This window comes from Micropterus salmoides, unplaced genomic scaffold, assembly GCF_014851395.1.
Source record: "Micropterus salmoides isolate LMB-PRFRI ecotype aquatic unplaced genomic scaffold, ASM1485139v1 Ms_hic_scaffold_1, whole genome shotgun sequence".
Classification (NCBI taxonomy): Eukaryota; Metazoa; Chordata; class Actinopteri; order Centrarchiformes; family Centrarchidae; genus Micropterus; species Micropterus salmoides.
In genome coordinates this window covers 1,598,199-1,670,287 of record NW_024040040.1, presented here as the reverse complement: position 1 = coordinate 1,670,287, position 72,089 = coordinate 1,598,199, and the positions used below count along the sequence as shown (strand labels likewise).

Below are 72,089 nucleotides of genomic sequence, written 5' to 3'. Positions count from 1 at the left end.
CTGTCAAAATTTAGTTAAAGGACAAATCATATCAGCAAACACAATCCTTAAAAAGTTAGCTGTTTATCCACCAATGTAAATCAGACTTTAAATAGGTCATATAATGATAATTTTCAGGTTCATCATTTTATTTAGGGGTCGTACCAGAACAATTTTACATGTTTTCAGTTTTCATATTTTAGTCGTACTGCACATTGCTGTACCCTGTGTGTTGAAAAATGTGGTACTAAATGATAAACATAGAGGACTCAAAATTAGCATTTACAAATTGGGACCAATAAATAGGACCTAATTCAGCTTTGGGATGATTGTTTGAATCTTTAAGTCAAATAAACTATTGCTATGTAAAAAATCGTGTGAAATGTGACTGCTTTCTACAGGATCTTAGAGAGAAAGGGAAGGTTAGACATAGGGGTATAATTGTCTAAAACCTCTGGATCTAGAGTTCTATTCTTAAGGAGAGGCTTAATACAGCTATCTTGAAGTCAAGTCAAGTCAGTTTATTTATAAAGCACATTTAAAAACAACCACTGTTAAACAAGTGGCTGTACAAAGTAATGCATTTTTAACAACAATTAAGAAAAAAACAATCAGCTAAAAGACAAAGAAAAGAAACATATAGCGATAATAAAAGATACGTCTATGATAAAGCATGCAGCAGTAAATAGAAATATAAAGCAATCAGGACAGATAAAGATGAATGTCCCTAGACTGACTCGAATGCCAAAGAATTAAATTCATTTTAAGATGAGACTTGACAGTCTCATTTTTGGGGATGATCTCATGAGAACTGCCACAGTCCAGGGGCTACAACAGAAAAGACAAGATCACGCTTTGTTAACAATCTGTGAAATAGCTAAAAGGAGCTGGTTTGACAATCGAATGGGCCTGGATGTGTGATACAGCATGAGGAGGTCTACAATATATGATGGAGTAAATCCATGCCTTCCCAACAAATGGACTCAATATGGAGATTGGGCTTCAGTTAACAGAGTGGTATCGTAGTGCCTTAGCGCCCAGTGTCTGCAGTCTTCAAAGGCCGGTTAGTCCCCAGTGCTAACATGAGCCAGGTTTTGCTCTGCAGGGTGACTGCAGTGTGACTAGAGTGATTATCTCCTGAGGTAAGGGACAGGAGAGGCCGGGGGGCAGAAATAGAAGCAGTACTTAACTATGCGGCTGTGGAAGTAGAGTGAGCTTGTGGGGAGAGTGTGTGTGGTGTAAACAGTCACGTGAACACACCGCACAGCATGCTCAATGTTAGCGGCCAGCATGTGGCTTCCTACTCTGTTAGGGCGGATCCCATCAGTCCTTAAGTAGGATGAATGATTCCAAAATAAATAAAAATTGTCAATGAAACTAAAACTGTGAGTTCTGCAGACCGGCTGGAGCAAAGGGGAGGGAGAGGATTTGGGAACAACGTTCCGCCCTGCGGTTCAGCGTGGTGATGACACCAGAATTAAACCAGATTAAAATGCACTCAGGGTAAGAAATGCCCCCTGATCGTAGCAGCACCACCTCCGTCAGGACTCTACGTTGCAGAACAGGATGGAGGTCAATGAGTCTCCCTCGTTGTTGGGCCAGTGATCCATGTGGTGTCAGCCACCAGTGGAGTGGAAGCTGCATGGTAAGTGTAAGAGGGACTGCAGCCAGTGCCATAGTTTGACCAACCCTCAGGGCACCAACTAGGTGTAGCATGTCATCATCATCCACCAGGCCTCCAAAGGTGTTGGAGAGGCACAGGGGAGCGTGGAGAAGCAGCCCCTTCTGAGGCTCACTTAGGACCACCAACCATCACCTCAGTCCAGGGTGTCCTGTCCGGCATTGAGCAGGATGGCCTGGTAACCAGTACTGTGTCCTGGAGGGTGTTTCATGGGGTTTACTGTCTGAACTTCTCGCCCATAAAGTAGCTCGAGAGTCGTGAGAGAGGGGTTTTAAAATTTAAATTTTAAACTTATTTGTCACTTCATAAGCAAGCCTTCGAATGTCCTCCTCAAGGTCGGGAATTTTCTTATATGCTTTCTTTAATAGAAAACTGGCTCACAGGTCCTTATAGCTTAGCCCCAAAACTAAAAACAAGTCGCAGGTAGTGCTCGTTTGCGTCTTGGCAGCCAGTGTCGGCAGTTGTTTAAAACCTTGGTAATCTAACTAAAAGGGGAAGTTGGATCTAAACATGTACCATAAGAACTGTTCTTTTTTAAAACACATTCTACAACTACATATAATGGATAAAATTCAAACTTAAAATATTGAAGAGAAACCCCTACAGTAGTTTCGCAACCTAGACTGAACTTAGATGATTCAAAGTGGTAAGTTATTAATGTGTAACAAATGCATCTTTCATATGTAACGTTTTTTGACTCTGCACTGTCTCTTTGGGCTGGACTTTGGACTTTTTCATTTTAAAACCTAAACATGTACAAAAAAAGATTTATAACACAGTGAAAGGAAGGGAAAAGCATGATTTTAAATGGTCATCAATTCAGTGGGTTAATGAATCCTGACCTCATGGTGTCCAGTGTACAGTGTGAACTCTCCAGTCCAGCAGACAGCAGCTTAACACCTGAATCCTGCAGGTTGTTGTTACTTAGGTCCAGCTCTCTCAGACTAGAGGATTGGGAGCTGAGAACTGATGACAGAGATTCACAGCTTCTCTCTGAGAGGTTACAGCCACTCAGTCTGGAGAGGAAATAATCAACATGAAGAACAACATTTGATATAAAATACTGAGTTTGGACTTTTGCTCATACAATATCTATAAAATCTCTTCTAATGTATAGTAATAAAAAACAATTTAAGACAAAAAGTAATTTAATCTTACCTGAGGGTCTCCAGTTTCCAGTGTGGACTCTTCAGTCCAGCAGACAGCAGCCTCACTCCTGAATCCTGCATGTTGTTGTTACTCAGGTCCAGCTTTCTCAGACTAGAGGACTGGGAGCTGAGAACTGAGGACAAAGCTTCACAGCTTCTCTCTGAGAGGTTACAGCCACTCAGACTGGAGAGGAAATAATCAACAAGAAGACAAACCACATTTGATATAAAATAAGGTACACCTGTTCAATTGCTTGTTAACACAAATAGCTAATCAGCCAATCACATGGCAGCAACTGAATGCATTTCGGCATGTAGATGTGGCTAAGGCAACTTGCTTAACTTTAAACTGAGCATCACAATGGGGAAGAAACGGGATTTAAGTGACTTTGAACATGGTTGGTGGTACCAGATGGGCTGTCTGAGTATTTCAGAAACTGTTGATCTACTGGGATTTTCATGCACACCCATCTCTAGGGATTACAGAGAATGGTCTGAAAAAGAGAAGAGTTGCGTGGATGAAATTGCCTCGTTGATGTCAGAGGTCAAAGAATGTGCAGACTGGTTCGAGAAGACAGAAAGGCAACAGTAACATGAATAACTAATTGTTAAAACCAACATTTGCAGAATACCATCTGTGAACGCACAACACGTTGAACCTTGAAGCAGATGGGCTACAGTAGCAGAAGACCACATCAGGTGCCACTACTGTCAACTAAGAACAGAAAACTGTGGCTACAATTCACACAGACTCACCTGAACTGGACAATACAAGCCTGGTCTGATGAATCTCAATTTCAGCTGTGAGATTCAGATGGTAGGGTCAGAATTTGGCATAAACAACATGAAAGATGGATAAATCCTGCCGTGTATCAACGGTTCAGGCTGGTGCTGATGGTGTAATGGTGTGGGGCCCTTAGTACCAACTGAGCATCGTTTAAACGTGACAGCCTACGTGAGTATTGTTGCTGACCACGTCCATCCCTTGTACCCATCTTCTGATGGCTGCTTCCAGCAGGACAATGCACCATATCACAAAGCTCAAATCATCTCAAACTGGTTTCTTGAACATGACAATGAGTTACTCTACTCCAGTGGCCTCCACAGTCTCCAAATCTCAATCTAATAGAACACCTTTGGATGTGGTGGAATGGGAGATTCGCATCATGGATGTGTAGCTGACAAATCTGCAACAACTGCGTGATGCTAGCATGTCAATATGGACCAAAGTCTCTGAGGAATGTTTGTTGAAAGTATGCCACAAAGAATTAAGGCAGTTGAAGGCAAAATGGGTTTCCAACCCAGCACCAGCAAGGTGTACCTAATAAAGTGGCCGGTGAATGTATATCAGATCTGTTCTCAGGACGACTTAAATCCTTGCACTTTTACTGGCATGCAAAGATAATAAGTCACAAGGTATGAAATAAATCAGGTTTTCCATCTCAGCACAAGTTAATCTGATTTACAACATGGTGAAATTTCAAAGAAAGAGAGGCTGTTTAGAGAAATAACAAACAATTGAAACTTGACCTGACCTCAGCGTTTCCATTGTACATTGTGGACTATCCAGTCCAGGAGACAGCAGCTTCACTCCTGAATCCTGCAGCTTGTTGTTACTCAGGTCCAGCTCTCTCAGACTAGAGGACTCTGAGCTGAGAACTGAGGACAGAGCTTCACAGCTTCTCTTGGAGAGGTTACAGCCACTTAGTCTGGAGAGACAACAGGAAGGAAAAAAGTAATAATGCATTTATTTTTTCTCCAGTTGAAAGACAGCAGAGTATTTATTGATAAATAAATTCCACTTGCAGAGCTTTCTGGGAGACTTTCACCACTGGCAGCAGCCTCAGAAGAGCCTCCTCTGAAGCAGAGTATTTCTTAAGGTCAAACACGTCCAGATCTTTTTCTGATGACAGTAAGATGAAGACCAGAGCTGACCACTGAGCAGGAGAGAGTTTATCTGTGGAGAGACTTCCTGAACTCAGGGACTGTTGGATCTCCTCCACTAGAGAACAATCATTCAGTTCATTCAGACAGTGGAACAGATTGATGCTTTTCTCTGCAGAGCGAGTCTTTTTGATCTTCTTCTTGATGTACTCGACTGTTACCTGATTGGTTTCTGAGCCACTTCCTGTCTGTGTCAGTAGGCCTCGCAGCAGATTCTGATTGGTCTGCAGTGAAAGTCCCAGGAGGAACCGGAGGAACAAGTCCAGGTGTCCATTTGGACTCTGTAAGGCCTTGTCCACAGCACTCTGGTAGAACTGTGTCTGCAGATTCATCTTTTCTTGTTTCAGACTTTTGGGATGTAGGTTGTTGTTCTGCCAGCAGATTGACACCAGAGTTGATGAAGGTCAGATGGACATGAAGAGCAGCCAGAAACTCATGAACGCTCAGATGGACGAAGCAGAACACTGTGTCCTGGTACAGCCCTCTCTCCTCTTTAAAGATCTGTGTGAACACTCCTGAGTACACTGAGGCTGCTCTGATATCGATGCCACACTCTGTCAGGTCTGATTCATAGAAGATCAGGTTTCCTTTCTGCAGCTGCTCAAAAGCCAGTTTTCCCAGAGACTCAATCATCTTCCTGCTCTCTGGAGTTGAGTGTGGATCTGTCCCAGCTCCTCCTTCATACTTGACGTCCTTCAGTTTGGACTGAACCACCAGGAAGTGGATGTACATCTCAGTCAGGGTCTTGGGCAGCTCTCCTCCCTCTCTGGTCTTCAACACCTCCTCCAGAACTGTAGCAGTGATCCAGCAGAAGACTGGGATGTGGCACATGATGTGGAGGCTTCGTGATGTCTTGATGTGGGAGATGATTCTGCTGGCCTGCTCCTCATCTCTGAATCTCTTCCTGAAGTACTCCTCCTTCTGTGGATCATTGAACCCTCTGACCTCTGTCACCATGTCAACACACCCAGGAGGGATCTGATTGGCTGCTGCAGGTCGTGTGGTTATCCAGAGGCGAGCAGAGGGAAGCAGGTTCCCCCTGATGAGGTTTGTCAGCAGCACATCCACTGAGGTGGACTCTGTGACATCAGTCAGGACCTCATTGTTGTGGAAGTCCAGAGGAAGTCGACACTCATCCAGACCGTCAAAGATGAAGACAACCTGGAACTCTTCAAAGCTGCAGATTCCTGCTTCTTTGGTTTCAGGAAAGAAGTGATGAACAAGTTCCACCAAGCTGTACTTTTCCTCTTTCAGCACATTCAGCTCTCTGAAAGTGAATGGAAATGTGAACTGTATGTCCTGGTTGGCTTTGTCTTCAGCCCAGTCCAGAGTGAACTTCTGTGTTAAGACTGTTTTCCCAATGCCAGCCACTCCCTTTGTCATCACTGTTCTGATTGGTTCATCTCTTCCAGGTGAGGCTTTAAAGATGTCTTCTTGTCTGATGGTTGTTTCTGGTCTGTCTGGTTTCCTGGATGCTGTTTCAATCTGTCTGACCTCATGTTCATCATTGACCTCTGCAGTCCCTCCCTCTGTGATGTAGAGCTCTGTGTAGATCTGGTTCAGAAGGGTTCGGTTTCCTGCTTTAGCAATCCCCTCAAACACACACTGGAACTTCTTCTTCAGCTTAGATTTCAACTTACGCTGACAGACTGCATCAGCATTTCCTGCATGAACATACAACAAAGACCATCACGGTTGGTTGTTAGTATGTCTTGATAAACCGGTCTCATATTTGCATAGACTTTATCTGTTCCTCAAATTTGCCTTCCCTTCAGCCTTAAGTAAATTTGGTGGTGCCTGTGATTATATACATGCTCACTGTTTCTGTAGCATTCATCAAAAAGCAAATTAATAACTTTATAACATAGTATGATGCTGAATATCTTTACACAGTCATACTGGTCTAAGAATGACAAAAGCAGGGACAGTAAGGACAACAAGTAAAATACACTGACATACACAGACATTTATATTAGAATCAGAATCAGAAAGAGCTTTACTGCCGAGTAATATTTTACAAGTATGAGGAATTTGCTTTGGTGATAAGGTGCTACATGTAGACAAACAGACATTTGACATAAATAAATGTAAAAATATGGAAATATGGAATAAACAGATGCAAGTTATAACATGATAAGATGTTTAAGATGTATGTGTAGAAAACAATGTAGCAGATATTTACATGTCTGGGTTTGTGTTGTGCAGAGATATTACAGGGAAAGAGGATCTGTATTTATTAGTAGTGGGCAACGATTAAAATTTTTAATCGCGATTATTCACATGATTTTCTTGTGATTACTGTAAAGCCCAGGCTTTTATTTGCTAAAATCACTGAATTGACCCTGCCTTTATTTGGGACAGGCGTCCATATGGGACAGGCCTTTAATTTTTTTGCACAAAACTGAACCTACTATCAAACAGTTTATTTATTTCAAACAGAATAATGCTTATGTAAAAATTATCAAATAATATCAAATACACATCATTCATTTGATCTAGCTCCGACAGACAGCTTATGTGCTTTTATTTTGAAGGAAGGAAACAATCAAAAACAACAACAGGCTGCAGGATGAGAGAAGTTAGCAGACAGAGAGCGACTTCACATGACAGGATTCACAACTTGGATTCATTTTTATGAAAAGCTGTTTTGATTCTTTTGATCGGTGGACCTTTACAGACTAAAGGAAGATAAATAATCAAGGAACGCACACATTCGGACTTAACAAGCACTTCACAGTTAAGGTGAGTCAGCTTTTTTATGCAGGTTCCACCGGTAAATCTAGAAGAATTAGACTTTGGGTCTTGTTGTTTCTGTTAAATGAACTTAACAGTGGTATTGTGCAGAATCTAATCGATCTAACGATGTGCAGCATGTCTGACATATTGATCATACCTTTAAACATTAATATTTGTATTAATGATCTAAGCAGCTAAAGTGGGCGACCCGCAGGGTTTAAGAGGCTTTATAAAAGTATAAACACATCCAGAGAACTTCTTTAAAAACCAGACTGGGGGGTGAGGGGGTGTTGATGTGTCCACAGATTTTACTTGGTTAAAAACTTGAAATGATGTTACAAGTCGCGGTGGATATTTATTTTACAAGCACAGTCAGTGCTGCAGGGACCAGGTAACGTTAAAGCAGCATTGATCACCATCCCCCCTCCTGTGACCTGTTTGACTGCACGTGTATTCAGAGCCAGTGAGCAACAGACTTTCAAAATAATAATGTTTGTTTTTTTTAAACTGCCTTAACGCGGGATAAAATAATTGTCAGCGTTAATGATTTAATGCGTCAACATGATAACGCGTTAACGTCTTCAGCCCTAGTATTTTTATAATTATATAAACCAGGGTCTTAATGAGGCTAGCTGCAGATGGGAAGAAGCTGTTTTTGTGGCCAGAGGTTTTGGTCCTGATGGACCGCAGCCTCCTGCCAGAGGGGAAGAGTCTGAAACAGTTTGTGTCCAGGACAGGAGGGGTCAGCCACAATCTTTCCTGCACGCCACGAGTCCTGGATAGTGACCAGGAAGCAGAAGGAGTCCACAGTGGCGACTGGGGAGTCACACAGCATGATGGGGGAAGGTGCCGCTGTGCTCATTCTGAAGTCCACTGCCATCTCCACTGTTTTGAGACTGTTGAGCACCACGTGGTTCTGGCTGCACCAGGTCACCAGGTGGTCAATCTCCCATCTGTGATGAGCCCAATGAGGGTGGTGTTATCCGCAAACTTCAGAAGCTTGACGGAGGTGGAGTCTCTTCACCCATCTTCATGTACTGCTTCCTGTCCGTCAGGAAGTCTGTGATCCATTTGTGTTTAAAAACAGAGTTTAAAAACAAACGTGTCCGTCCACACCAGCGTTTTAGCTCCGTATGAGAACTGATCTCCGTCTATTTTGTAGTTACAGAAGATTTGGCGAAAGAGAAAAGTAATACAGACGATGTATCACACTAAATTTTGTTTTTGCATGGACCAATAACGAGCTGAATCTGTTACTGAATCTAAAACAGGAGTTTAAAGCGACTAAACAGTAACTATTAGTGTTATTTGCACAGTACAAAATATTTCAATAAAAATACCAAATCAAAAACTGTTTCTGCTTTGCATGATTTATAAGACCTATCGTTTCTGAATTCTGAATTTTTGCTTGTCCACACTAAAAAACTACTCGGAGTTTTAAAACACTCCCCACTCCTAAATATCTTCTTTTCCAGCCTTAGCTGTCTGAGTTTGGCTGTGAACTCCTCACAGAAATTAATGTAGGACATCACAGCATCAGTAAACTAATCCAGACTGTTGGTGGCAGAAAATCCAGTCAGTGCAGTCTAAACATGCCTGAAGATCCTCTACAGCCTCACTGGTCTCTGGGCTCTGATGTGCTCACCACAGGTTTACAGATCTTTACTTTATGCAGGAATCAGGTGGACCATCACCAGTTCAGAGTGACCATGTCCAGCTTGGGAGACAGCGTGATAGGTATTTTATTGCTTATTGTTGTGTAACGGTGATTCAAAATTGTTTTTTCCCTTGTCTGAAATTAAAATATAAAGTTTTTGTCAGTACTCACCAGCTGTCTAACAATAATTGCTTATAATATAAAGAAATCAATAACCATGACCTGGACCCAGATGAACTGCAGAAAATAGATGAAAGGATTAACCATTTAAAAGGTTATTAATTAATTAATTAATTAAAGTTAAAATCTTCACTTGTCTCTTATGAGCCGATGACTGACAGTGCTAGCTACAGGATACTGAACAGACTCCTGCAGCAAAATCCACTGTCACAACAATCCCACTTTAGCTTATAGATGTGCAACATACAATGAAATATTTTCCTTATGTTACCTTTTACGGCAGCTAAGAAAAAAATATCCAAGACCACTGAAAATGAATTTAAGACATTTGAATAGTTTTCAGACCCTTTTTGTTTGTTGAGGGAACTGAATTTAATGTTGTTTCTGACTTGCAGCTGCTCTGATACTGCTTCGACTAATTCTCATCAGGTTCTGCTGTTTGCTTTCACTCAGGTATAATATTGTCACATTGTCTAACTGTGAAGGTAAAACTTACTTAGTTATTTTTATATCTTAAAACTACATTTTCCCTTCCATACATCCCAGAGAATAAAGCAGCTTTACCTTCACACTGAGAGGAGGATGGTCCTCTGTTCTCTGAAGTTTCCACTGACACTGAGACAGAGAGATTATGTGTTATATTTTCATTTTGACTTGCGCTCTTTAATTAGTATTTCTTTTTCACGTGGTATAATTATTGTGGACTGTGCTTCTTTGATTTTCATTGATTTCAGGAAACAGGAGATAAAGACACACAAGGGAGTAACAAAACTCAATTTCATTATATAACCTATTATATTGTAACAATAAAATATAACTACCTAAAAGGGAATAAATTAAATCAAGAAAGCCATCTCATGGGAATGGTCTTAAACGTAAACCTTTTCTCATAACGACACCAGGCTTCAAATTGTATTCTTTGGTGAATGCAGTGAGCTTCCGTACTGAGAGACCCTGTTCCTTTACAAGTATTGTGAACCAACTTTCTCTTTTTCCCTGAAAATACAAAGAAGAAAAGTTGCAAAAAATATAAAACTGACCTTCTAGTCCTGAGATGGTGTCTGTCAGACTCTGCACCAGGTCGTTCCTGAGTATCTTGTGTAAGACCTTCTTGGTCACCTTCAGAGCTCCATTAAGTTTATAGGCGTTCACCATCAGGTCCACAGTGTCCTGCCTGTCTACCTTCTCCAGCTTGGATGCTTTAATGGTTTGGTTGCCTTCCAGGATGTCAGGCTGCTTCAGATACCATTTGAACTTCTTGAATTCCTCGTCTCTTAAATCCTCCAGAGTGTTCAAAAGGACCTCTGCTGTCTTCGTGGCTCCCTGCTAAAGTCAGGCAGTATTTTAGACCTGAAGGAAACTGTAAATACACAAATTTATCAGAGCAGCAGCAGGAGTTCTGATTGGCTGACACAGGAGCTGTGTCATTCGGAGGGTCCGCCACATTGAGGGCCATCCAAAACCAATTAACGCAGAGTGGTAGTGGGTTATAAAACCCTCCAATGCTGAGTGAGCATTGATGCTGCTTGTTTAGGGAATGTAATACCCTTTGCTGCACGATGGAGAACCCTTCTTTCAAATGTGAGCTCCGTGTGACTATGCCCGTAAACATGTAGGATTTTTAAATTACGGAACTACACTAACATTTCGGTTAACAAAGCAGCCCAAAGGTTAGATATGGCAATCTCAGCATGGTTAACAAAAATAGGCTGAGCAAGATTGTTAAATGTTGCCAAAACACCATTGGCACTAATTTGAGTGATCTTGAACATGTTTTTAAAGAGAGAGCCATTCGGAAGGCAAAGGCCATCTTGGTGGACCCACGACACCCTAGACTTTAAACTTCTGCCATCAGGGAGGAGGTACACTGTCCCTAGGAGGGCCAAATCAAATAGATATTTGAGATAATTTGTTCCATCAGTTGTTTTTAAACAAACTGTAGGCCTGGTTGCTGTTGCACGTGTGTGTATGTATATATATATATATATATATATATATATATATATATATATATATATATATATAGATATATATATATATATAGATATATATATATCTATATATATATAGATAGATAGATAGATAGAGATATAGATAGATATATATATATATATATCTATAAATATATATATAGATAGATAGATATATATCTATATCTCATGGTTGCTTTACTGTATGTTGATAACACCTATTGTATATTGTATGTTTTATGTTTTTAGGTATTCTATTTATTATTTACTATTTGGTTGATGTGTGTTAGCTACTGTTGCAAAACAAATTGCCCCTCAGGGACAATAAGGGCTATCAAAATAAATTTGTGTTTAATAAGAAAATGCTGTTGTTTCTATTGAATCTTATTCATCTCCTACGAAAATCTTCAGCCAAAACAAAAGTAGCCTACATTAAACGACAGAATAATAGAACATGAAACAACAAGATAGAGGCATCAGGTAACAAGCAACAAAGGAATTAAATATAGTAAATCTTCACACATTTGAACTGTTTTAAGTAATATTCAAAATCTAACAAAAATAATTTGGTAACATACGCCATGGAGAGGAAAGTTCATCCGAAAGTTGGCCACTGTGTTTATTCCCCACTAAAGGTCTGCAAGCCCGTCGGACCCAGACGATTTGGGCTGGGCTTGGGTCAGTTTTTGTTTTGATAGATCGGCTGGGGTCGAGCTCGGGTCGGAACTTGTAGGGGATCCCTACGCGTTAACGGAACTTGTTTTGACTGTGAGGGTGACTCTGTGACGAGGAGTGGCGAGGGTCTAGTTTCGGAAAGGCCCCATGAGTCCGCTCTGTCCTGTTTCCTGTCCTGTCTGTCCAGTGGACGAAATAAGAACCAGACAATGAGGCTACAGCCATGCTAGCATTACAAAATCTGAATTCAATAAATCATGCTCTTAAATTGAAAGACTCTCTCTTGATTAGACTCTGTTGAATAATGTCAGGGAAAATGAAAACATAAAAGTGCAGCGTGGAGATTATTGTGAACAGAATAGATGGAAAAGTAGTTGTTGTACATGTACAGACCATAAATATGGAGTCCAGGTGTGTTTGATGCTGCTGGGCAGACTGACCACTGGGAACCTCTGAGCTCTCCTGGTGGACTCTGTGGAGGAATCATGAAGAGTTAGCTCACATTATGTCTGTCCACACAGAGACAGACACAAGGTAAAGGCAGTCGCTTTGGAGCTGCTCAACAGTCAGAACGTGTGTGTGGAGAAAATGTTCAACTGAAGCCAAGAGCTGAAGACTGATCTACTGGTTCTACTGGTTCTACTGGTTCTACTGCTTCTACTGGTTCTACTGGTTCTACTGCTTCTACTGCTTCTACTGGTTCTACTGCTTCTACTGCTTCTACTGCTTCTACTGGTTCTACTGGTTCTACTGCTTCTACTGGTTCTACTGGTTCTACTGGTTCTACTGCTTCTACTGCTTCTACTGGTTCTACTGGTTCTACTGCTTCTACTGCTTCTACTGGTTCTACTGCTTCTACTGCTTCTACTGGTTCTACTGCTTCTACTGATTCTACTGGTTCTACTGGTTCTACTGCTTCTACTGGTTCTACTGCTTCTACTGGTTCTACTGGTTCTACTGGTTCTACTGCTTCTACTGGTTCTACTGCTTCTACTGGGCAGCGTCAGATGGGAGAATATAAATGTATGTGAAGAAGAACGATGCTGAAAATAAACACACAGCTTTAATAAAACTTCTCTGGATAAATAACATTAAACATGAATCAGTCAGAGTTTAATGGGATTAACAGCTGACCTCTCTGCAGCAGACGGTCGGCCTCCTTTAAAATCAAAGAGGCGACCCTTTGACTGGTCACTCTTGAAGGACACACAGCTGGGCTCAGGTCCAGGTCCATCAGAGGCTGGTCTCCCATAGATCCTGTTAGACAGAGAGGAAGACCACCAGGGATGAAAATGTCATTTTTAGCCTTCAGCCACAGACGCTTCTGGAGAAACTGGCAGCTCTCAACAAGAAAAGGATCAAAGTTCACTAAAAGCTGAAGCTGAATGATGTCAGTCTGTGTATCATCGCTTCATTTCCAGCAAATATTGGACCAAACCAGGACTAAATGTTCTGATCTCTGAGCAGATCTTACTGTTCCTGACAGATACCAAACTTAACTGTGGCTCCATCAGCAGCAGCTCTGTTGGCCTGTATTCTAACGTTTGCATTACTAGACTCACCACAAATATCCTGACTGCTATTTACAGACTTTGGTAGGTGAAGCATTTTAGGACAAAATCCAAAGAGGAACTTTCAGACTAAAAAGAGCTGAACTTGATTTGTGGAACTCAGACTGCTGAAGCTTCATATTGTCCTCAGCTCAACTTTCCAATGTCTTTTTCCACAGAAGCAGGACTGTGGACTCTGTCCTCCATCTCTTCCATTGAAACCCCATCAGGAAGAGATCTCTTCAGGGCCAGTGTGCACAGGAGGAACAATTCCAGCCACCAACAACTCTTTCAGTGGACATATGGGCATGTCAGTGTTGTTTAGGGACAGACTGGAAAACATGTGGACCTGTCCTTTAATCCTAATCTGGCTCTGACCTTCATCATCATGCTAGGAGAACATGGACATTAGAAGGACAACTGGTCAGACTGGATTTAATGAGGACAAACATCAGCAGTGAGCAACATGAGGAGGGAGACATGAACATTTAGCTCTGATTGGCCAACGCTGTTTAATACTGACACATACTCACTGTCTCTTAGATTTTTTTGTAAATCTTCGTTTAAATTTGATGAAAAAATTATTTGACCGGTCTCCCTTGAAGCACACACAGCTGGGCTCAGGTTCAGAATCAGGTCCAGGTCCAGCAGAGTCTGGTCCCTGCTGCTGCTCTGGGCTTCAACACAACACACACAGAGCTTTGAGAGTGAATAATGATGGTGGAGTGATTTGAGTCCTGGACAGTTAGAGATCCTCATCTCACCTCTGAGCTTTGGTCTGGCTGTCATGTTCCCCACACAGAGTGCTTTTAGAGGGAGGGACTCCCTCCTCTCTGTCCTCACACTGACTCATGCTGCTCAACTCACATCCACTTTCACCTGGAGAGGAAACACAAATCATTCATCTGCACATCAACTCAAATCCTCCTTTCCATCATTTCTCCTGGAAAAAGATCAGCTGCTCCTCCACTGATTGGCTGCTAGTTTCTGTTTCATATCAGTGGCAGCTGAATGCAGTCAGACAGCAGCGTGAGGCAGAGGAAGCTGCCATCAGCTGCTGGACTTCTACTATCAGTCCACTAGATGGAGGCATGAAGCTGCAGCCCAGCACACACACCTGCATGGAGGAGCGGACACATTCACTGACTAAATGATATGAAACATGAGCAAACTCTAACAATGCTCTTAAGATCCCCATGTAAGTGAATAGAGAGAAGGTTCAAATCTTCCTCATACCTACTCCTCTTTGAAATGTCACTAGTTTGCATATTTTTAATGTCACACTTTTATCAAGAAGTTCAACTATTATACACTGCTCAAAAAAATAAAGGGAACACTAAAATAACACATCCTAGATCTGAATGAATGAAATAATCTCATTAAATACTCCTTTCTTTACATAGTTGAATGTGCCGATAACAAAATCACACAAAAATTATCAATGGAAATCAAATTTATCAACCCATGGAGGTCTGGATTTGGAGTCACACTCAAAATCAAAGTGGAAAAAACGACAGGCCGATCCAACATTGATGTAATGTCCTTAAAACAAGTCAAAATGAGGTTCAGTAGTGTGTGTGGCCTCCACGTGCCTGTATGACCTCCCTACAACGCCTGGGCTCCTGATGAGGTGGCGGATGGTCTCCTGAGGGATCTCCTCCCAGACCTGGACTAAAGCATCCGCCAACTCCCGGACAGTCTGTGGTGCAACGTGGCGTTGGAGGATGGAGCGAGACATGATGTCCCAGATGTGCTCAGTTGGATTCAGTCTGGGGAACGGGCGGGCCGGTCCATAGCATCAATGCCTTCCTCTTGCAGGAACTGCTGACACACTCCAGCCACATGAGGTCTAGCATTGTGTTGCATTAGGAGGAACCCAGGGCCAACCGCACCAGCATATGGTCTCACAAGGGGTCTGAGGATCTCATCTCGGTACCTAATGGCAGTCAGGCTACCTCTGGCGAGCACATGGAGGGCTGTGAGGCCCCCCAAAGAAATACCACCCCACACCATTACTGACCCACCGCCAAACCGGTCATGCTGGAGGATGTTGCAGGCAGCAGAACGTTCTCCACGGCGTCTCCAGACTCTGTCTCGTCTGTCACATGTGCTCAGTGTGAACCTGCTTTCATCTGTGAAGAGCACAGGGCGCCAGTGGCGAATTTGCCAATCTTGGTGTTCTCTGATAAATGCCAAACGTCCTGCACGGTGTTGGGCTGTAAGCACAACCCCCACCTGTGGACGTCGGGCCCTCGTACCACCCTCATGGAGTCTGTTTCTGACCGTTTGAGCAGACACATGCACATTTGTGGCCTGCTGGAGGTCATTTTGCAGGGCTCTGGCAGTGCTCCTCCTGCTCCTCCTTGCACAAGGCGGAGGTAGCGGTCCTGCTGCTGGGTTGTTGCCCTCCTACGGCCTCCTCCACGTCTCCTGATGTACCGGCCTGTCTCCTGATAGCGCCTCTGTGCTCTGGACACTACGCTGACAGACACAGCAAACCTTCTTGCCACAGCTCGCATTGATGTGCCATCCTGGATGAGCTGCACTACCTGAGCCACTTGTGTGGGTTGTAGACTCCGTCTCATGCTACCACTAGAGTGAAAGCACCGCCAAAACATCAGCCAGGAAGCACAGGAACTGAGAAGTGGTCTGTGGTCACCACCTGCAGAACCACTCCTTTATTGGGGGGGTCTTGCTAATTGCCTATAATTTCCACCTGTTGTCTTTTCCATTTGCACAACAGCATGTGAAACTGATTGTCAATCAGTGTTGCTTCCTGAGTGGACAGTTTGATTTCACAGGAGTGTGATTGACTTGGAGTTACACTGTGTTGTTTAAGTGTTCCCTTTATTTTTTTGAGCAGTGTAGTTGTCCATCCATCCATCCATCCATCCATCGTCAACTACTTATCCTGCGTACAGGGTAGCGGGGGGGCTGGAGCCAATCCCAGCTGACATCGGGCGCAAGGCGGGGTACATCCTGGACAGGTCGCCGTCGTTTTTTGAATACCTTTATCTGACTTCTTAACCAAACTTCCTTGTACTGCATACTGACATACAGGCATGTCTTAATGAATTGACAGTAAGACAGATAGATAGATTTAAACCTTAATTGATAGGTAACCCACAGTCATGGTCTCAATTCACTCCTGTATAACCTGCAGAGTTCTACCACCTCTCACCAGTACTTATTCTTGCAAATTATTCTTTCCTGCTCAGCTACCCAAGCTTCAACTACAAATACCAAAATGACCGGTGAAAAGCTTATTTCTTTAGGGCAAATGCACTTTTCTAACAACAAAACATTAATCTGTGAGGCTTGTAATAAGTGTGGTTTAGGATACTTCCCAAAGACTCAGGTAAAGAAAAACACCACCTTATCCAGGAAGAGGTCCATGCAGGCAAGCAGGAACAAGTGAGCAGGACGGTGGGCTCAGGTAGCATGGAGCATGGACGAGATGGGGGAGTATACCGCAGCGTAGGATTACCTGGTTGAACATCGTGCAGGATGACTTCCACAGCGTCAGGTTCCTTGTCCAAGCTGTGTACGACCTACTACCAAGCCCAGCGATTCTGCACATGTGGGGCAAGAGCGAGTCACCTTCCTGCCCTCTCTGCCAAGGAAGAGGATCCCGAGGACGTCTCCTCAGCAGCTGCCCAATAGCCCTTGGGGAAGGACGTTATCTTTGGCGTCATGACCAGGTGCTAAAGGCAGTTGCCGAGAGCATATCCACAGCCATCAGCGCCAGCAAACACCATCATCCCCCGAAGTTGGCAATTTCCTTTGTCAGAGTGGGGGGAAAAAACACCCACAGACAAAGACAAGGGCAGGTAGTAGAGTGGCCAGTCCCCACTTCAAGAAACAACAGTTTTTGGGGTTTGCAAACTTTTATCAAAGATTTATCAGGGACTACAGCACGAAGTGGATTTTGCCAGTCACTTGGTGCCACAGTCAGTCTCTCGTATGGTTTTCATCCTCAGATCAATAGACAAGCAGAAAGGGCTAACCAAGACCTGGAGGCAGCCCTCCGGTGCGTCGCAGCTCAGAATCCCAGTACTTGGAGCACCCACTGGCCAGGGCTGGACTGGGACAAAAAATCGGCATTTTTGCCTGAGGCGGCCCACCAAAATCGGTCAGACATCCCTAACCAATACACCATCGTTCCATTTAGAGGGTCAGATTAAGTGAAACACCAAGAGGTGACATTGCACAAGATTGGTGTCAATGACTACAAGACACGAATATATTTTAATAGACCTACTATTCAGAAAAAATATTTATAGATTAAATGTTTGATAGGGGGGTCTGGGGGCCCTTCCCCGGAAGATTTTTAGCATTAAACATTTCATTTCTTGCATTCTGGAAATATTTTCTGCACCAATTTATGGTGGTCTTTACTTTTATAAAAGTAAGCACAGAGTTCAGGTGGCAGGTGACAATTCACAATATAAAAATATAATAAAATATAATGCAGTAATCAGTAACATAACCGTTGTTGCTTAAATTACTTTTTTGAACAACACAGAAGTTTCTTCTATATTTACATTGCATTGCAGGTTTTCTTAAGTGCAAATAAACCTTTCTCATAGCATTTTTATTTGTTAATTAACATTTCTTGGTGCAAGCTATTTCTCAGAACATTTTTAACAAATGCTTTCAAAAAGTGGCGTCTACATGTCCCCAGCGTCCCCGGTGTGAATGACCCTCCCTGCACGCTCCCTGCCTACAGGTATGGAGAGCTACTCCATGCTTACCGCTTCACCTCCGCTCTCCTCCTGCTCTCTCTGTCACTTTGTCCCTCTGTTTCGCTAACGCAGCCTCCTCCTTTGCCTGGGACTGGCCACCACAGATCATTTACTCCTTCAAGTGCCTGCACTACGCAGGGTACTGCAGCTGATGTTGAAGCTACTGCAGCCCCGGTAGCAAACATATTGGTTATTTTGCGGTGCATTTGACGGTGCTGATGCACATTGCAGCGGTAGCAGTCACAGCTGGCAGCTCTCACACGCATTTTCTTTAGGAAATAACCATTCTAGTTATTGTTACAGTGAGCTTATTATGTGATTTCATATACAACACTTTTTGACTTCTTGTCAAAAGAGGCTAAATATATAAAATAAATATAGATTAGATTAGATAAATATTTTAGATTATTAGGACCACTTGTATTTAACTATTCAAATAAATCCATCAAAGTGTCAAGATGTCATTCTTAAAGGTGGCAGTGACGACACATTTTTTTTCAGTAAATTAACATGGCTGTGATCTCAGGATGTGTCTGTATGCTTAATGCCAGAATTAATCAACTTTTGCATGAGGTCACTATGTGTTTGTCTCTTTGCCAGTTGAGAACATTTAAGGTAGAGAGAGTCTGAATGTTGGGAGAGAGAATACCACCGGGGGTCTTCCTTCTGTGCTGCGCGAGTAAAGAGACTTTCTTTGACTCTGTTACTGTTACTATAAGTTTTCTATTACAGTATATAGACACGTTGCTGCTAATTGGGTAACAGCTCTGACACACCCACCAAAGACAGGAAACTTACCTGAAAACGTGTTTCACACCGCTTTGAGGAAACGTGTTGCTCAACATGGAAACTGCAGCAGAACAGTGCACTCTGTTTTTTAGAGTGAAGGTGACTTGGATAACCTGGTGTTAGCTGGAGGTGGTGTTGTAGTTATTCAATATGACCACTGGAGTGCAGTGAGTCATCAGTTTATTCTACACCTCATAGGCTAACAAACCTTCTGTTGAAGCAGAGAGAGGCTTGGTTTGTTGGCACCACTTCACTTTTGACTTTAGTTATTTTTACAGTGAAAGCAATACAAAGTGCAAAAGCATACTTTAAGATTATCTCCAACATCTGTGCGTCAAAGTGCCGTAGAGTCTAGAGCTGCTTGTTCAATCATGTTTTTATCAACTTAGAAATATAGCTAAAATTCGATCTATGTTAACTTTTTAGGACACCTTCGTCTCATCACGCCTGGATTATTGCAACAGCCTTTTCACCTGTTTAACCAAAAATCTATTGATCGACTCCAGACTGTCCAGAACTCAGCTGCCAGGCTTTTAACCAGAACAAAGAAATATGACCACATTACTCCTATTTTAGCTTCATTACACTGGCTCCCAGTGTGTTTTAGAATTGACTTTAAAATTCTATTGATCACTTTTAAAGCTCTTCATGGCCTCTCGCCTTGTTATATTTCTGACCTTTTAGTCCCATACGCACCAGCACGTACCTTGAGATCCTCGGGCAGAGGTCTGTTGTCTGTTCCAGAGTCTCAACTGAAAACTAAAGGGGACAGAGCGTTTGCTGTCAGGGCCCCGAGGCTCTGGAACAGCCTGCCCGAGGAAATCAGGTCGGCTGAGTCAGTGAACTCTTTTAAGTCCCTTCTTAAAACATACTTTTATAGGAGAGCTTTTCCCGATCTTATTTGATTTATTTTATCCCTTTTATTTTATTCTATTTTACTAATTTTATATTAATCTGTATTTTAGTCTTTTCAATGTTTTCATGCTCTTATCTTGTTTTTTGTATTATTCTTTACACTTGTTAAAGCACTTTGTAACTTGTTTTTGAAAAGTGCTCTACAAATAAGGATTATTATTATTATTATTAATATTGTCCTGAGTGAACCACAGCTTGCCACGATATCAGGGATCCTCTTACATAGGGGGCCTCCAACAGGTTATTTTCAAAAATAATTTTAAAATACAATGAATGATAGTAAGTAAACAAATCTGCCAATGGAACAATTGTCAAGATTTCTTGAAATAAGATGTGATATTTACGACATTTGAGATAAAAAGTGATCTTGAATTTTTTTAGAGATATATTTTACTAGTATTAGGAAGTGTGTCATAATAAGCATTTGATGCTCAAAAGTAGCTTTTAATAAATCAAACATAAGATTAGAAAGCCATATTTAAGCATTTTAGGATAAACTAGCTGGAGATACTAAAATTAGACATTTTTTACCTGCATTAGGAAGTTCATTTGTGATTTATAATTCAAAATTCTTGTCATCCTCTTCATTTCAATTCAAGTTATTTAACTTAATGTAAGCATGATACTATTCTAGATTTAAGACAATCACCTACTTCAATGAAAACAAGTCTTGCATTAAACAAACCTGTGTTTTAATTTCTTGCCATAAAAAGAAAATGTCTGTCTAGTTCTGTGGAATGCAGGAGTAAGCATGCAGTTATGAAAATCCAGTGCATTACATGGAGCCTTATTCACATCAGTGCTTGTCTGAAGCACCAATCAATATGTTTTGGCTCACAGTGTGTATGGGACTGCAATGAAATAATAAAAACATAGCACAACATGCCAAATATGTGCAACATTGTAGGTTAAAGTCAGACACGTTCGTCTGACATGTCTACTCGATACACTTAGAAAGTGCTTCTGATTGCAATATTCAAATTTGACCAATGTGTTCCCTAATACAGCATCAAAGTGCTTCTGATTGCAACATTCACATTGGGCCTACTTTGAAACAAGAATCAATAGCAATGACTTTAATTGCCGAGCAGTGTTGGTAGTAACGCGTTACAAAAGTAAGGCCATTACAGTAATGTATAGCTTTTAGCTGTAATGCAGTCATATAACACTTAAAAAATATTGGTAATATTATACCCGTTAAAATCTCAGTAACGCGCGTCACAGCGCATTTTAACCCAAAATGAAGTGATGTTTTGTTTCAACAACAGAAAAGCAAATCCAAGAGTAAAAGAGTAACGTTGTGTCCAAGAGGACCTCCATTTGTGTGACAGGGAGTGGCTACACGCAGTAAGGTGTAGGCCATAAGGTATAAAGAACCCTTTGCAACCTTTTCCTTTGGGAAGGTGGCTATCGGCACATCTCACACCCACCTGCCATTAGGCCACTACAGCCAGAGGAAACATGTTGTAAGGAAATAATAAGAATACTGATTGATAGATGTTTGTGTTAATATTTTCCTTTTAGTGGTTTAATAAATCAATAAAGGTAGGTTTAATGATGCCTTTAAGTGTTACAGCCTAAAAAAGCTATGTCTATGTTACACTTTAAAAACTATTACTAATACATTTAGTAGATGTGCATGGCGTAGTGATGTACATAAGTTTTAAAACATAGTTAATATTACTTAGTTCATTTCATAATTATTATATACCTACATATATATAATCACAATTCATATTCTTGTGTTGCATTTTTTTCAACAGTGTGGTGGGCATAATCTCTGAAGGTGAATTTCGGTCAAAAAGAATAAACAAACAAATCTTAATTTTATATATCGGGCTCTCTGAAACTAGGCCTGCTGCAATTGTGTCTTTGAAATGATAAAGCTCTTTGGTGGAGCTGAACCAAATTCATAAATGGAAAGGTCTCAACCTAGAGAGTAACATTTCAGTATGACGATTCTACATGGCTTCTGCTTTGAAATGCTGACCTTTGAAGCCTGACCTCAGTGCATGTTTGAATGCTTACAAATCAGCAACAAAAGGGGGTACAGACATGGGAGCCACTGTCATAGAGCTCAGCTATCATGTGAGTATAAGCAACAAATGGGGCTGCTGTCAAATATAGAAATATATATATAGAATATATATATAGAAATATAATAGAAATTCGACAAATTTACATGATAAGATTTTTAGTTTTTGCAGTGTTCATTTTCAAATAGTGACATTAGATTCATGAACGTGATTCTTTTCAACGACACGTACTTGGTAAGAGAAGTTCTTTAACGTTGTGCCCACATTTCCCTGCCTGTCCTAACGCACTTCTCATCGGGATCTCTAACAAGAGTCTGCAGAAACTGCAGTATGTTCAGAACAGTGCTGCAAGGATCCTGATGAGAGTGGAAATACGACCACATCACACCCGTTCTCCACTCGCTTCACTGGCTTCCTGTTTCTGCTAGGATTGAATACAAGGTCTCACTTCTCACCCACCAGTGCGTCTATGGAAATGCCCCCCCCTACCTGAAAGAACTGCTCACCCCTCTCACTACAACACGATCCCTCTGCTCAAAAAACTCAAACCGCCTCCTCCTCCCCAGAACTAAGCTCAGCACCACGGGTGATCGTGCCTTCTGCTCTGCCGCTCCTCAGACTTGGAACGCCCTCCCTGACCATCTGAGGGCACCGCAGACTATTGAGACTATTAAAAAGTACTAAAAACATTTCTTTTTAGCAGAACTTACGAGTTTTAACCTTGCACAATAATGTCGTTGCACTATGTATCTAGATTTTACACTGATGTTTTTACCTATAGCACTTTTTCTTAAATGTAAAGTGCATTAGAAATAAACTGTACTATTATTATTATTACACCTCTTCACATGACCAGTGAGAAGCAGCCAGTCACAGAGGCAGAGGTGACGGGAAAATGAGCCAAACTCTGCAGGTCTCTGACATCAGGGGTGGAAACACGGGTCATTTAGTGCTGCTACACCCATTCCCCACATGCAAAATTAAATTATACAAGTTCTTATGAGTGGCTCTCTGAAATGAACAGATCCACAAGATTTAGCTCCCTACAAAGAGACCATCACTATTTTCAAAGGTAAAAACATCAGACTCACTCAGCTTGTTCCGGTGGATGTCCGTCAGATCAGCAGCCTGATGGCGTCTCCTCCAAGTCCGTTTGTAAAAAGACGGATTAGGGTGACTCCTCCCATAATCAGTCTCTCCATCATAACTGATTTTTTCAAAGGATGCAGTCTGACTGGTCTGAAGTCAGTCCCAGAGAAACCAGTTCACATGGTACCTTGTGTCTGACAAGCTGTGACATGTAACCATCTCCAGTGAGATGGAACATTTCTGCCAACCTGTCCTGCTCTACTTTAGGCTCAGCAGGTGGTTCATACATTTCTTGTGTTGTCTCTCTGACTGCTGAAGGTTTTGTTGTTACACGAAACACAACCATACAGAAACACCACCGTGCAGAAATTCAAAAAGAAATCCTGCAATAAAGGCAGAAACAGCGGCATACAGGCTGCGGCTTTTCTCCAGACATGTTCAGGCTCTGTTACTTAAACGTTCCCGGCTCAGAGGCTGAACAACACCTGCTCCTCCATTCAGCGCAGCGAGACGCATGTTGGCAACATACTCCCGCAAAAAAAGGCAGAGTGACGGCAGCTATAGACAGACAGGGAGACAGCTTCACACAACATGCTGGAAACTCAGGGAAACTCCCACTGCAACGTTACAGTAATAGTTTTATCAGCTGCAGGTTGAACTAATCCGTGCTCGTTACATGATCATGGTACATTTACTGCATTTAGCCGACGTGCTACATCGTTAGCTCGCCTGCTGCTTTCAGTAACTATCTTTACTATCTGTGTATCTTTCACCGCAGGCTCAGCAGTGTCAGCACAGCTACATGTACTGGATGATAATGAAACGGGTAGTGAGCTGGACTGAATATTAATTAATAATGAGATTGTGTCACACTTTATAACAGTCAGAGCGCAGTAAGTAACTTTACTGTAGTGTCAGTGGATGGCTCTTCCTCTGTGGTGCTGTCCCCGTTTTGTTGCAGTGTTGTTTATTATGTGGGTCACGTTAGTTACAGTGACTGAGAGGTGGAGAAGCTGTGTATTAGCCTGGTTATAGCCTGGTTATTGTCTCTGTGTATCTTTGGAGTCTGGGGCAGGACATTTATCACAACAACAGCGTAACAGTTTACGCCACCAACAAGATTCTTCAGCATGTTATGTTCACCTGGTCTCCTTGTACCAGCCTGGGCTGCCTGAGAAAAGTTTCCCCCCCTTTTCCTTTTGCTTTTTATTTGTATCTGACCTAATACAGGAAATATTTGTTTCCTACCTGAGTTTTTTTCAAATATTAAACATTAAAAATGTATAAAGGATACATGACCATAAAAACAAAGACAAAGACAAAGATGATCAAATAAAAAAAAGAAAATAACATTCTGTCCAACACACACCAAAAACAAAACAAAAACCATCCGTTTCTATCCAAAATGTTCCATGCCACAAAGCAGTTTCTGTCTGCAGTGCGACAGCGAGCTCATCACACTCAGGGGATCCACTGACTGTCCTGCCTGGTCTGTGGACGTTGAGAGAGACAGCAGCTTCCTTCATATGTCCTGGACGAGGTGAGAAATGATGATGAAAGTAAAACTAGTGTTTCCAATGTGTCTCTACCAAAAGCTAAAACAAGGCCCATCTACATGTCCTGGTTTCAAAATTTGAGTCTTAATCATATGAAACCAGCATGTGTCTCAGACTCGCTGCAGGAGCTTTTCACATCAGCATGAAGCAAACACAACAGCCTCCATATATATTTATTGTTTTGCAAGAAATGGTAATAAGCCCCAAATGTCCTGTCAGTGTCAGATGATGAGTAGACCTGAGCTGTTCCTGTTACATCTGTTAGAACAACTCAGCTCCACATTATCAGCTTCAAATAGAGAACAAATGGAAATCCATCTGTGCTCGACAACAGACCAAACACTCCCCGCCCTCCTGTACTGCTGTTGGCTGAGTTCCTCCGAACTTTACAGAGTCTGGCTGGTTTTCAGTTCCACAGAAACCCACCGTTTCAGTGTTGTCATGCTGTTATCAGGGCCTGTGGCCTGTTCAGACTAGTCTCTGTCATTAATCTCCGATAAACTATGTATACATATAAAAGCGCAGTGCATGTTCAGCAGCAACAGTCATGGGAAAAATTTGGGCACCTCTGCGTGTCTCTCACAAAATGCACTACTGCTCCCAGTGTTGCAGTTACAAATGATTTGGTATGCTCATGTTTATTTCTTATGTTTGCTTTGGAACAACACAACAAAAGCAGAGAAAAAAGCCAAATCCAATCCACTTTATTTCTATAGCACATTTTACAAACACAAAGTTACCAAAGTGCTGCACAGAAGATTCAAACATACAAAACAATTAATATAAAATTTTGTAAAAACAAAATAAGAGCACCAGGTTTAAATACTAAAATACAGTAAAAAAAATAAAAGACATCAGAGGACCACACAACTCACACAGAGTTAAAAGCCAAAGAATAAAAATGTGTCTTTAGACGAGACTTAAAACACCCAAAGCTGAGACGTTCCACACAGACCTCCAAAAATGGACTGGACAAAATGATTGGCAGATGATTGGATTCTTGCACCTTTGCAGTGGAATTTTGGACAAGTCTTCTTTTAATTCTTAATCAATTTACTGAAATCAGAAGAATGATGTGCTCTACCTAAAAGCTCGATTTTAGTCTCCCCCTCCCACAGGACATTCTCCCTGAAGGATTTGACTTCCTCAGGTAAGTTTCTGTGTCAGCAGTGGGTCCTCCTGAGGACTCACAGAGGAACATCAAATCCACAGTAAGTCCTTCAGACGCTGCTCTAAGAGATCAGCTCACTGAGCTATTTATGAATCTGACTGCAGACAGGATTGGTCCACGTGTCCTGGAGAACTGTGGCGCCCTCTGCAGGTGGAAAGTTAAACTGCACATGTTCTCTATCTATCAGCACTGTTCACACTGCATACCTTGCAGTATGTTCCAACACATTCTCACTCCCAACTCCTCACATATTGACACTTGGTCAAGGCCCTTTAGTGTCATTTTAGACATTTAGGGTTCCGAGGTCAAGTTAGCAAGCGTTTTAGCAACAACAAATATGCAACGTTCGGTTACACTTTCAAGATAAAACACTGGCGTTTTGAAACATCACCATTTTGAAATGGCACATTATTAAAATTGTGAAACACTGAAATTTGGTTTGTTTTAGGCACAAAAAGTACTTGGTTAAGGTTAGGAAAAGATCATGGTTTGGGTTAAAATAACAGTTTACTTGTAACTTAACTTACGTCGCTTGCTAACTTTAAGTGAACTGTACAGGTGACTGCGGCTCTGATTGGAGGAGGACTGTAAACTGACCTGAGACCAGCAACGAGTCATTAATGTAATAAAACCTACAAAGCAGATGAACAGATTTGATTGAGCTGAATCCCGTGTACCCTGGAAGTCTTAAAGATGGAAACCAGCTGTAGTTTCACATCATTTACCCTCTTTACCTACAGGACCGGAGATTTTACTGAAGCAGGCAGAAAGCAGCTGCGGCTGAAAAGGACTCTGAGAGCGGAGCGCAACAGTTGAGATGCAGAGCAGACAGCTAACCAATGAGCCGGACGATCCTTCTCTGTAGGTCGGTGGCTCCGAGAGGCCCCCCGCTGTAGATTCCTGCTCTGTGTGCACACTACCTGTCAACCAATCTCCTGTCTGCACTCAGGGACTGTGGCCTCCACTGTGTCCGTCTGGATCTGTGGAGGAGACACAGGATGATGAGGGGAAAGGAATCATTTCTGTTTCCTCTCAGTTCACCTTCTACAAAGACCCCAAGAGAGCCGGCCGAGGTCCGAAAGGTGACCCGCGATGAGGAGGCCAAGGTCTCCGACCGGGATCGGCTCCGTCGGCTCGGTGGCTTCGGTTCTGTGACTGTTGAGCGGCATCGTCTGCACAAATATATCCAGTGAGAGGAAAAAGTCCATCTAGAAGCTAAATGGAACGCTTCTTTTCTACCACTCATTAACTGTTGGACTTTGGCCTTTTTAACATGCAGTGTTGTGTGTTTGCTCTCTCTCCAGACGGACCAGTGTCTCAGTGTTTTTAATGTCTTTGACTTTGACTTGATGGTATAAATACATCACGGCTCTGATGGGAATGATCTAGCTGAGACATTTAATCTCCACGGGATATTTCCTATTTTAGGAGGAGCCGTATTATTAATGTTCTTAGTTTCAATGGAAATATAGTGTGTTCTGTAGAACTGGACTGGAATCAGTTCAAATAAATGTGCTCCAATTAAAGCTGTCATTTTAGTAGTTGTTCTCTGTGGAACATGGTGGACTAATAAAAAGCTTCAGGAGATGGGCTCCTTCTATTTCCTGTGCTGCCTGATCTGTTCCTTTCTGAAAGCAAACTCCAGGGTTTCCCATCTTTTTGGATTCCTTTGTCCTACTTTCCAGGCAGATGAGTTGCCTTTCATTTGATCTTTCAGAGAAGTCTGTGACAGTGAACATGTAGTTTGGGGTTCAAGGTGGTGCTAGGGTTTAACATGGGGTTTAAGGTGGTACTAGGGTTTAACATGGGGTTTAAGGTGGTACTAGGGTTTAACATGGGGTTTAAGGTGGTACTAGGGTTTAACATGGGGTTCAAGGTGGTACTAGGGTTTAACATGGGGTTTAAGGTGGTACTAGGGTTTAACATGGGGTTTAAGGTGGTGCTAGGGTTTAACATGGGGTTTAAGGTGGTACTAGGGTTTAACATGGGGTTTAAGGTGGTACTAGGGTTTAACATGGGGTTCAAGGTGGTACTAGGGTTTAACATGGGGTTTAAGGTGGTGCTAGGGTTTAACATGGGGTTTAAGGTGGTACTAGGGTTTAACATGGGGTTTAAGGTGGTGCTAGGGTTTAACATGGGGTTTAAGGTGGTGCTAGGGTTTAACATGGGGTTCAAGGTGGTGCTAGGGTTTAACATGGGGTTTAAGGTGGTACTAGGGTTTAACATGGGGTTTAAGGTGGTGCTAGGGTTTAACATGGGGTTCAAGGTGGTGCTAGGGTTTAACATGGGGTTTAAGGTGGTACTAGGGTTTAACATGGGGTTTAAGGTGGTACTAGGGTTTAACATGGGGTTTAAGGTGGTACTAGGGTTTAACATGGGGTTTAAGGTGGTGCTAGGGTTTAACATGGGGTTCAAGGTGGTACTAGGGTTTAACATGGGATTTAAGGTGGTACTAGGGTTTAACATGGGATTTAAGGTGGTACTAGGGTTCAACTTGGGGTTAATGTGGTACTATGGTTTAACATGGGGTTTAAGGTTGTTTAAAGGCTTAAAGTGGTTTTAACATTGTATTTAGCTTAAAGGGGTATTATATTATATGCAGGCCCGCCATTAGGAATTATGGACAGGGGGACAACATTTTTCAAACTGGGCCCCTCATTGGCACCCACCCCAGCACCACCTCCAGGTTCTTATGATGTAAAATAATGAGACAAAGATAAATCATGTCAGAACTTTTTCCACCTTTAATGTGACCTATAATGTCAACAATTCAATTGAAAAACAAATTGAAATACTTGAGGCAGATGATACTTGAAATAAAAATATATAAAATTATTTGTAAAATTAAACCCCTCAAATAACCTGGTTGCATAAGTGCGCACACCCTTAGACTAATACTTTGTTGAAGCACCTTTTGATTTTATTAAAGCAGTCAGTCTTTTTGGTTAGGAGACTATTAGCATGGCACATCTTTGCAAAAGCGTTCCAAATCTGTCAGATTGCGAGGACATCGCCTGTGCACCGCCCTCTTCAGATCACCCCACAGATGTTCAATTGGATTCAGGTCTGGGCTCTGGCTGGGCCATTCCAAAACATTAATCTTCTTCTGGTGAAGCCATGCTTTTGTGGATTTGGATGCTTGGATGTTTTTCTTTGTAAGAAAAGGCTTCTGTCTTGCCCCCCTACCCCATAGCCCATTCAGATGAAGAATACGGGAGATAGTTGTCACATGTACCACACAGCCAGTACTTGCTAGAAATTGCTGCAGTTCCTTTAATGTTGCTGTAGGCCTCTTGGAAGCCTCCCTGACCACTTTTCTTTTCGTCTTTTCATTAATTTTGGAGGGACGTCCAGTTCTTGGTAAAGTCACAGTTGTGCCATATTTTCTCCACTTGATGATGACTGTCTTCACTGTGTTCCATGGTATATCTAATGCTTTTGTACCCGTCTCCTGACTTATGTCTTTCAACAATGAGATCTCTCTGATGCTTTGGAAGTTCTCTGCAGACCGTGGCTTTTGCTCGGAGATGCATCTGAGAAAATATCAGGAAAATCCTACTAGAACAGCTGAGCTGAGGAGAGATGAAAAGAAACAGTACGACTTTGTTTCCTGTAAATAAAAATGTTTGCCTAATTAATACATAAGGGTTCATTCATTTTAGCACAGTCTGCTACAGCTGGTGTTTAATAGGCCATATTATACCGTCTCATCTTTATCAAGATAATGTTCATCATCTTATCAGGACACATGTGGACACTCAGGGTCTGAAATTAACCTTTGTCTCTATTTTCTTTGGCTGCCACTCAGAGCTCCAAGCAGGAGAGCCTGGAATTGACAAAGACCTGTGTAGGCTGTAGGCAGATCAGCCAGGTCAGTCAGTCCACTACCTGATGTTGGAGGGGCCCCTGTCTCCTGCAGACAGGAACTGAATTGTGGCATTTTGGATAGAAACAGATGTCTCTGGAAGAAATGTTTAAAAAGTTTTTGATGTGCGTTATTTTATGTTGCTGAGTGCCAAGACTTGGTAAAAAAAACTTCATCATCCTTATTATTCTGTGTGATTATAATAAAGTTCTGTGAGATTCAGTTTTAATTTTTTTATTCTTTTGTCTTCATGGTCATGTGCCTATTAATGCATTCATGTGACATCACTGCAGCACACATACTCTGACAGCCCAGGCGGGTTGAGGTTATACAAGGAGACCAGCTGAACCTAAAACAGGACCAAAGGCTTGGACCCCATGGAGATCTTCTGCTGCTTCACATTTTAATGCGCACAAACATGTTGAACCTGCTATCCGCTCTCTCAGCAATGGGGATCTTGAGCAAAGCACTCCTGTGGCTCTAATCCTACCTCTCAGGGCATTCCTACAATGATTTGTGGCAAGGGCAATTTCCTCCTCCCACTGCCTCTCCACAGGGGGGCCCCAAGGCTAAGTGCTAGGGCCCCTTCTCTTCTCAATTTACACCACCTGACTGGAGCCGATCATTCGCTCTCACAACTTCTCTTACCTCTGCTACGCAGACGATACGCAACTCTACCTATCCTTCCTGCCAGGAGATCCCACCGTCTCGGCGTGGATCACGGACTGTCTATCAGACATCTGTATGGATGAAGTCTCACCACCTTCAATTAAACCTCTCTAAGACTGAACTCTTGGTCATTCCTGCCAAGCAATCTATCCACCATAACATCAAACTACCAAACTGACTCCTCAACCATGACTCCAACCATTCATGATTGATGAACAGCTGTCCTTTTCAGACCATGGTAAATGTAAATGCTCCGTATTTGTCTAGTCTTTTTGACCACTCAAAGCGCTTTTAAACTACATCTGCATTCACCATTCACTCACATTCACACAATGAGCCTAATTGCTCAAAAAGAAACATTTCAGAGTTCAGTATATTGCCAGAGGAAACTTTGATATACAGCCTGGAGGTGCTGGGGACTGAACCAATGACCTTCCAATTAACAGGCAACCCGCTCTACCTCCTGAGCCGCCCCATTGCACGGCTGTCTCTCGGTTGTGCCACTTTTCTCTGTACAACATAAGGAAAATCAGGCCCTACCTCACTCAGTACGCCACCCAGCTTCTGGGACAGGCCATGGTTATCTCTCGCCTCGACTATTGCAATGCCCTCCTAGCAGGTCTCCCAGATTGTGCAGTGAAACCCCTCAAATGGTTCAGAACGCAACAGCGGCCGCTACACTCCTCCAATGAATGCCGCCTGGCTCTGCCGTCCCTTCACACAAAGCAATCTCAGTCCCCACTGTTCTCATATGTGACACCACGATGGTGGAACGAGCTACCACACGCCATCAGAGCAGGGGCGTCCCTCTCTAACTTCAAGAAAATGCTGAACACTTCCTCTTATAACACCTCTAACTCCTAACCTCTAACATGCACTTCCTGTGCTCTCTTCTTTTCAATTATATTGTTTTGATTGCACTTTTTGTTAACTCTTACTTCCTTCCCTAGGTATCTACCCCATTGATGTGATATGTACTGTGAGCTCTTACTAGTATGTATTGCTGCTCTTACTAGCATGTTTTGTCAGTTGTAGATCTGTAGTTGATGCTCTGTTGATGCTTGTATGTTGTTCCTCGCTTCCTCGCTGTTGTTCCTCGCTTTGGATAAAAGCATTGGCCAAATGAGTAAATGTTAATGTAAATGACCCCCTCAGGTTCACGGCCATGGAGGTGGTCAACTAGCCCAAAAGACTGGCAGCAGTTTGGAGTGTTTTCCTTTACAGCTAAGCATCAGCTAAATGAATAAATGTAAATGTAATGTGCATTTGTTATGTTACTAGCGAGTCACCAACTTTACTAACAGCCAGACATCAAGCAAGTGGGACAACTTGTCAGGTCTCTCGCTCATCACTCTCTCTCCTCTTCCTCACTTCCTCCTCCGACGTCCTCTTCGGTCTTTTCAGCCTCTGCCATGAGATCCACACTGAGAACACTGAGCTAGCTCACCTTGGACAGTTTATTGTCTTTGCTTCTTCTGGTAGCTTGCTGAGGAGTCGTGTTGGTGCCGTAAAGCGTGACAAAGTTCCTGCACTGGACTCCAGAGTTACATAGAGCCAATAACCAGCACCGGCCCGGTGTGGTACTGACAGAGACTCCATTCAGCCTGTTACAGGTCAGTGTAGCATCAAAATGGTTTAAAGCTGTTGTTTTAAGATCAGTTAGTACATAATGCTGCTTTAAATGATGTTTGTGTGAAAGTTGACAGGGATCTTTGTTCAGTTCATGTCTGTGTGTTGCTGCTGCTCACTGAGCGCTGATATTTAGGGCTAATGTGGCTGTTTGACTGAAGTCAGATTCTCTCTGACTCACTGACCTCAGAACAACAAAACCTTCAGCATCAGAGAGACAACACAAGAAATGTATGAACCACCTGCTGAGCCTAAAGTAGAGCAGGACAGGTTGGCAGAAATGTTCCATCTCACTGGAGATGGTTACATGTCACAGCTTGCAAAACACCAGGTGAACTGGTTTCTCTGGGACTGACTTTGTGTCTTCAGACCAGTCAGTCTGCATGTTCTGATGGTGAGACAGCAGCTGCAGTCACATGACTGATTATGGGAGGAGTCACCATAATCTCTCTCTCTACAGACGGACTTGGATGAGACGCCATCAGGCTGCTGATCTGACGGACATCCACAGGAACAAGCTGAGTGAGTCTGATGTTTTTACCTTTGAAAATAGTGATGGGGATCAGGGCTCTTTGGAGGAGCCGGATCTGATGGATCTGTTCCTTTCTGAGAAACACTGAGAACCAGAATCATTTAAAAGACAGCAATCAATCAAACAGTGAAGTTCAAATGTGTTCAAGTGTGTACTTGTACTTCTTGAAGTAGTTTTTTAAATCTGTAATTTTACTTTTACTTCGGTGTGTTTTGTTTAAAGTATTGTACTTCACTACATTTACTGAGGAAAAACTGGCGACCACTTTGGCCTCAAGTGCAGAGAACATCTTTATGATGCTGTCTTAAGTTACTGCTAATGCAGACTGAACATTTCCTGCTGCAGCATCTTCACATTAAAAGCCTTTAACTGGCGAAACACAAGCTGACTTTTATTTTGAAGCAGTCACGGGAAATGCGCTCTGTTTTGTAAGTGAGATCAGAGCTGAAGGCTCTCATTCTTCAAAAATGCAGCTGCACAAGACAAACGTCTTTTTCAACACTTTTCTGACAGCAGAAACAACAGGCTGCACACCTCCACCTGCTCAGCCAGGTGACAGGCTGCACACCTCCACCTGCTCAGCCAGGTGACAGGCTGCACACCTCAACCTGCTCAGCCAGGTGACAGGCTGCACACCTCCACCTGCTCAGCCAGGTGACAGGCTGCACACCTCAACCTGCTCAGCCAGGTGACAGGCTGCACACCTCAACCTGCTCAGCCAGGTGACAGGCTGCACACCTCCACCTGCTCAGCCAGGTGACAGGCTGCACACCTCCACCTGCTCAGCCAGGTGACAGGCTGCACACCTCCACCTGCTCAGCCAGGTGACAGGCTGCACACCTCCACCTGCTCAGCCAGGTGACAGGCTGCACACCTCCACCTGCTCAGCCAGGTAACAGGCTGCACACCTCCACCTGCTCAGCCAGGTGACAGGCTGCACACCTCAACCTGCTCAGCACGCCTCCACCTGCTCAGCCAGGTGACAGGCTGCACACCTCCACCTGCTCAGCACGCCTCCACCTGCTCAGCCAGGTGACAGGCTGCACACCTCAACCTGCTCAGCACGCCTCCACCTGCTCAGCCAGGTGACAGGCTGCACACCTCCACCTGCTCAGCCAGGTGACAGGCTACACACCTCAACCTGCTCAGCCAGGTGACAGGCTGCACACCTCAACCTGCTCAGCACGCCTCCACCTGCTCAGCCAGGTGACAGGCTGCACACCTCAACCTGCTCAGCACGCCTCCACCTGCTCAGCCAGGTGACAGGCTGCACACCTCAACCTGCTCAGCCAGGTGACAGGCTGCACACCTCCACCTGCTCAGCCAGGTGACAGGCTGCACACCTCCACCTGCTCAGCCAGGTGACAGGCTGCACACCTCCACAGGCTGCACACCTCCACCTGCTCAGCCAGGTAACAGGCTGCACACCTCCACCTGCTCAGCACGCCTCCACCTGCTCAGCCAGGTAACAGGCTGCACACCTCCACCTGCTCAGCCAGGTAACAGGCTGCACACCTCCACCTGCTCAGCCAGGTAACAGGCTGCACACCTCCACAGGCTGCACACCTCCACCTGCTCAGCCAGGTAACAGGCTGCACACCTCCACCTGCTCAGCCAGGTGATAGGCTGCACACCTCCACCTGCTCAGCCAGGTGACAGCATAAAGTCAGATCATGTATGCTGACAGAATTATGGAAAACACCAATAGCTGCCCGACAACAGTTTGTTTAGCTGCCCCAGACTTCTGAGCCCTGTGGTATTAAAAGGCATCGGCTGTTACCATAGTAACTACAGGTGTCTCATTAACGGTGCAGCTGCATAATAGTGTCTAAACAGGTTAATTAATGCACCATGTCAGAGTTAGAGATTTGAACCAACACTCCTCAGTGAACTTCTCGGCTGCAGTCTGAGAGCATTTTCTAGTTAAGCAGCGTCTGTAGATTTATCATGATGGATTCAGGCCTGCCATGTTTTTAGGAGTCTGTTCACACTGATAGAAGCTAATAAAAACACTAATTTTGTGAAAAAGTCCGGCCCCCACAGTGTCTGCTTAGAAACATTCTCTAAACTTCTTATTTTAACATAAATGTCGGCTGTGGAATGAAGGAAGACAAACTGAGGAAACTTCATTTTGTGAAGTCAGACTCTCTAGGAGGCAGGGTTTGTGTTGTATTTCCTGGGTTTGACTTGTCAGGTTTGGTTTCTGACCAAATACTGCAACATTCCCATCAGCCTCAGCGGTGTTGCTCAGTATTGTTTGGTGTCGTGAGCTGTGCTGCACGGCTAGTAAGACTACAGCCAGCCTTTATTTCAAGAACTAAAAGCTGGTGGAACAAACAACCTGTTCTCACTAGAAAGTCTTCACAAACTAACTCCTGGTGTCAGTTTTTAACAGAACAAAACAAAAGCTAACAGAACAAAACTTCATCTTTATGTGTGGCTTTTCTGAAGGAAGAAATCTGACCATATTTCCATGTTTCCATTCAGTGGGGCTTTAACTCAAAGATGGCTCTCTGTAACTGAAACAAGTGTAAGCAGTGTGCCGCTTTAAAATGACACACAGACTCACAGAGTCCAGAGAGCAGCAGCAGGAGCCTGTGTCAGCCAATCAGAACTCCTGCTGCTGCTCTGAAACATTTGTGTTCCAGTTTTCCTTCAGGTCTAAAATACTGCCTGACTTTAGCAGGGAGCCACGATGACGGCAAAGGACCTTTTGAAGACTCTGGAGAATTTAAGAGAGGAAGAATTCAAAAAGTTCAAATGGTATCTGCGGCAACCTGACGTCCTGGAAACCTACCAAACCATGAAAGTGTTCGAGCTGGAGACTGCAGACAGATTGAAAACAGTGGATCTGATGGTGAACGCATTTAATCTTCATGGAGCTCTGAAGCAGACCAAGAAGATCTTAGCGGAGATACCCAGGAAAGACCTGGTGCAGAGTCTGCCAGAAACCAGCTCAGGACCAGAAGGTCAGTTTCTGTATTATATATACTTGTAAAGGAACAGGGTCTCTCAGCACAGAAGCTCACTGCGTTCACCAACAAATAAAGTTTGAGGCCTGATCTTGTTATTAGGAGAAAAGGTTGAGTTTAAGATCATTCCCATGTGATGGCTTTCATCCCCTTTTTTAGAACAACAGTCCAAAAAAAATCTACCACATGAAAATGAAAAACTAATTACCAAGTACAAGTGAAATTGAAAATATATATAACACATGATCTGTGTATCCAGCTTCATTGACAGTGGATGTCATGAAGCTGGAAAAGAGGACCGTCCGCTCAGTTTGAATCTAAAGCTGCTGTAATTTCTGGTATGTATGGAAGGCAAAGTGTAGTTTAGGGATCGACCGATATGTTTTTTTCCAGCCGATCGCGATCCCGATTATTAGTAACCAATTAGACCGATGACCAATATGTGGAACCGAAATTTTAATCTTGGTGTCCAAATTTAGAATAATACAAACTCCAACACAAAACTTTGTTAAAAATAACAAGATTAAAGTTCATTGTCATGTTTAATCTTTATAAATAGTAAATTAAATGAATTAGAGATCCATCCCAGAGATGCAGTTGTTAACCATGAGTGATAAATTATCAAACTGCCATTTATATTGTATTTGTTTTATATAGTTAGGATTTTATTGATGCATTTATTGAGACTATTTATTGGTTCTGTTCTTTATCTATACTCCTATTGTTTTAATTACTTTTCTTATTAAAAAAATAAATAAATTCAGGACAGTAATCAAATTTAATATTTTATTGTGACTGAGCTGCAACAACAGTAAAGTTTACAGCAGCAAACACACTTTATAAAATCAGTATCTCACTGGAAACAAATGAAACATGTTAAATAAACTATTCCCGACATCAAAATACTAAAGTTTAAAGAAAACAGCAGCCCGTGGTCCTCTCCCTGTCCTCCTGCCCCCTCTGCTGCTGCTGCTACAGAGGAGCTGGTTTCTGTCAACAAGCACCTGAGTTTACAATGTGCTAAATTTTAAGGTCCGTAGCATCTCAGCTAAACAGGCCACAGACAGAGAGGTTTGGTTTTAGCATTGTTAATGACATACTAGTTATTAGCCGAGCACATGTGCTTGTGTAAAACAAACAGAGCAGCGGTGGATGAGACAGAGCAGATTAAAATATCACTCTGTGCACATTCCCGCAAGTTTTACTTGTGCTACTGGTTTTGCTGCACGGCCGTAGTTCTAGTCAACTTGTGTACTCTACTCTGATCTCTGCTTATTTAGTTCCATGTGCAGAGGAGGGGAGGGGCTGCAGCGTGGTGGCTGGCTCGTTCTATTGGCTGCTTCCGCACAATAGTCAGTGTTGATAGGCTATTATTCGTGACTTGTAACCAATCAGCTAGTAATGTGGGCGGGACATTGTACTCACCACTCTGTGGGCTCAAGCAGAGAGGTGGCTGCAGCAGAGCCAAAGGAGCATTTTTTAATTAATCAATAATATCGGCTATCTGTTTTTAAAATGGCCGATGCGGATTATTGGAGAAATGCTGAATATCTGCGCGATAATCGGCCTGGTCGACCCCTAGTGTAGTTTTTAATATATTATATTTTGCTTTCTCTGAGAGACGTTGTGACTCCAGCAGAGCTTTAAGAGATTTAGTTGAAGCAGCATCAGTTTATCTGGAGGTCTTAAAGTCTGAACATTATAGAGCGATTCATCCTGAGCCATCAGGGGTGGACGTGGTTCAGGAGGAAGATCGGGTTGCCCATTAATCAGAAGATCGGCAGTTCCACCCTTATCTCCTCCAGGCTGCATGTCCAAGTGTCCTTGGACACGATACTGAACCCTGAATTGCCACCAGTGTGTAAATGGTGAATGTGATGTGCTTTGAGTGGTCGCAGAGACTAGAAAGGTGTTAAACAGATCCATTTAGCTGCAGGAACCTCATTAACAATCTCATTTCTCATATGTAGGTAGGTGGTTGGACCCTTCATAAATTAACACTTATTTAGTTATATGTCAATGATTTAGATTTTTCTGTTCCCTGACAGCCAATCACATTGAGAGGCTGTTAGTCTCAAAGTAGAGGCAGACTCACAGCTTTCAGGGATTTGTTTTTCACACTGAACTGACCCGGGGTGCATCTAGGATTGGCTTCCTGTGTTTATGAGAGTGCACTGAGGGTTGAGTAAATTGTGGACAAGGTTAAAGGTTCAGGCTTGTTCTTATACATTAAGAGCTTTTGACTAACTGTGAGGAGTGTTTGCACGTCAGGAAATTTAATCGTAACATTTGTGCTGTTGCTGTTCAGGGATCTGGACTTGTTTTGACCTTTGAAATACTCTGTTTCAGAGGAGAATCCTCTGAAGACGCTGCCAGAGGCCAAAGCCTCCAACACAGCTCTGTAAGTAGGATTGATTCATCAATAAATAACTTTCGGTTGTATTGTTATTCCTGATTCAGTCATTATTAACCTATTGGTCACGCAACCACCCTTTTCCAGGAAAAATGCCTAAAATAACCCAAAATAAATCGGTAATATCTCCTCAACTATTTGGTCTAGATGCATAATTCTGGTCTCCTTTGAAAGGTCAGAAGCTAAGAAATATAAATCCATTGTACATTAACATATTTATTTTACCATTAAAGACTAAACTGAGATGAAACACAGAACAAATCTGATATTTTCTTCGTTGCCCTGTAAAAAAGCTATATTTTAATGCAATAAACCATCAAAACCATCATAAGATAGCCAACGAAGGTAAAAATCAGAACTGAAGAAGTCTTTTGGATGAGGGACGAAACATCTTCCAGTATCTTCAACCAAGTCCAGTTGCCCTGGACTTTAACCTTCATTGGATAACTATGACCTGGATGACTGAGAATCTTCATAAGATAGATTATAATGCACCTGAATATCTTCTAATAAACCTGGAATACAACTGTAACTGTAAATTTGATGAAAAGAAACTGTTATACAACACTTATTACACAATCTTTCAAAAATATATATGGCGAATGGAAATTTTTGTTTAAATGTTGACTTTTACTGGGAGATATCTTTAATACCCTATTTCTGTCCATATTACCAAGTTCCAAAGAACAAAACATTGAAATATTGATAAAAACATTTAATATTCATCAACATTCCTGTCACCAAAAGCACACCCATGCTTTACAGGCCTGTAAACAGGCTTGTGCAACATGATGATTGCGATATTGAGTCAATATATTGTGCACCCATCATATATTTTTGTATATATATATTTTCTTGGGTAGGATCCACCCACATTTGTTTTGCTTTCAAAGCTCATGGAGTTGGGGGGTCTGGGGTTGTTTCACTCAAAGGAGTCAATACAGGAAATAGTAATGATTAGTTCACCGCTCATAACTGTGGGTCTTTGGATTTGAGTCTTAAACTATGTATAAAAACCCTTTATATTAATATTTTAGAGGAATGTAATGTCCATGTTTGATGCTGCTCTGACCCCCCTCCTCCTTTCAGGGTGGAGCCTGCTGGAGTCCCATGGTCTAGACAAGGTCTGAGGAAGTGTAAGTGTGTTTTTCATTTGATTTATGAAAACAAAGCAGCACACATTCAACCATCTTCAGACTGTGACATCACTCATTCAAAGTGCCAATCAATGAACAGATGATAGATCAATAACTGCAGCTGGATTGTGTCTCGTTCTCTCATCAGATTCCTGTGAACTCACAATCGACACAAACACAGTAAACAGAAAGATCAAACTGTCTGACAACAACAGGAAGGCGACACTTGTGGAGGAGGATCAGACATATTTTTATCATCCAGACAGGTTTGACTGGAGGCCTCAGCTGCTTTGTACAGATGGTCTGACTGGTCGTTGTTACTGGGAGGTCGAGTGGAGAGGAGATGTTTGTATATCAGTGAGTTACAGAGGAATTGGCAGGAAAGGAGAGGGTGAAGACAGTGTGTTTGGACAGAATGATCAGTCCTGGAGTCTGGTCTGCTCTTTTGGTGGTTGCTATTTCTTTCACAATGGCACAAAAAAACACATCTCCTCACCCTCCTCCTCCTCCTCCTCCTCCTCCTCTGGTAGAGTAGCAGTGTATGTGGACTGGCCTGCTGGCTCTCTGTCCTTCTACAGAGTTTCGTCTGACACACTGATCCACCTCCACACCTTCAACACCACATTCATTGAACCTCTTTATCCTGGCTTTGCGCTCGGGACGCCTGGTTGCTCAGTGTGTCTGAGTTCTGTGTAGGAGGGAGAATCTTCTCCTGGTAGAGAACAGATCAGTTGAGTCTGTACAGGATCACAGAAATCTTTCAGCTTCTTGTAATAAATCCATCAATGAACTTTGTACAAAGTGATTCAAAGTGATTGAACAGATTCCTCATTTCCATGTAAACTTCTTCCACTTCCAGTCCTTTAAAGATGGAAGCTCTGATCATTAAATGGTGGAAATGCCGTTGACTTGGACCTTCTGTCATGTGTTGCTTTGAATTCTGGCTCTTGTTCCAATAAAAGCAGAATGTTACTGTGAGTGTGTTTGTTGTCTTTCTCAGCTCAGGACTACTGACACCATTCAGCTGGAAGAAGTTTGTAAGGTGGTATTAGAATGTTGAAGACGTTTATATGGTTTTTAAGGTGGTATGACATTTTTGTAGGCACTTCTGTCCTGTGACTTCTTAAGGTGGTTCAAAGTTTAAAACTGGTTTTAACATTTGGTTAAGAGATTTGAAGGTGGTATTAGTATATTTGATATGGTTTTTAAGGTGGTATTAGTATGTTTGATATGTTTTAATAGATATACTAGATATGATCAATCTATCTTCAGGCTATGTACCACAGTACTTTAAAGTAGCTGTAATTAAACCTCTTCTGAAAAAGGTCTGGGTCCCGGCCTCCCTGGTTCCACACCCTGCCCGTCTGACTGCCTCGAGTGCAGCGAGTTTGCAGAAACAGGGAAAAATCCTGGTCAGCTAATAAAATCTCCACTACAGTAGAAGGTAAACTCAGCGGAGGTTTCTGAAACAGAAGAAATCCTGAAGACGGGACGTCAGCGTCCTCAGTGGGAGCTACGCTCCTGTTTCCTTTGGATGTTTGAAGCTCAGAGTTTCCAAATGTGCTCTGAAAGACACACAGAGATGTGAACATGAGGACTGACTGATGTGGACTCCTAGAGGCAGAAGCAGAGGAGTTACTGCCCTCCGGTGGTCAATCTGAGTCACTACAACACTACGTTACACTGAGGTGTGGCCAACATTCTCCAGAAGGGTCCGGCTGCGGACTGTAGCTCAGGGGGCGGGGCGTGAGCGAGGGGCGTGAGCGCGGGTAGGTCAAAGTTCATCAGACTAGAAGGCGGGATTTGAAGAAGAAGATGATAACATAAAGTAATGATGCAGCAGAAGCAGCAGGTAGGTAATCACAGCTCAGTGCAGCAAAAGATGAACTTATGATGTTGTTGGACAAATAAGTACAATTATTTTTAATAAAAGTTATTCATTTCAGCTGTTTAATGTTGTTAATCTAAATAATCATATAATTTTATATGTTCCTGTTAAGATCCTTTCCCACATTTTTATTGTTCAGTGTTTTTATCTTATTTTCTAGTATTTTATTCACTTTGATTCAGTGCTGCAGGCTCGCTGCGAATGACACTCGACTCTGTAGCCCCTCTAAAAAAGAAAATACTAAAACAAAGACGGTTAGCTCCATGGTATAATACTGAAACTCGCAAATTAAAGCAAATATCACGGAAACTTGAGAGGAATTGGCGTTCTACCAAAGTGGAAAATTCTCGTTTAATTTGGCAAGATAGTCTTAAAACTTATAGGAATGCCAGAGCAGTGTACTACTCGTCATTAATAGAGGAAAATAGGAACAACCCCAGGTTTCTTTTCAGCACTGTAGTCAGGCTGACAGAGAGTCACAGCTCTATTGAGCCCAGTATTCCCATAGCTCTCAGTAGTTACGATTTCATGAGCTTCTTTAATGATAAAATTCTAGCTATTAGAGACAAAATTCACCAAGACCTGCCCTCAACTGGCACCGACTTATCTCTTAACTCAGGAACCTTAGAAACAGCTGTAGAACCAGATACATGTTTAGACTGTTTTGCTTCCCTCAATCTTTACCAACTAACTTCAATAATTTCTTCATCTAAACCATCAACCTGCCTCTTAGACCCCATCCCGACTAGGCTGCTTAAAGATGTTCTACCCTTAGTCAGCACTTCTATACTAGATATGATCAATCTATCTTTATCAACAGGCTATGTACCACAGTACTTTAAAGTAGCTGTAATTAAACCTCTTCTGAAAAAGCCCAAACTTGATCCAGATGTTTTAGCCAACTATAGACCTATATCTAACCTTCCATTTCTCTCTAAGGTTCTGGAGAAAGCAGTTGCTAAACAGCTGTGTGACTTTCTACAGAGCAATAGTTTATTTGAGGATTTTCAGTCAGGATTTAGAGCTCATCATAGCACAGAGACAGCACTGGTGAAAATTACTAATGACCTCCTTATTGCATCAGACAAAGGACTTGTCTCTGTACTGGTTTTATTAGATCTTAGTGCTGCATTTGATACCATTGACCATCAGATCCTATTGCAGAGACTGGAATATTTCATTGGCATTAAAGGAACCGCTCTAAGCTGGTTTAAGTCCTATTTATCAGATCGATTTCAGTTTGTACATGTTAACGATGAGTCCTCCATGCACGCCAAAGTTACTCATGGAGTTCCTCAAGGATCTGTCCTTGGACCAATCCTCTTCACTTTATATATGCTTCCTTTAGGCAATATTATCAGGAAATATTCCATAAGCTTTCATTGTTATGCAGATGATACTCAGTTATATCTATCGATCAAGCCAGATGAAACTCATCAGTTAACTAAACTTCAAATGTGCCTTCAGGATGTTAAAACCTGGATGACCTGTAATTTTCTCATGTTAAACTCAGATAAAACTGAAGTTATTGTTCTGGGGCCTAAGCACCTCCGTGACGCATTATCTAAAGATATAGTTTCCCTGGATGGCATCGCCTTGGCCTCCAGCACCACTGTGAGGAATCTTGGAGCTATCTTTGATCAGGACATGTCGTTTAAGTCTCACATTAAGCAAATTTCAAGGACCGCCTTTTTTCACCTACGTAATATTGCGAAAATCAGGAACATCCTGTCTAAAAATGATGCAGAAAAACTAGTCCATGCATTTGTTACTTCTAGGCTGGATTACTGCAATTCCTTATTATCAGGCTGCTCGAAAAAGTCCATTAAGACTCTTCAGCTGATCCAGAATGCTGCAGCACGTGTTCTGACAGGAACCAGGAAAAGAGATCACATTTCTCCTGTTTTAGCTTCTTTGCATTGGCTTCCAGTAAAATCCAGAATAGAATTTAAAATCATTCTTCTTACCTACAAAGCTCTTAATGGTCAGGCACCATCTTATCTTAAAGAGCTCATAGTACCTTACTACCCCACCAGAGCACTGCGCTCCCAGAATGCAGGGTTACTTGTGGTTCCTAGAGTCTCCAAAAGTAGACTAGGAGCCAGAGCGTTCAGCTATCAAGCTCCTCTCCTGTGGAACCAGGTTCCAGTTTGGGTTCAGGAGGCAGACACCATCTCCACATTTAAGAGTAGGCTTAAGACTTTCCTCTTTGATAAAGCTTATAGTTAGGGCTGGCTCAGGTAGTCCTGAACCATCCCTTAGTTATGCTGCTATAGGCCTAGACTGCCGGGGGATTTCCCATGATGCACTGAGCTCCTCTCTCCTCTACTTTCTCTTCCTCTGTATGCAACCTATCCCATTATTGCATGTTACTAACACAACATCTCCCCTTTCTGGTAGTCTTGTGCTTTCTCGTCCCTCTCCTCTCTCCTCCTATCACTTCCTGCAGGTTTTCTGGCTCTGGAGCTGTGGAGTCTGGATCTGTGGTTGCGGGTCACCTGCTGCCCCCGTGTTCCTGCTCGACACCCTCTGCTGCAACGACTATTGTTGCTAGTCTTATTGTTATTATTGTTATTATAATCATTAACATTACGACTGTTACCATTAACACTATTATAAATATCTGTACCATTTTTCATTTAGTCTATAGCAACATCACCTTTACTGTCTGTACCTCTGTGTGTATATTGTGTAGGCTGCCTCCCTCCTCTCTCTCTCTCTCTCTCTCTCTCTCTCTCTCCCCTCACCCCAACCGGTGGAGGCAGATGGCCGCCCACCCTGAGTCATGGTTCTGCTCGAGGTTTCTGCCTCTTAAAAGGAAGTTTTTCCTTGCCTCTGTCTCCTAGTGCTGCTCTTGGTGGGAACTGTTGGGCTTCTGTAAATAACATCAGAGTACGGTCTAGACCTGCTCTTTTATGAAAAGCGCTGTGAGATAACTGTTGTTGTGATTTGGCGCTATATAAATAAAATTGAATTGAATTGAATTGAATTGAATTCATTTTCTATGTGTTGCAGGTCCCAGGCATGCGACCATACGAACAATTAATCTGATCAAAACGTTATGCTGTTGCTGCAGTGACTCCTCGCAGCAGAACACTTCTTCACATCCCCACAGCTTTAGCAAGACAAACAGTTAACAACAACAACAACATGACAACATCCCCAAGTTCCTCATGCTGCTGCACAAGATCAGCTTTTAACAGGTTAACGTGCAAAATAACTAGAATGCCACATATTTAGGTGAACTCAGCATATCAGTTACCAACCCAATCAACAGCACGACTCCGGCCACAGGAGCTCTCGGGTCCTCAGCACAAACAAGCCAGGAGCAGATGCACACAGAGCAACCAAACTGTCAGCCCGCCATGACAGAAGAACACAAAGACGGCGCTAGCCTGCGGACCAGAGGCACAACAACTAATAAAACAGGACTTCTAAAACTTACTAGAGCAACTTACAGCTCATCTAAAATGCATGAAAACATTCTTCCATCACTTATTATGTGTTTTCATCGTGCTTATACATGACACTAACCGGATAAAAGGTGGAACGAGTAGACAGGACAACGTTAGGCTGTTGCTGCAGTGACTCCTCGGGCCAACAAGAGCGTAAAGCAGCTCCGTCAGCTGCCGACGTCCTGCTGCCGCCTACTGACGTTCCTGGGTATTGCACCCAAAATAACAAGTCCACAAAGACTGAATAAGAGAAGCTTTTTAAAACTGACAAGAAAACATCAGCAAGAGCTGGAATACACATGAAAAATGTGACCATATGTTTTATGTGCAACATTTGTGGACATCCTCAATAAACAGATGCACCAATCATGCTGACTGTGTTAAATCCGTGAATGGTTCGTTCTTTCATTATTTCGTTTCAAAACCGAATCACAAAAAACTGTTTTAAAACCAAAATGGAAAAATACTGATTTTGATATTTAATGAGTCTGATCTGTGTAGCTTTGTGTGTTACACTTGATAAACCTGCAGCAGATACACTTGGGCGATGGCGGTGCCTGATTAAATGTAATAAAGACGAGCTTGAACATCAACATAAGTGGGTTTTTAGTTAGAAAAACAGGACAATATTAAATAGCTGCAGTACCGGAGGCTGCAGCTATATAATATTGGCTCAACGTTCAGTTTGTAACTCACTAGCAACTGGAACAGGAACGCTTTCCTGAGGATCCTCTGGTTTTTAAGATTTCTTCAGTATAAAATTAACTCAAATTAACTGATAGTTGTCAGTACATCCATTGGTACACAGCAAACATGAACTGTTATTGGGTCATTCGGCAAGCTGGATATTAACAAATCATACAGGGATTAAAATGTTGGGTAATTTTTGTTCAGCCTCTCTGCGCTGTTTCCACCTGACCTTTATTTTCTTTGTGAGATGTTGAGGGTTTGAGGCTCTGTAATATACCGCTTCTACAATCATATTCGCCACAGTTGATATGAGATGCGACCTGAAAAAAAATAGCCTGATATAAAATTAAATGTAAAAATATTTAACCTAATTGATGGATGCTTTTACATTATAAATTTGACCGGCAGTCAATTCATGACTTATCCAACCGTCTAGAGTTGGATTACTCTACTTTCCAAAGCTCTTCCAGCCCCTTTGCAATTAATGATTGCTCTACACTTTTATGCTTTGGGGTCTTTCCAATCTGTAATAGACGAGGTGTCAAACGCCCTGACCCATCTGCCGAATACCGCTGTGAAGTTCCCGTCAAAACAAGAAGAGGATGAAATAGCAGCGCACTACTTTAATGTTAGCGACTTCCCACGAGTGTGCGGGGTGATAGAATTTGTCAACAGAAAAAACAGCATTCAATCAATGTCCTGTTAGTTTGTAATCATGAAAATAAAATAAACAACGTTGTATGTAGGCCTATGTATGTATAGCCTATATTATTATATGTATCACTTGTGTTGTCTTCCCGTCGACCATGCACTTTTTGTCCTCCCGAGTCAAAACTGACCCGGTCTGCTTTCTTTGTTTATAAAGCATAATGTATAAATTACCACCCAATTCTGTGTTACACCTTCTCAGCCAACTTCTTTCCAACTCATTTTTTTTTTATTTTTTTTTTTTACTCATTTAGCAGACGCTTTTATCCGGCCGGATTTATATAGCGGCCGAGAAGGAACGTAAGTTTGTATTATGGATGGTGCAGACCCAGTAGTCACTCTGTATGCAAGCATTAGTGACTTGAATCTGATTCTGGAGGCCACGGGGAGCCAGTGGAGGTCACTGAGTAATGGAGTGACATGAGTCCTTTTGGGCTGATCAAAAACCAGACGTGCTGCTGCGTTCTGAACCATTTGTAAGGGTTTCACCGCACAAGCTGGGAGACCTGCTAGGAGGGCATTGCAATAGTTGAGGAGAGAGATAACCATGGCCTAGCGTACTGAGTGAGGTAGGGCCTGATTTTCCTTATGTTGTATAGAGCAAAGCGCCATGACCGAGAGACAGCAGCAACATGGTCTGAAAAGGACAGCTGGTCATCAATCATGACACCCAAGTTTCTCACCACCCTGGTTGGAGTGATGGTTGAGAAGTCAGTTTGTAGTTTGATGTTATGGTGGATAGATTGCTTGGCTGGAATGACCAAGAGTTCAGTCTTAGAGAGGTTTAGTTGAAGGTGGCTATATGTATGTTAGACAGTCCGTGATCCGTGCCAAAACAGTGGGATCGTCTGGCAGGAAGGATAGGTAGAGTTGCGTGTCGTCTGCGTAGCAGTGGTAAGAGAAGCAGTGCGAGCAAATGATTGGCCCCAATGAGGTGGTGTAAATTGAGAAGAGAAGGGGCCCAAGCACTGAGCCTTGGGGCCCCCCTGTGGAGAGGCAGTGGGAGGATAATTGTCCTTGCCACAAAACATTGTAGGAACGCCCCGAGAGGTAGGATTCGAACCACAGGAGTGCTTTCCTCGAGATGCCCGTTGCTGAGAGAGCAGATAGCAGGATCCTGTGGTTGACTGTGTCAAAGGCAGCTGATAGGTCAAGCAGGATAAGAACCGAGGATTGGGCTGCAGCTTTAGCTGACCTTAGGGTTTCTGTTACAGACAGAAGAGCTGTTTCAGTAGAGTGGGAACTCTTAAAACCAGACTGATATGGATCTAGGAGGTCATTCCCTGAGAGGAATTCTGAGACCTGTTTGAATACTGCCCGTTCAATAGTTTTGGATAAAAATGGTAGAAGAGACACTGGTCGATAGTTCTCAACTTGAGTTGGGTCAAGTGAGGGCTTTTTGAGCAAGGGTGTAACCCGAGCCCTTTTGAAAGTGGTCGGGAAGGTTCCTGAAGCCAGAGAAGTATTAAATCACATGAGTGATTGTCGGGACCACAGTAGAAGATATGGCTTGGAGGAGATTCGTAGGAGTCGGGTCCAGTGGGCATGTAGTTGGACGGCTACGGGTCAAGAGTTCTGATACTTCGCTCTCTGTGAGAGGAGTAAACGAGGAGAGTGAACCACCACTGATCTGGAAGGGCAGGGGAAAAGATGTAGTAGGACTGCTACAATGGTTGAGTGTTTCAGAGAATTGGCTAGTTATAGCCTCCACTTTGCCTGTGAAGAAGGCAGCAAAGGTATCATTACCACTAGTTTTACACTTTTTTTTGGAAATCAGGGTCAAAAAATCTAATTTATATGAAAGTATGGCTGGGCATGCCATAAACTGGCCACAGATGCATGTAAGTTCATGGATGTTAGCATTTCTTCAAAAGCAGCTAAGTTGCCTTCTCTGTGTAGAACAACCTGACCCAAGCAGACCTACAATGCAATCCCAGGTAGGCCAGTAAATGGTCAGCCAGCACATCACAATGACAGGAACGCTATAAATATACATCTATGATCAGAGGAAAGAACAGCAGAAAACAGAAAAAGCTAAATAGGTGCATGACTTTGCTTTTAGTGCAGTTTGTGTTGTTGGTTTGTCCAAGCTACGCACATGTTAGCCTTATTTAAAGTAGTTTATTGATATAGTCAATATCAGTCAGGTACTGGTGCCAATAAATAGCAGTAACATATTACAGTAAATAATATTGAACAACACATTGTTGTGGTTGCTATTGATCCGATAATACACAATGGTTTATAAGGGTATTGATGAATTTGTACAATTTGGAAGCTGTGAATATAATATCTACTATCTACAGAGGTTGACACATTCAGCACTGCGAAACTGGTTCATCTTCACTCTCCAGCAAGGTTCTACCTCTGGTGCTGATGCTGCCACAGCAGCTGTACGTAACATACTTTCAATTTTGAACCAGTCATTGGGCAAGGACAGATAAGAGTCAAGGGCAGCGCCCAAGCATGGCTCAAGAAATGGCCTGGTCTAACATTCAAAATCAGGATTAGTAACCACTCTATTGTATTATTGTCATAGTAACCAGAAAAACACCATCTTATTTTGTACTAAGGATTTTCATTATTGAAACTATTTATTTAGCCATCAAATGTTTTGCAGGTCCTTCCCTGGATTTTTTAGGCGGGGGTCAAAGCGAAGTTCATTAAGCTTTAATAAGCCAGCAAAGGCAGCCAAACAGTGGAACCCGTTCAACTTTACACTTTTTCTTCTTCACAATAATTGTGACACAACCCCCTCAGCAGCTGAGGACCTACAGCACATGCAGGCTGGTCTGGGGAAACGGACTCTTTCCATGCCTAAAGACATGACTCATTCAGAGGTGATCTCTTTTTATTTCTCTGAAACACCATCTCATCAAGCAGCTGTCTAGCACACAAAAATACTTCAGAATACTTCTTTAAATTTTAGGTCTCCAGCTTGTTTAAAAACAAGCGGAAATGGAAGGTGGCGTTTATCTGTAGCGCCCCCCGAATCAGAGGGATATACGGGAAGTACGATCAGAAGTGCCTCTGGAGGGGAAAAACCGTGCTCTACATTGTTCCTCTGCAGGAAGAATTTGATCTAGCACCCCTTTCCTATGATGCCCAGGAGTTTTCACTCATGCCAAAGGCTGAATGCAAGATTTGCTGTAAAGTGATGTCCTTGCAGCTTCTTGCCCTCCATGTAAAACAATGTAACGCCCCAGAATGTGACACACTTTCAGACCCTGAGCTAAAAATACGTGTACTTGCTGCTTGCGAGTTACTTGTCAAGCGGATGACAAGTAACTTAATCAAAATGTAACTTCCTTGTCTATGTTTAGATATCCGAGGTGCTCTCTTCTGTGAAGAAAGGAAGTTGCTTCTCACATCTGGGCTCCAACTTTTGCTCATGCAGACTGTTTTCAGTTTTCTGTAATTCCTTTTCTGTCTTTTTGTTTTAGCCTCCAGAAGGAAAGTTCCCTATATACCTGAAGGAATATCCAACAGTTGAGCTGGAACTACATGCAAGTGTCTGAGGGGACTGGGAGAGGAACTTGGAAAGGTGTTGTTCAGTTTTACCCTGCAGGTGTGGATGAGGACACATCTAAGACATGCATGCTCACATGTTGCCTGCATGTTTACTTCAGCCAGTATATTGCTGTTAGAGGTAACTGTACTGTTGGATGTATCGTGCTATGGTGTGTTGCTGCAGGTGGATTAAGCAGACAGATTAATAATCTCATAATTATGTTCTCTGTATTGATTCAATCACTTCCATATCCTAATTCAAATAGAATTTGGCTTCGTTTCAATGATATAGATTCTGATTCTGATATTGACACTACATTGTTTTTGCTGTAAATCTTTTTATTTTTCTGCAGCCCTGTGTCCTGTCTGAATGGCAGTCCTGTTGGCTTAAAGGAGCTACAAAACCAGGACATTTCATGGTATATTAGAGAAACATTTCTGCTTTTGCCCTAGGAAAAAAGAGCATCTAATAATTCACCTACAAGCTGCTTTCCCAGTGCACTGGGTTAACCCCAGAGCTGGCTGAGACACATACGGCCATTCAGGAACCATGAGTTCTAGGGCTAATACTGAAAAGTCAGCACTAACTGCTCCAGAGCAGGTTAAGAAAGCCTTAGCCTAAAGTGGGCGGAGTCTACTTCAGATATGGTTGTGTTAAAATCCCCTCTGCCCTGGACTTAAATGTCCTGTGTGCATTATGAAAGGACTGGCAGCACAGGTGGACACCAGCAAAGAGTTGTGCATCTGGGTGTCTAGAATGAATCTCCTGGAACGTGGACTGATGCTGTGGCGGCGCCAGAAGAACAGTTCCCCAGTCAACCCCTTGAAAGTGACATTGATGGGAGAGGCTGGGGTTGACACTGGCGGAAAGAGTTTCTGACAGGTCAGGATCGTTTCATTCTTCATAACTGGCAGATCAACATCAACAGAAATGAAGAAGCTTTCTTCAGTGTCGTCCCCTCCTAACTGCTGAAAGGCTTTCTTGTTGGTGAAGATGGTGCAGCCATGTTGCCTAAAAAGCTTTGTTCCATAATCTCCTTGGAGATGATCGCTGGCATCGAGACTCGGCTGTTTGAGGGAGAGGCTGCCAAAATACTCTCTAAAGCACCTTGACAACGGCCTGCTCCGCTGCGTTCCTGACATTAACAATATTATTCAGCATGATCTGCAGGCACATATATGTGTACTGTAGTCAAAGTGTCACTAATAAAGATTAATGCTCATTCATTTTATTCATCCAACTCATTCCAGAGCTGCTGGGGAAATATTTGCTGGAAGTCCAAGTTTTTACAAGAATGCTGCTACAATTCCCTTTTGACTGGAAAGCTAGAAAACATTAGCAGAGATGATGCACATGAGCTGGAATTTTCATCATGGATCAAGATGTTGCACAGCAAATGATTAGATCCTCCAAACGATGGTGTCGTGAATATTGTGCGCTGCAGTTCCTGGCTGTGAATGCACTCACTTGAATTGCATTTAATTGAACAAAAGTTACTGTGCACATTCTGGATCCAGAAGAATCTCTGACTTTGCTGATGTCATGCCCTTCCCTCCAGCACCCCCAAGAAGCCAAACGTGTCATTTTAGGGCCCCTGCTGTTCATACAATAATAATACTACTTTCAGTTTTGTACTTCGCTTTTCAAGGTACTCAGAGACAATTAGTGAGAAATTCCTTAATGAGACAATAATAAGAAATGAAAGTGAAATCTGTAAACATTAAGGATGTAACAGGAGGAACATTGTTATTCAGTGACATCACATCAAGTGGAACCAACTCTTGTTTCCTCCAGGTTGAAGAAACATAAGACTTATCAGCTGCACAGAACAAATTGTTGACTGCGGCTACACAGGACCTATTAATTAGGACAGCAAAGACAAAATCACAAGCTCCTGTATATATTGTGATCTACTGTTTAGCATCCTGGAACTTTTAGAGCAACTGTCAGCTCCAGTTTAATTTGAATCGGTGGCTGGGCTGGGTCAAGAAATCTGCTCAGCACATTCATTCTCATTCTCAAAGTTTATTTCATTGGTATATTTGTTGAGCACATTTCTATTTGCCTAATCCAAAGTTGTCCTAAACGTGTTGACCTCGTGATCTTTCCTCTAGTGTTTGACTTGTACTCAGCTCAAAATGTAGTGAAGTGATTCCTCGCCATTCTACAGTCATGAAGCGCCTTGAAAGCCTATCCAATAATTCTTCCTTCTTTTGAATCGCTCTCTTATGTATGTCTTACCCCTGTCCTGCATTCTTTAGCCTCTTCAGTATTTTATGAGTCATTGAAAATAATGAAGTTAAAATACTTAAGGTTTTAGAATTGACTTGACAAATTAATGTGTGACATGACATTTCTGTTTTACTCATATGAAGAGCAATTCTGCTGCACTCAGCTGCAAGACCAGCTGTCCCGCTGAGGCAGCTTCGTGAGGGACTACAGCTTTATGGCCTAATAGGTGTCGTGGAAAGAAAGGCAGCTCTTTGTGGCTGCTGCTGATGATGATGTCAGCTCCCATGATATGTGCCGCAGGCATGTTAGCTTCTATGTGGCTCATAATATAATAGGCTTGAACTCTTAATACCGCTGAACAAATGACAATTAAATCCAAATTCTTGATCTTTCATTTTATGTTGGACTGATATTTTCCTTGATGTGTTTTTCAGGTGGACTCGCACTACATTGTGTCCCACTTGGCCCCAAAGATGAGCCAAAGTGGTTCACAGAAGTATGTGAGAGAGGCACAGATCCTAAAGAGTGTTGTTTACAGCATAAGCCCATATTAGGAAATCCTGTTTTCTTTGTTGAGACTTCTCCAATCATTTGTCTGAAGAATATACAGGACAGGCAATCTTTGGTGTTGGGGAGGGGGGTGGAAATGGGTTTTATCAAAGCACTCGTATACTAATATTTACTCTTTGTGTACATTTACATTTTTTATGATTATACACTCTTATTCCAGCACCACTCTTGTTCTTCCAGCTACATGCTGCACTATGTTTCTGAACAGTTGAACTTATCAAAGCCTACTTCTTCCAGTACTGTTCCAACTACTACTGCCACCATCATAGTATCAGTTCTACTAGAACTGTTACTATTACAGCACTAACTGCTGCTGCTGCTGTTACTCTGTCAGCCACTTTAACACGTTGCTAAAGCTTTGAATAATGAAATACTAAAAATATTTGAAGATTTTCTTACTGGAACATTTGCACAAATGACTTCATGGAAGCGTTTCCAGTAAGAGTAAGTAAGATCACGTCTTTGTTTGCTTTGGTCCAGTCGCATTCAGCCATTTTGAATTTCCCCAGATGGAACTGGCGAGGACGAGGATGCACTTTGTGTCCCAGAAGTGATGCGGTGGTTGACTGGACAGTCACACAGGCACCTACTTCTTTCAGAGAGAGAAACCTTTAAGATCACCGTCCACTTCCACCACACGTGTTTGGAACGGACGCCAAACGCCACCGTCTGTTATCCACTTGTTAGCGCATGCACGCACACCGTCACATTTCCCTCTGCACATTGTGGGAATTACTGTGAATTCAAGGAAAACATGGCAACAGCGATCAAACTGGCTGCAGGCTTTTATAGAATATAGTGTAATAAGGGGATTTGCACTGCTTGAAATGTTTTTGTTTAGTGTTGTTCACTAGTGTAAAATTAACACACTGTGACATATTTATTTTTTGTTTCTTTTCTCAAGACAAGACTTCGACATACCCTTCTTGAGAAACCATCCATCCCTCCAAATATCACAATATTAAATCTGAGGAGAAGAGATTGGGGACTAGGACTAAATTACAAGAAAATCTGTGTGTAGATAATCATATCCAACGGCCTGGAGTCATCAGATCTCAGCCCAGCTGAATCCCCATGGGAGATGGACCAATATGTGAGACAGCACTCTGCACCACCATCATCCAAACATCAAGTGAGGGAATATCTTTTGGAAGAATGATCTTCATCTCTCTAGTAGAGTTCATAGACTTGTACACTGAAGCTGTTTAACATCTTCCAGGTTTAGTCATCAGCCCTCTGGATCCATCTTTATTCTTCAGGATAAACTGCATTCACTGCGTGGATATTGCTGCTCCATTTGATTTACATTATTTAGGGAAGTGCAACTTTTACAATGCTCCAATGCAACTTCTTGACTTAATACTTCCACTGAACAAATGAATCCCAGAGAACAAAAAAGGCCACCTTCATGACCACTAGATGGACACTGGCTGCATCAACGACTTCTCTACAGCAAAACAACCAACTTTACAAAGTATTTTGTATATCAGTGACGAGCAGTGGCTACCGACACCAGCGAGGAAACTCACACACTTAATGGTTTCCACACACATTAAAATATCAAGAATGTTAAAGGAGGGGCAGACTGCTGTTTTACATAATGAACTGAGAAGCAGTTCTTCATACAGCAGCTCCATATAGCCTCAGTTAGCAGGCTGGTCCTGCCTAGCTAGTTAACCAAAAGGTCCACAAAGCATTCTGTTTAGACTTTCTATCAACTTCACATGACTCACGTGGGTCACATTTTCTGAAATGACAGAGTAATTGGGAAGAATGACGCCCCAACGTTATGTTTGTGTGTGTGTTAGAGAGAGAGAGAGAGAGACACACACACAAATAAAAACACTTAAGAGAAGAAAACGCGGTGGGTTTTTGTTCCTAAACTCTCCAGCAGAGGTCAGTGTTGCTCCACTGATCTGCTGTGTTGTTAACTCATGAGTGTACAGCTGTGTGTTCTCTCCTCCTCGACACTCTGGAAACAGGAAGATTGAAAGAGCGTGCGATAAATATTAACTCTGTGTGAACGACTCAGCTTACCTGTCCTCAGGTAAAGTCCAGGCTCTGGCAGACCACTCCAGGTCCCACAAGCCTCCCTGATGGAACTGTTCTCACTGAGTTTGACACCATCGAGGTCTTTGAATGTTTGCTTCTGTTCATATCTGGCTTTTAACATGTGATGTGGCCCCAAAAGGATGTTTTAATCCAGTCTGTGCTGTTTTATGGATCATTTGCAGCTGGAAAATAGCAGCGGTGGACGAAGGATTCAGATCCTTTACAGTAAAAGTACAAATACCTCACTGTCAAAATACTCTGTTAGTCAATTGGATGATTGAAGTGTGAAGAAACAGACATATTTCTTCATTTAACACACAGAAGCGTCAGCAGCGTGTGAAGAAGCATCCACAGCCACAACAGCCTGGCAGCTCCTCATGCTGCTCAGCAGCCTGCTCACACACTGCTGTCAGATACTGTCAGATACTACAAGCAGAGGAAGAAGACGGCATTACTGGAAGAAGCATTTCTGATTTCAAATGCTGGCTGAAGAATGGGAAGCCATCCCACAGCAGTGTGTGCCAAGAAGCACTGTTACAACAAAGAAACACATTTCATCTGACACTAACTAGCTAGCGTGGTTAGCGCCGCGCACATGTTCAGATCCTAAAAACAGAAGGAGCGACGACACCATCTTCTCCCACACCTGGACTTGAACCCGAACCATCTGGACGGGAACCAGGAGTCCTGACCGCAGGACCATTTGGGCCAAGAGTACAAAGAGTTCTTGTTTAATTGTAAATGATGAGACGAGCAGCTGGACAACCAAATGATTAGAAAGTCAACAGCCAGGAAGTCCATCATCCAGAGTTTCCTCTCCAGACTGATGGAGGTGGATCTTCTGCAGGTTCCTCCCTCAGTCTGATCTTCTTCTTCTCTCTGCTTGTTGGTCTCCATCGGTACTGAAGACGGTCCAGTGGTGAAGGACGCCGACCGGCAACCTGGAGACGAGGGTTCAAACCTCGGCTCGGACTCTCTGAGGTACGTGATGAAACTGTGTGTTTGTGTGTGTCTGTGTTCAAAAAACCTAAAATACTTCAAACAAACCAACAAAAATGTTCAAACCCGCCAAAATCGCTTGCGTACATTTCCCGTCGCGAATTTCCGCCGTTGTCTGACTGCAACACAGCCGACCTTCAAGGAACCGAGGAACAGGTAAGTAAGGTGAGTCCAGCTAGCTGGCTTGATGAAAGCCAGCTAGCTACGTTACTTCTTCATTATTTTTTATTTTATCAAAGAAAGAACGTAAGAAAGAAATCATGAAGGTCCAAGAGATTTCAAAATAAAACCACTCTGAAAGGTGTGATGTCCCCCTGTGAGACAAAGGTGTGTCTGTGAAGTCAAGTCTGGGTGAATAAAGGAGAAACCAGCTCCCAGCAGTGGTGAGGAGCATGCTGGTCTCTGTGAATCTATTTATCAGGGAGCTCTGTCTACATGTGGAGGAGCAGTGATTTAGCTGGTTACACCACTTGTCTTCTAAACAGGAGGTTGTAGGTTCAACTCCCAGTGATGCCTGATTGTTTCTGTCAGCACAAGTCTTCAGTTTGTTCAAAGCTGTCCTGTTGTTTTTTTGAAGAAGTGACCATGTTTATAAAAAATATACAGAAAAGAAAATCTCGCAGGATGTGAGGTCGTCTCTGGGTCTCCATGGAACCTTCCATACAAGCTTTGGTCGGCTTCACTGTTTCTGGAACAGAATAAATGAATGAATGATGTTTGTCATGATGAACTCATTAATCTGGTGTCTTTATGACACAATGACAGGGTCAAAGTGGAAACAAGGCAGAGCGTTCTGATGTGAATGTACTTGTGTTAATTGGTTTGTGACTTTAGATCATGTAGAAACATTTTCCCAGAGTGCCGGGCTTCAGGCGGCTTCTGTCTTTGGAGATGGTTTTACCTGCTTTACAACATTATTATTAGGGTTATAAGGGGTTTAATTCACTTCCTGGCTGCCACAAGTCTAACTAGTCTAATTCTGCAATTAAAAAGTCCAGAGAATGGTAATGAGGGCCCATTTCCTCAATCAGTCACGTGGTACGGCCGGCTCGCGAGGCTGCGGACGTCACCACATACGTCACCAACACGAGATACGCGCTCTACAAACCCCTCCCTGGATCAGTGGACGCGGAAGGACACACCTGTGTGGAGCCTTTTCTCCGCAGGAGTCCAGTCTTCTTCTTCAGCACTCTGAGGAAACTGTGAGTAACTAGTAGTAACTGTGAGTAACTAGTAGTAACTGTGAGTAACTAGTAGTAACTGTGAGTAACTAGTAGTAACTGTGAGTAACTAGTAGTAACTGTGAGTAACTAATAGTAACTGTGAGTAACTAGTATTAACTGTGAGTAACTAATAGTAACTGTGAGTAACTAGTAGTAACTGTGAGTAACTAGTAGTAACTGTGAGTAACTAGTAGTAACTGTGAGTGTTTGTTGTTTCTAGAAACGTTCCAATAAACTCGGCTCTTCATTTTCACCTGCTGGAGGTGTCTGATCTGTTCCTGTCAGTGCTCTTGAGCTGGATTATTAAGTCCCAGTCTGCTGGTTTAGTTCTACATCTCGCCTGTTAAAAACCGACGGCAGCGGGCCTCCGGTCGAAACCTGCTGAATTAATTTTCTCATTTTCACCGTTTTAAGCCCCAAAATCCACCTTGTCGCTCCGAGTCTCTGCGGGCTCCACCTTGATTATTGCGCAACACCTGAGAGGAAACGCGCCGCTTTGGAACATACAGACATGTAGGTACCACAAGAAAGGTCAGCTCAAGACTGAAAGATTGATGCCCCCCCATCATTCTCACGCTACAGGCCTGTGAAGCAGGGGAGTGCTTTTGGTGACAGGAATGTTGATGAACACTCACTGATTTCATCAATATTTCAGTGTTTTCATCAATATTTCAGTGTTTAGTTATTTGGAACTTGGTTGTATGGACAGAAAAAGTGTTTTAAAGATATCTCCCAATAAAAGTCAACATTTAATCAGTACATATTGCCAAAATATGGACATTCGTCTGGTATATTTTGAATATATTGAATGATAACTGTTTTAGTTTATTTTCATCAGATTTGCATTCTTGGTGCATTAGAAGCTTCCTTCTGATGGTTTTGATGGGTTATTGCATTAAAATATAGCTTCTTTTTTTTTACCTGGCGAGGATCAAAATATCAGATTTTTTCTGTATTATATATTATTAAATTTTTCTGTACACAAATATGTTAATGTACGATGGATTTATATTCCGTAGCTTCCGACCTTTTAAAGGACAGCAGAATTATGCATCTAGGCCAAATAGTTGAGGAGATATTACTGATTTATTTTGGGTTATTTTAGGCATTTTTCCTGGAAAAGGGTGTCGGTGCTGGAGGGGAGGAAAAAGTAGCTGCCTGCTCTCCTTGGCTGGATGTGGATGTCGAGTCGGCCCACTCCTGCAGATATTTGGCAGAAAAACCTTTAATCAATATGTGGCGGTCCGCGCTGATAATTATCCACATTATAGGTTAATTATGGGAAACACCGCTTTCACTTCTTCCTTTAGTTTTTGGCTCTCAGCTGACATGAACAACAAAGTCTGGTCCAGCTGAGCCGCTCAGTCGTGGATTCACGTCAAGGATGGTGCGTTCAGTAACGGTAACGCAGCGTTACTTGGATTAGTAACTGTAATAATGTTACTGTTCTAGAGAAGTAATTAGTTACACTACTAGTTACTGGGAAAAGTAATATTGCAGTAATGCGTTACTGCCCAACACTGCAAGTCAGGAATAATAGCCTATCATAGCTATGCTAGATAAGTTAGGTCAGACCTAACCTGACAGGACAGACAGCTCAGGGTCGATCAGGAGGACGGCTGCGTCACTGCAGACGGTTTCTCTGGATGAACCTGGACTGTGTGTGAGAGCTTCACAAAACATTATTTAACATTAGATCCTGATCGAGCAGAGAAGAGTCACCAGTTTATTCTACACCTGTGGAAAGTACATGTGTGCAAAGCTTGGTGAGTTTTTGACCTCGCATGTTTCATGCTCGGGCCCTAAATACCAACTCAGTAGCAACAAGTCATCACTATGGATTATTTCATTCACGTTTAAGGGACATTCAAGCCTACGGCATTGTGTAGTGGGGGAGACCGGGGATGGTTGTAACAATTTCTGCCTGCCTGCAAAGGACGTAATCAGATTACAGGTACATTTAGTAAAAACGGGATTACACATAAGGATTACTTTAAGAACAAGAAGTGCTATTTGCTATTTACCCGTTTCCTTTGAAAACACAAAGCTGGGAGGGATCTGTTGCAGATACTGATTGGCGTGTAGCCAGTAGTTGAATGTGTTTACGCCCCCACCCCGTCGTGCGGACTGACAGCAGGAGCCGGGACCGAGCACAGCCTCCGATACGACAGAGGCCAGTCTGACCTCTGGAAATACAGTCCGAAGGTGGCGTTGTTGCCGTGTTTGGCTCTTGTCACCCCGGGGCTGAGTCGACTAATGAGGCTGTGTTCGGTCATGTGCATCATTGATACTCTTGTCTTCATTTGCCTGTTTAGCATTGAAGTAATCCAAAAGTAACTAAAAGTAATCAGGTTACATTACTTTTATTTTACGGTTTTTGGATTACGTTACTGATTACATATTTTAAGAAGTAAGTAGTAATTGTACCGGATTACATTTTTAAAGTGACCCTCCCAACCCTGTGTGTGTAGGGGTGATCTTCCTGTCAGTCACAGTGGCATAGTAGTGACATACAGCAGTAGTGAACATAATAATACAATTATAAATTCACTTCAGCTAGAAAATGGAGACCAGTTGAAATGAACTCCTCCTTCAGAACATTTTATGAATCAGAATACCCAGATGACACGCAGTTACAGTCTGAATTTTTGGTCAAACTAGACATTCCAGCTACGCCAGATCATGATAAGACTAAACTGGACAAACGTTTGACGGTTGATGAAAGGTGGAAAGACTCCAGGTCCGGATGGGATCCCTGTAGAAATCTATAAACTGTTCCCAGATAAATTGCTTCCCCCTCTGCTAGAGATGTTTGAGGAAGCATGAGTCAGGAAACCTACCCCCATCCCTATGAACTGCACTCATCACCCTGGTCCCAAAGCCTGGAAAACCACCTACAGAGAAGGGATCTTATCGTCCTCTATCCCTACTGTGCTGCGACACCAAAATACTCTGGAACTCCACCATTCTGCTTTTGAATAAGAGTGAGAGACACAACCTCCTTTAGTACAGTCTGCCTATGCCCATCTCCATGTTGGGCTGCATTAATGTTCTTAAAATTTCAATTTTGCCCACATTCCTCCATTTATTTCAATCTATTCCTCTCCCACTTTCACAATCCTTCTTTTGTAGACTCAGAAACCTGTTCTCAAATTTTATATGGAGCAACAGACGTCCAAGACTGCTGCTCTCTGTACTGTATCTTCCCTCTGATGGCGGTGGACTTCACGTCCCTAATTTATAATGGTATTACTGGGCAGCACAGCTACGTACAGTAATGTTTTATTTCTCTGCTTCTGATGCTCCAGCGTGGCTAACTATTGAACGTACTACAACATCGGGTCTACCTCTTCAGTCATACAGGGATGCACCCAAACTCCCTCAGTTTGCCCCAATATGGGGTAATGAAAACTTTGGACCTGGTAGAGCAGATGGTGGATTAAAACAATGGGCTAACAGAGGTTTATGTACAATCATTGATCTTTACATGGATGAGAATCTAATGACCTTTGATCAACTGGTTTGTAAATATGACTAACCTAGACATCATTTCAGGAGTTTCATAAAATCGCAGGCTCGCTCCCTGGATTGACCTCCCATGTCAGCTTTAGAGAAGTTTATTGTCAGTAATAAGGAAGCTCGAGGTGATCCAGTTCAAAGGACAATTCTCACTGTAGACTCAGCGCATGGAGAGATGACTTACAAATAAATATTAAGGGAAATGCTTGTCTAAAGGCACAAACAAAGGCTATAAACACAGCATTAAAAAAAGTTTTGAACTTGACTTGAACGTGACAGCTGTAAAACTACATCACTACAACCCCAACATTTCTGACAGCTGCACTAAATGTAGTGATAGTGTTGGCACTTTGTTGCACCGCACGTGGGAATGCCAAAAAGTCCTGTCATTTTGGAAAGATGTAACCTACATGATTTCATATGTGACTGATATGGTGGTTCCACTTGAGGCGAAGCTCTGTATATTAGGTATTTACCCTGATCACTTTGCACCGGGCCGCTTCAGGCTAGGAGAGTGGTTGCACTGAGGTGGAAAAGTATGGACGGCCCTACACCTGGAATGTGGTTACGAGAAATGGCGTCACGCTTGGCACTGGAGAAATTGTTGTTGTTTGTGGATGTTACTGTCGCTGTGACTGTATATCTTCTATGTGCAAAACAATAAATATATAGTTAAAAAAAAAAAACAGTAAGGACATTCCCATCAGCCTCAGCGGTGTTGCTCAGTATTGTTTGGTGTCGTGAGCTGTGCTGCACGGCTAAAGACAACAGCCAGCCTTTATTTCCAGAACTAAAAGCTGGTGGAACAAACAACCTGTTCTCACTAGAAAGTCTTCACAAACTAACTCCTGGTGTCAGTTTTTAACAGAACAAAACTTCACCTTTATGTGTGGCTTTCTGAAGAAATCTGACCATATTTCAGCATCCTGCTAACATTTAGCATTTCCATTCAGTGGGGCTTTAACTCAAAAACGGCTCTCTGTAACTGAAAGAAGTGTAAGCAGTGTGCCGCTTTAAAATGACCACAGAGTCCAGAGAGCAGCAGCAGGAGCTCTGACTGGCCAGACTCAAACACAGCTCCTTTGTCGGCCAATCAGAACCTCTGCTGCTGCTCTGAAACATTTATTTGTGTTCCAGTTTCCTTCAGGTCTAAAATACTGCCTGACTTTAGCAGGGAGCCACGATGACGAGCGTGGACCTTTTGAACACTCTAGAGGATTTAAGTGACGAGGAATTCAAGAAGTTCAAATGGTCTCTGAAGCAGTCTGTCCTGGAAGGATACCAACCCGTCAAAGCATCCAAGCTGGAGAAGGCAGACAGGCAGGACACTGTGGATCAGATGGTGAAGACCTATAAACCTCATGGGGCTCTGAAGGTGACCAAGAAGGTCTTAGAGGAGATACCCAGGAACGACCTGGTGCAGAGACAGACACCATCTCAGGACCAGAAGGTCAGTTGTTTTTTATTTGTTGCAGCTTTTCAGGTAAGAAGACCTGGTTGACACGGGGGACAGAATACTTGTAAAGAGACAGGGTCTCAGCACGGAAGCTCTCTGCATTCACAAAAGAATAGAAAGTTTGAGGCCTGATCTCGTTATTATGAGAAAAGGTTTAAGATTATTATGTGATGGCTTTCTTGATTTCATTCATCCTGGGCCACCTTTAGCTGCAAGAACCTCATTTCCTCCACATCTACATGTAGGTCGGTGGTTGGACCCTTCTCAAATTAACACTTCTTTAGTTACAAGTCAATGATTTTGAGTTTCCTGTATTTTGATTCACAGCCAATCACACTGAGAAGTCATTATTCTCAAAGTAGAGGCAGGCTCACAGCTTTCAGAGATTTGTTTTTGAGTACAGTGTGGACAAGGTTAAAGGTTCAGGCTTGTTCTTATACATTAAGAGCTTTTGCCTAACTGTGAGGAGTGTTTGCACGTCAGGAAATTTAATCGTAACAGAACATCTTTTTTTTATTAAAGTGTTGTTGCTGTTCAGGGATCTGGACTTGTTTTAACTAAAGAAATACTCTGTTTCAGAGGAGGCTCTTCTGAAGACGCTGCCAGAGGCCAAAGCCTCCAACACAGCTCTGTAAGTGGGATTGATTCACCAATGAATACACTTTTGGTTGTATTGTTAATTCTGATTCAGTCATTATTAATTGCCTCCAACATTTTAAAAGTGAAACGGAAAGGATTTTAACATGTGCTGATAATAGATTATATACTTTAAATTAGGACTAACACAAAAGTTTCAAGCTTCTACTGCTGCCATGGTAACAAACGTCCAAATCAGCATTTCAAAGGTGTGTTTTAAGAAGATTTATATATATGGATTGCTCCTAAAATCCCCAATAGCCCATAAAATGAGAAATGGTAACATTATTAACATTAAACGGCATCCCAAGCCTGATTTATCCTTTTGTGTGGAATCTCTGCCTACACATAGCCGTGTACCCAACACCGTATCCAACAGCACAGCCTGACGCTACCCAGAGGCGCCGTATCGGGGGGGAAGTTAGGACAATTCCAAGGGCTCCTGACTGACAGGGGCCCCATAAACCAAGTAAAAACTAATATCAAATTATATTATACATTATATAAACCATCATCATTGAGTATAAATATATTTCAAATATAATAATAAAGTAATAGTGAAACAAGCTAGCTAGCTACAGACTAGTGTTAGCCTACATTTCATCAACATTTAATCAGTGCAGGGAAACGTTTAGAAAGATATTCATATTAAATCATTGTCCCCGCCCCTTTTAGCAGACTAACAGATGAGTCAGCAGCAGCCCAGTCTGCCCATAACTGTAGCCTCCCTGTCCCAGTGAAGAAGGGGAGCAGCATGGTGTTACTGACAGTTAGCATCATTCCAGGGAGGATTTCTGTCTCTCTGGCTCTTTTTATCATAACAAAATGTTTATTAATTACAACTAATATTGCACACTGTCCGTGACATTTTCGATATGATATTGTGCAACTTGATTTTTTTTTTTTTTTTTTTAAACATTGCATTTACTTTCAATAGTTTTCAATAGTCATGTTATCCTTAGTACTGTCCTTGAGGTACGACAGAGTCAAACAGCGTCCATGTAACCATAGTAACTAATCTCAGTCCTCACACACGGTAAATAGAGCAAATCACTGTGAGACTGATGGGGGTGCACATATTGTGTATATGTGTATGAGAGGAATGTAATGTCCATGTTTGATGCTGCTCTGACCCTCCTCCTCCTTTCAGGGTGGAGCCTGCTGGAGTCCGATGGTTGAGACCAGGGCTGAGGAAGTGTAAGTGTTTTTTTCATTTGATTCATGAAAACATTCAACCATCTTCAGACTGTGACATCACTCATTCAAAGTGCCAATCAATGAACAGATGATAGATCAATAACTGCAGCTGGATTGTGTCTCGTTCTCTCATCAGACTCCTGTGAACTCACAATCGACACAAACACAGTACACAGAAAGATCAAACTGTCTGACAACAACAGGAAGGCAATGCGTGTGGAGGAGGATCAGTCATATCCTGATCATCCAGACAGGTTTGGCCGCTGTCAGCTGCTGTGTAGAGATGGTCTGACTGGTCGCTGTTACTGGGAGGTCGAGTGGAGACGAGGAGTTTCTATATCAGTGACTTACAGAGGAATCAGAAGGAGAGGAGCCAAAAAAGAATGTGTGTTTGGAATGAATGATCAGTCCTGGAGTCTGAGCTGCTCTGATGATAGTCGTTACTCTGTCAGGCACAATAACGTAACAATACCCACCTCCTCCTCCTCCTCCTCCTCCTCCTCCTCCTCCTCCTCCTCCTCCTCCTCCTCCTCCAGAGTAGCAGTGTATGTGGACTGGCCTGCTGGCTCTCTGTCCTTCTTCAGAGTCTCCTCTGACACACTGATCCTCCTCTACACCGTCAACACCACATTCACTGAACCTCTTTATCCTGGATTTGGGTTCTGGCCTGGTTCCTCAGTGTCTCTGTGTTCTGTGTAGGAGGGAGAGCCAGACCTGAACCCCGTCCAACACCTCTGACTGTGAGCCAGACCTGATCACCAGCATCCGTGTTGGACCTCCAACATGTTTTAAAGGGTTTTAAGCTTCAAAAGTGGTTTAATGTTTGTCGCTGGTTAAGTGCTTTTAAGGTGGTATTTAAGTTTAAGACAGTTATGTATTTTCTAAGGTGGTATTAGTATGTTTGATATGTTTTTAAGGTGGTATTAGTTTGTTTAAGACAGTTACATGGTTTTAAGGTGGTATTAGTATGTTTAACAGAGTTATATAGTTTTTGAAGGTGGTCCAGTCCTGTGGTCTTGTGATTTTTAAGGTGGTATAAGTTTAAAATGGAACAAAATGGATGAATGTAAATCAAGATTAGACAGATGGTTAAATACAGATCTTTCTCTGTTTAATCGCATTTATAACCAAAACCAAAAGCCTTTCCAGGTGTATTTACCCAGCCTGCTCTCTGTCTATCCCCAACAAAGCGGCCAAAACCATCAAGACATTAAACTTTGATTACATCTGGAAAAGATGTACCATGACTGACTGTAGTGATACAGATGATGTAGATGGTGGGCTACAAGCCACAGACTTTGACTGTATAAATGGTTCAGAGTCTTTCTAGCAAACAGTAGAAGCTTCTGGTATTGTGTCTCCAGGGAATTGTTTAAAGAAATTGGAGGTATTAATTTACTTTATTTACTTGTGATTTTGATTTTGATGTTCCAAAACTTTCTATAAAACTGTTGCATTTCATTCACAAGTTCTGTTATATTGGAAACTAAACACAGTTTTACTCCCCATGATGGACCCATGTGGAGGTGCAGATTCATTCTCTTTAGAAATAAGTTCCTGTACTTTTCTCCTTCACACATTTACTAGACAACTATGGAAATGTTTTATTCTTGGAAGACTTTGGTACAAAATTTAATTTCCAGTGCAATCGTAAACATTATGACATGGTTATCCAGATCGTCCCATCTGCCTTCCTTTTAATGGCAAAAAATTCACCACCTCATATGTTCAACCCCCCTCTTCTTCATTGATGATTGCAGGTCACCAGTTCTGTAGTAAGACTTTGCAAAACAAAGTGTTCTGTGATCTCTTCACTATGACTTTATTCCCAATGCAACACAGCTGAAATTCTGCTTCTCTTATTTTCATTTTTGGTTTCATCACCAAAAGCTGAAGAGCTTCACTTCAGTATTTAATGACATATATCCTTCAAGAGACCTCCTCTCACGTAGATTTAACTTTGATCCTTCTGACTGTATATTCTGTGACCAAGGATCATCTGTTCTTCTTCTGTCCTCACAGTCACACATTCTAGTGTCATGTATGATCGGCTGTGGCCTCATCTCCGGTCTCAGTTTCACTAGAGATAACATCACATTTGGATAAAAACTATGATTTGCTTTTAAACACTTTAATTATCTTGGGTAAATTTTTCATCCACAAATGTAAATTACTGTCTTCAAGAAAGAATTTGAGTTGTACTACAAGTCCCTTTTGTTCATGAAGAAGAAAACAGCTAAAAAACTTCTTAATTTCATTGATGCCTTAAAATGAACTGAAGCCCCTTAACTGTTGTTTTCTTGCTGTTTCATTATCCTCTGTTATTTTACCTATTATCATTTCTTATCGTTATTTTACTTTAATTTATTTTCTTCTCCCTTATTTAGTTATTTTTGTCATCTTACCTGCTCCGTTTCCTGTTAGCACTAATATTTTTGTGATTTCTGATTATGCTAGAGATTGTTGTAAATCTTACACCACATTAAAAAAATAAAAAAATTTAATTAAACTAAAGACTCTCGATATCAAAGCACACATTGGAACGCAGTTACGTCTTTGGAAACATCGAAATCACGGTTAAATAGGCTGTTAGTTTTTGTTTTTTACCCAAACATGATCTTGAACATGATACTTTTATCGTCAATCTGTCATCGATGGACAGAGAGTTATCTTTGGACATCGTGAATTTATCCTCAGCACAGAATAAAATCTATAAGTTACACTGTCCTTTATAACACAGTGACTCTGTGGACATTAAGGCTACAGTGTTGCAGTAATCACTGATTAAACTAATCTGTATAAAACTGATCAGAGAACGGTAACCTTTCATCTTGCAGTCGCACAGATTGAACATTCCTATCGTTATCAGCTGGATATGATGTGAACATTTCTGAGTGAGGATGACTGTGGTGCAGCTGAAACTAATACATGTAGTTTAAAAGTGAGTGTTTCATTCTCTGCTGGGTTAGGTAGGTACAGCTGAATAAACAGGCCTGTAGTTATTTAAAATGAATAACAGGCTGGAGGAGAATTCCAGCTCTTTATCATTCATTAATGAAACTCCAGTCTGGTAAATGATGAATGAGCAAGGCTGTATAAAATGTAAAGTTGTTAACGTATCGATCCTCCACTTCTACGTTTTAGAGCCAATCATGTTGTGTGTTGGCAGCATTCATATTTCCAGCTCCACCCATTAAAATGGAGGCTCTGCCTTTATTAACCCGTTGCCATGGTGAATCGTAGTATCGGAGCTCCATTGATGAGGCTTTTTTTCATCCCCACGCACTTGTTTCCAGCAGGCTCAACATACTCAGAGCTGACTGAACTGATTTTAAACACCTGTTCTGAAACGGAAAACTCGGAGTTTGACAGCTCAGAGTTCAGGTTTCCACTCAGTTTTTTTGAACCTGCTTTCTGAAACGAGGCCCTGGTCTGTTGGTTTCTGTTCTTGTGTTCAGTATTCAGTCTGCTTGTTTCCTGTTATTAGTTTTTTGCCTAATGATGTTCAGTTGTGTTTCTGCCTTTAGGTTTGGTCCTGTCTGTTTGCCTTTCTGCTTCACTGTGTCTGCTGTGCCTAATCAGTTCATCATGTCTTTCTCCCTTGCACTCCCTCCCTGCTTGTGTGCCTGTGTATTTAAGCCTTCAGTTCTGTTCAGTCCTTGTTTGAGTCTTCTGTCCTGTCCCTGCGTTTATTGGATCACCCTGCCTCTGTTTGGATTTCTCAGTTCTGCTTTTCATTCCTTGTTGGATTTTTGTTGCCTTTGGATTGTTATTTAGTTTGGACTCTTGCCTTGTGCTCTTAGGAAGCCAGTTTCAGTTTAGTTTTTGTTTTAAACAATTATTTAAACTGCATCCACCTGGCAAGTGTCTGCATTTGGGTCCACAGCTCAGCTGCCGTGACACTGAAAATGTTCACTGAACAGGACTTTTTCACTTTTTGTTTGATAAAACGTTTAACTGACCAACTAGGTTACCATAGTAACAGTTAAAGAGATCTCCGCTTTCTGACACTCCAGCTCTTTATCTTTATCCAAACAGCTCAGGAACAGATTGATTCATGGTTAACAGTCACACTCCGCTCTGTCTGTTTCCACTTTAAAATTTCACTTCTCTAAAAGTTTTGGGGCTGGAAGTTTTCACTCTGTCTGAAAGCGTTCCTTATTTTCTCCACCTGGACCTCCAGCTGAAGGTAATGTAACCAGCTTGAAAGCTTTTCCTCGTTAACAGGAGCTGTAGTTAGCTCAGCTCCGCTTCATTTCTCCAAACTCTCAGCTCAGAGCTTCACTGGAAACTCAGGACGAAGGAGGCAGAGACGAGCCGCTGCTCTCCTGCTGTCTGAGCCACTAAATGCTGCTGGAGAACAGCTGTTGGTGTCGGTGAGTGCTGTCAGGAGATTTACCTGCAGGACGAAGCTTCTTCACAAAGACAGTCAGCCGGTTCTTCATTCATCTATATTCAGTATCTTATTATTCAGATATGTGAGATTGTCTGTCTGTAGATAAATGTCACATGTCTGCATGATCAGCTGACCTGCTGTGGTCTGACCAAAAGACATTAGCTCAGCAGTTCATTAGAAGAGAACCAGCTGAACACTGTCTCTATCTGAAGCTGTAAATAACGCCTGTGATCAGAGTCCTTTACAGGAAACTTTGGAGGTCATTATAAGGAATTTTAAGATATTAATGTTTTATAAATGATAAAGTTGTCAAAGACGGGAAACGTAAAGATGTAAAGTTATTATTTTGGAGTGTTAATCCCTGTTGGTGTAAAATAATCAGCTGTAGCTTGTTGCAACAAGTCATTTTCTACAGGGACTCTGTAGACAGAGAGATTCTGTCAGACCACATCAGTCCTTCAGTGAATGTATCCGGTCCTCCATGCAGGTGTGTGTGCTGGGCTGCAGCTTCATGCCTCCATCTAGTGGACTGATAGTAGAAGTCCAGCAGCTGATGGCAGCTTCCTCTGCCTCACGCTGCTGTCTGACTGCATTCAGCTGCCACTGATATGAAACAGAAACTAGCAGCCAATCAGTGGAGGAGCAGCTGATCTTTTTCCAGGAGAAATGATGGAAAGGAGGATTTGAGTTGATGTGCAGATGAATGATTTGTGTTTCCTCTCCAGGTGAAAGTGGATGTGAGTTGAGCAGCATGAGTCAGTGTGAGGACAGAGAGGAGGGAGTCCCTCCCTCTAAAAGCACTCTGTGTGGGGAACATGACAGCCAGACCAAAGCCCAGAGGTGAGATGAGGATCTCTAACTGTCCAGGACTCAAATCACTCCACCATCATTATTCACTCTCAAAGCTCTGTGTGTGTTGTGTTGTAGCCCAGAGCAGCAGCAGGGACCAGACTCTGCTGGACCTGGACCTGGACCTGGACCTGAGCCCAGCTGTGTGTCCTTCAAGAGTGATAATTCAATGGGTCGCTACATTGAATTTAAAAGACAACAACCTTCAGCAAAGAGGTAAGCTGTAACAAAATATTCACCTTAAATGACACAAATGTAAAAGGAAGTTTTTCCTTGCCTCTGTCTCCTAGTGCTGCTCTTGGTGGGAACTGTTGGGCTTCTGTAAATTAGATCACAGAGTACGGTCTAGACCTGCTCTTTTATGAAAAGCGCTGTGAGATAACTTGTTGTGATTTGGCGCTATATAAATAAAATTGAATTGAATTGAAATGTAAGTATTTTATTTACCTTAAGTGTTGTGAAACAAACATTTATTTAATTTATTTTTTTATTTTTCACATACATTTATATTCTCAAATCTGAAGCAGTGAGTGTTGGAGCCCAGAGCAGCAGCAGGGATCAGACTCTGCTGGACCTGGACCTGAGCCCAGCGCTGCGTCCTTAAAGAGCAATAATTCGATGGGTCGCTACATTGAATTTAAAGGACAACAACCTTCAGCAAAGAGGTAAGCTGTAACAAAATATTCACTATAATTGAAACAAATGTGTTTTCTATTAAGTTTTGTGGAAAAAAATAATCTACACAATTAGATTTTTCTATGTGTTTCCTGTTTTGTGTCGAATTGCACAATTTTGTTCTGTATTTTTTGGAAGTATTTCCTGTCCTGACATTGGAGTCGACTCCTTAGTGAATTCTGCAGGCAGACACTCTTGTGTCTCTTCCTAGCTTGTTTGGTGGCCTCTATTGATAACATTAAAACAAAAATCTAACCTTTGTGTTGCCTGCCCAAGTGTTTTTCAATAGAAAGCAACTGAATTTGCCCCATGTTACCAGTTCAGTGCTGTTCCTCTGTAACTGCCCTCAGCTTGATCTACAGGACGCAGAAATGGTGCTTTATGGGTTTATTTGCTCTTTGTCACCAAAGATCTCATGTACCGTAGATACACAGTTAAAACTATAAAGATGTGTACAAAAACAGGTGCTTGTCTAAAAGTTACACACATTAGCATTTAACAATACATACAATGATTGACAAGCAGAGTGAACTAAACCTAATATTAATCATATTACTTTTCCAGTCCAAATCAACAAGTCTGATAAAATTAGACACTGCATCTAGCTGCCTTGCTCCAAACACTTCAGCAGTATAGACTAAGGGATGGAGGGCTGTATTGAGGGGTTGGTAAGAACATTTGGTATCAAACCAAACTGACACGGTTTTGATCCCACTGAGAATCAACAACTGCAGACCGATCTGTTGATTCTCAGTCGGATCAGTAGGACAAGTAAACCTTTACCATAACAGGGGCTCATCTGATTCACTGTTCACACCCAAATACCAATTCATGGACCTTTACCTTGTGTCTGTCTCTGTGTGGACAAACATAATGTGAGCTAACTCTTCATGATTCCTCCACAGAGTCCACCAGGAGAGCTCAGAGGTTCCCAGTGGTCAGTCTGCCCAGCAGCATCAAACACACCTGGACTCCATATTTATGGTCTGTACATGTACAACAACTACTTTTCCATCTATTCTGTTCACAATAATCTCCACGCTGCACTTTTTAGACCAGTGGATTGTCAGTCTGTCCAACATGGATCTGATGTTTGGTTCCATGATTTGACTTTGATTGTGTCCTTCATATAATATTCTGTTCCAGCTGCTGGAGGACAACATTGTCACTTTTGTGAAGAACGAGCTGAAGAAGATCCAGAAGGCTCTGAGTTCAGATTACCCAGAATGCTTAGAGAGTCAGAGGGAGGATGAGGAGGTGTTGGAGGGTGAGGAGGAAGAGCAGAGGAGGAGCAGCAGGGAGGCATTTCTGAAGATCACACTGCACTTCCTGAGGAGAATGAAGCAGGAGGAGCTGGCTGAGCGTCTGCAGAGCGGTAAGAGGATTTCTCTAAAGATTGAAGCTGCTGGATAAACGGGAAACTTTCATATACTTAATTTCCTGTTGACCTTCGGAATTAATTTGTCCATTCTGTTTTGTTTCCCAACGCCCAGTTAGTATCAAATACAGGTCAAAAGTCTTCGTTCTGATTGGCTCATACAGTCTGCTTCAGGGGCACACTGGGTGAACAAAAATGGACCAAGGTTCCTCATCAACCCACTATGCAGACAAAGCATTTGTCAGGGGTCCTTATTCCTGCATTCTTGATAAAAGTACACAAAATGTGCGATTAAAACATATTTTAAAAACTGAAAACACCTATCGATCTTTCTTCAAGTAAAGTAATGACCTTAGCTGAGCCCTTAAGTAGGATAAATAAATTAACCATATCATAATCATTCTTTCCATTTCACTGGTGCTTTGGACTGGCTTTAACTCTGCTTTTAACTGTTATTGCCCTCATCTTTGCTACCCTTTGCATGTTGCAATTTTACTTCTTTTTAAATCTACATGAAGGTAATGATGAGATCACTTTAAAACATCACACTTGCTTGCTGCCTAGCCTACTATTGTTCTCTGAATCTGTCGATATGGACCAACCCAAACCACATGCTTTCATATGAAGGGAGCCTCACATGATTTGCCTTAAATAGCGCAATACAAACCAATACAATCTTTTTATTCCTAAAGATGAACATAATCTTTCCAACACAAAGAATTACTGAGGCAATAACACGGGAGACGTCCATTGATGAATAGGTTAGGGAAATAGTACTGTTTTATCCACCCAGTTTTTCTCCCTTCTTCACAAAAAATATTGTTCCTGCAAAAATAGCAACTGGTACCCTAAATGAAAGCCAAGATCAGTTATCCTGGCAACATTATATTTAATGAATTCACAGTCTGACATTGCTATAAAACAAAAAGCAACCAATGAGAAAATTAACAGGCTCATGTCCATCAAAAGAAAGCCATGTTCTGCACATCGACAGGATTCTGTTACTATATCAGAATCAATCCATCTGATTTAGATGTTAGGGGCGGTTGTGGCTCAGGAAGTAGAGCAGGTGCCAACTAACTTCAAAGATTGGCAGATCAAGTGTTCTTGGGCTGTGCCATGTGAATGTGTATGAATGAGCTGAATGGGTGTTGGTGGGAGAACTACAAAGGTGCTACACAAGAACAGACCATTTATAGCCTGCATAGATTAAATACGCCATTATTGGAAGGTGAAAGTATTTCTGCTGGCTTGTGAAAGGGTGATAAAGACTGCTTTCCAACACAGCCACTAGTGGCATAGTGTACAGTTACTGGATTTGAATTATATTAGTTGAACAACCAAACCTTAATGCTATTTGCCTGATTTTGTAAATGTTTGCATCTGCCCAGCTCGTCAATATCTGGCAACAGTTAAAGCTCTGTTGCGTAACCGCACACACAGCACGGATGACAACTCATAAATAAAATTTAAAACAACATACTGTAACATACCTGCATTCATGACTTTCAGGGTTTGTGGTGTAGGTTGAAAGGTGGGAGGACCCAAATGCAGGACACAAGGCTGACAGGTTCTGTTCAATGATTTATTAAGGCAACTAAAAGCGAGCACACTTACA

At 42.3% G+C, this 72,089-nt stretch overlaps 3 protein-coding genes across 4 annotated transcripts in view; 2 read left to right on the top strand and 1 right to left on the bottom strand.

The window, feature by feature from the left end:
* The window catches only part of LOC119915558 (NACHT, LRR and PYD domains-containing protein 12-like), a 74,476-nt gene extending 60,136 nt beyond the window's left edge, over positions 1-14,340 (bottom strand). The window contains 11 exon segments of the mRNA XM_038735126.1: positions 2,503-2,676; positions 2,819-2,992; positions 4,344-4,517; positions 4,615-5,085; positions 5,087-6,416; positions 9,890-9,940; positions 10,366-10,651; positions 12,364-12,442; positions 13,105-13,227; positions 14,054-14,197; positions 14,285-14,340. Of these exon segments, the coding sequence (XP_038591054.1) occupies positions 2,503-2,676; positions 2,819-2,992; positions 4,344-4,517; positions 4,615-5,085; positions 5,087-6,416; positions 9,890-9,940; positions 10,366-10,651; positions 12,364-12,366 (2,663 nt within the window). The 5' untranslated portion in view covers positions 12,367-12,442; positions 13,105-13,227; positions 14,054-14,197; positions 14,285-14,340.
* An 18,105-nt stretch (positions 14,341-32,445) lies between these two features.
* Positions 32,446-65,688, top strand: LOC119910538 (stonustoxin subunit beta-like). Of its 2 annotated transcripts, none has more exons than XM_038729232.1 (5): positions 32,446-32,506; positions 35,200-35,485; positions 37,838-37,889; positions 63,127-63,173; positions 63,310-65,688. In XM_038729232.1, the coding sequence occupies exons 2-5, from the start codon at positions 35,212-35,214 to the stop codon at positions 63,870-63,872; spliced, it is 936 nt and encodes a 311-aa protein (XP_038585160.1). In that variant the 5' UTR covers positions 32,446-32,506; positions 35,200-35,211; the 3' UTR covers positions 63,873-65,688. The 2 variants fall into 2 exon arrangements, with proteins under 2 accessions (XP_038585160.1, XP_038585242.1); XM_038729314.1 differs by lacking the exons at positions 63,127-63,173; positions 63,310-65,688 and adding exons at positions 38,991-39,037; positions 39,186-40,015.
* Positions 65,689-69,963: 4,275 nt separating this feature from the next.
* LOC119896490 (NACHT, LRR and PYD domains-containing protein 12-like) overlaps positions 69,964-72,089 on the top strand; it is a 67,665-nt gene continuing 65,539 nt past the window's right edge. Inside the window, exons 1-3 of the mRNA XM_038709974.1 lie at positions 69,964-70,077; positions 70,240-70,468; positions 71,529-71,531. Of these exons, the coding sequence (XP_038565902.1) occupies positions 70,075-70,077; positions 70,240-70,468; positions 71,529-71,531 (235 nt within the window). The 5' untranslated portion in view covers positions 69,964-70,074. The remainder of the gene's footprint in view (positions 70,078-70,239; positions 70,469-71,528; positions 71,532-72,089) is intronic.

Coding starts and splice junctions, on each gene's coding strand:
- LOC119910538 (XM_038729232.1), top strand. CDS start 35,212: ATGACGGCAAAGGACCTTTTGAAGACTCTGGAGAATTTAAGAGAGGAA. Junction 37,890..63,126: donor AAAGCCTCCAACACAGCTCT/GTAAGTAGGATT, acceptor TCCTCCTTTCAG/GGTGGAGCCTGCTGGAGTCC. Junction 63,174..63,309: donor GAGACCAGGGCTGAGGAAGT/GTAAGTGTTTTT, acceptor TTCTCTCATCAG/ACTCCTGTGAACTCACAATC.